Genomic DNA, 72089 nt, shown 5'->3' on the forward strand with positions numbered 1-72089 from the left:
GATGATTAGTTTGCATCAGAACCCCTAACATAATATATATATCATTAAAAATTAAAAATAAGAATTTTTTTTTTGTGATTTAATATTATCATTTCATTCTATGAGATATAATATATTTTCTCTAAATTTAAAAATAAATCTAATTTGTATAGTTTCATGTGTTAAGAATGAAATCTTATGTCTTAAATTAGCAAAATATTGATAAATTAGGCATATTTTCAGATATGTTAATAATTAAAAATAGAAAATGAATTTTCATTTTTTTAAAAATTTAATATTATCATTTTATTCAATGAGTTATATTATATTTTTTCTAAATTCAAAAATAAATCTAATTTGTATAGTTTCATGTGTGAAGAATGAAATCTTATGTCTTAAATTAGCAAACTATTGATAATTTAGGCATATTTTCACAGATATTAAAATTTAAGGCTGTTGAAAGCAGAGCGTTTTTAAGGGATTGGATATAGGCAATATTCTATATTTTTTTGATATACTGTGTGAGTGTGTAGGTAGTGAAGGATGATTAGTTTGCATCAGAACCCCTAACATAATATATATTTCATTAAAAATTAAAAATAAGAATTTTTTTTTTTGTGATTTAATATTATCATTTCATTCTATGAGGTATAATATATTTTCTCTAAATTTAGAAATAAATCTAATTTTTATAGTTAGTGTTAGAGTATTTCGTAAAATTAGATTATATTTTTTTCTAAATGCACCTTTTAAAATTGAAAACTGAATTATTAAAAACTGTAAAGATTAATACTATACAAGTGCTAGATATATATTGCTCATAAACAAATGGATTTTTCAGTGTGTAACTTCATAGATGTTCTGTATTAATATCTCGACTAGGTATAAATTATATACATAGGTTAGAATCCTATTTTTGTTAATGCTTGTTGATGTTGAATTTATTTTTAAAAAGATATCATACTCATACATGTTGTCTTTGTTTTATTAACATATAATTTAGCGAATTTGCATTTAGTAGAGTTAGAGCCAATTTACCTGTTATACAACTTACAAGTAACAATATTGTCCAAGAATTCATATTTATATTTTTTATTTTAAAATGAGTTATAGCTATGTAAAATAAAAACTTTAAAATGCTATTTTAACTTTTTTCAAAATATAATTATCAACAATAGCCTACATGGTTCATTCAATAATATTCTTATCTATACATTTGATAATAAGTTAATTGACTTATATTAAAACAAACATCATAATATGGATTCTGCTGAACATAAATTTTATATGATGTATTTTATTAAAACGGAAATAGCACTTGCAGATATGATATCCTCTTAATATCGGTCAAATAATGAGAGTTGTGTGGATGATTATAATTTTGTATTGAGTAAATAATTATTACAAATAAGCACAGATTTTTATGCAATTATGTATACTGTAATTTATTTTTCCTTTAATATTTTAGGATTCTTCTCAGTTATCTGTACAAATCATAACAGATTCAGGTAAATGGCAATAATTTTGATGCATAACATTACAAAATTTATGATTTATTAAAGTAGATATATATATACTCTTGTAAGTTTTTAATTTTAGTGTTGTAGGTATTATAAATTACAGTTAACCTATACTAAACATCACTTTGAATTCTTTCACTTATTATATTCACTTGATTAACATTAAACATCTATTATGCCTATCTATCGCCTATCTCAATAACTGTGTATATGCTTACCTAATAATTTAAACTATTCATTTTCATTCATTTATTATTAACTAATGGCCACTATATGTTCTGTTCAACAATCACATTTCAATCTTTTATTTGTGAGTTAAGAGTTGAAAAATCTAGTATAAAAAAATTAAATGAAAAACAATACAAACGTTAAAAATAAAATGTATAGCGTTCATTTAAAAGTTGTTTAAAGTATATAAACAATTATTAAACACGATGAAATTTATTAAGAAAACTATTTTGGCCATTTAAATTTTTTATGATTTTCTAGTATAGAAGAAACCATTTAAGAAAACTTGTATTAGTTATTTAAATATTAATTTTTAAAATTAATGAAATGAAATTTTAATACATTTAATTATTGTCTAAGTTTCCATAGCTTTAATAGCTATAATTAACTACCTATGAAAAAATGTTTGAACATTTTAGTTTTTAAAGCTATTTTTCTACATCCCTTATTTTATTAATGGTAACATAGAAGTATTGTCATTTGTCAAAGAATGTAACTTGGATAATTTTTTCTAGATTGTCCTTTTTGTAAATTGTTAAATAGTTTGTACCTATTTTCCTCCTATCTTTTTTAAATATTTATTGTAAACTAGTGTAAATCATAATATAAAATGATATGTGTATATATCGTATTCACAGTAATATAATTATTATTAAAACATAGTATATTTTGGTTATTTGCAGTTCATTATCAAAATTTTGGTCATAAGCTTATGTGGATCATATGTTGTCTTTATTTGAAAATTCACAAGTGTTTGAACTATGAATATGTTACCATCTGTAAGTTATGTATTAATTAATATAAATTAGTCATTTCTGGGATTTTCTTACTAAATATCGTCTATATCATATTAATGAGTACAATTTTACTTTGCAATTTGAGATTTTTGAAGTCTTTAATTACTAAATTTATAAGTTCTGATTGTTAGACATTTTAATGAGAAGTAGATTCCCTTACAAATTATTTGTTCTTCACAATTCCTATTTTTATATGTAACAATTATTGAGATTTTCAGAAGCTGGCATGACATTCTTTATTATGAAATATCATAAATTTCCATTAATTACAAATTTTGTTAATATGTTTATAATTAAGAAAACACCACTCCCACATTTGTTGTCTTAGTATTACAAGTGAGTTACAGGAGATTAATAAAGTTAGATGTGAACTGCTGAACATAAATTTGAAATTTTGCATATGTGTGTGTGTCTTATTAAAATATTCAATGAGATAATTGTCTAAAAGTTTCTCGTTTGAAAAACATCACTAAAAGATCTTGATTAAGCAAATTTCAATTTAATTTTTTAATTTTGGCATTGGTAAAGTCCAGTTTTTAGAACCAACTTTAAAATCTAGAAGAGCTTGGAAAACAAAAAAAGGATTAAAGTTTTTTTAATGTGAGATTTGATGATGTGCAATTGCAGATGATTATTCAAGAGTATCAAATTATATTTTTGTACTTAGGTTTAGATAGTTGAAACAATATATTATATACCGATCTATCAAAACAAAAACAAAATGTAATAACTATAATATTTTATTTAATACATTAAATAGTAGATCAAGGTGTACGCGGTAGATCACACGCTTTACCAGTGCTTTAATTTTTGATAAACTAGTAAAACTAATTTTACTAATTGTAATATTTATATTATTTACAGCCCATGTTATGTTCAAAATATTCAGACTGTGAAGCACCAATATCTGTTATTACGGAAATATTGTCAAAAAATGATCCTATAAAGTAAATAATTTACAGTTAATAATATTATTGTTATTAAGATCTAGATTATTTTTTTTTTAAATCTAAATACTTGTATACATGAATAGTGTAATGTATAAGTATTTATTTAAGTCTTATTCAAAATATGAATTTTTGATCTATATTTATTTGATATACCAAAACCTACTAGATTTTATCTGTGTATTGCATATTGGTTTTTTTTTAAAGGAATAATGATTCATGATCTATTATATTAGTTTAATAATGTTTAAATATTCTATCTTGATGTTGCACTGCTGCCAGAGAGAAGGGAGTTTTGGTTATCTCCTCTCCTTCAATTGTTGTTGGTTTTTTGTTTTGCCCTATAAGAGCTGTTATTACTCATTATTATCTTGTTCTTACTTAATATGTTTTATATTACAATATAGTGGACATTTTGAACCATATTTAATGTGGTACCTATTAGTTAACTTGTATGTAATCACTGAGGTGACCGAGGTAATGGACTCATACAAGTTAGCATGTTTTCCAGTAATTATTCAAAACAAAGCTAGGTATTATAAAAATGTATTTGTAGAACTATGAATTTATTGTAATTTTTTTTTTTCATATTTTGTGTATTTCAGTCTTGTTCAAATGTTAGTGTATATTACATTTATATTTTGAATTTGGAGTTACATTTATACTTAATATTTTATGAGAATAAACAGCAATCAAAAATAAGAATTTGAACAAAATAGAAGTAATGTGCATTATAATAAATTGAAAGAATAAAATATATGAGATTATAATTGTTAATGTATGCAAAAGACACAATATATAATCAGTGATATAGATAATACAACGTAAAAGCGAAAGCAAAGGTCTCACTTAATTGGCTATCCTAAGAATTTTATCCATTAGTTGATTATGACTGTAGGAAATAGAATACCTAAGTAGGAATTTATGATAAAGTTTGATTTCTAATGTGTGGAAGAACTTAAAATAGAACACGTAAGAGATATATGCACACGCTATTCGAATGTATACGAAATTTGGTTCAATTCGTCAAAAAAATAAAATATAAACACCTGTACGTTGTTTCAAAATAATAATGTTTACATTATGGAAACAAAACACATTATAGGCGTGTATTGCTTAAAACGTTACTGTATTCGTATTTTGTATACATATTTTAAATATAATCACACACATAAAGTCTAAATTAGCTTTAAATATTTTACGCTTATACCCGCGTTGAGTTTATAAAAGTATATGAACCGTGTATCTATAACAAGCTCATATTTAAAGAGCAGCAAAATATTTAAAATTATTATTATTATTTATTAGTTATTACAATCGAGAACATTATCACACTATCAGTTATCACTCATAGACATAGTATTTAGGTCTATGCAATCACTACACTTTTACCCTATAATTATCGAAACCGGAATCATGCTAAATATGCATATTATGAAATTTTTGATTTTTAAACTCACCATCGTGACATCGTATAATTTGAATAATATGTTCTATGTTGGAGGTAAACGGAGATATTCAAGATTCGTATTTCGTAGCATTATTCATTAGTCATTACTCATTAACAACGGTGAGTCCCCGTCTGTGCACCAGACTTCCAATTTATCTAATTTATATTTGTACCATTTTTGGTATTTTTTGATTTTTGATTTCATAATGGAAGTTCTCACCGTTTCATGTACCACGACAGAAACATTTTTCGTTGCTTATATCTATTTAAACCTCCATATTAGTGATAACAATAAAAATCACGTTATAATATGATAACAACACGTAAACACCAAACGGATGATGAAAGTGTAAGCTGTAATTGTCAAATACCTCGTTTTCGGTTCATTTTGTTCTGGTAAGTTTTTTGTATTTTTTTGATGTTTTGTATGTTTCTTAATCATACTTTTAAAAATTAATTTAAAAAGATTCTGACTACACAACTATTGTAATTAGATTATATTTAAACATTTAAAAGATGTATACATAAATTGACAAATAGGTTAATTGTATCTTTAAACATACTTTATTCGCCTTACATATTTACTTAAAAAAGTAACATAATGCAATTTATAATGTCGAACATTACTAACTGAAAACCAACAGTAGTTGAACTATTTACCATAATATGCTTTAGTTTCGTTAAAGTTACATTTTATTTCAATTCTCGATGATTGTTTTTTCATTTTGTTCTTAAAAACGATATTTTAAAACTAATAGTTTAAAAAAAGGAATTATGCTTTATGCCATATAATATCCATATGGAAATAAAGTGGGCCATATTACATTTAATAATAATTGTAATTTCATTATTTAAAACAGCTATATACTTTAATATTTATTATATATTTAGTAGAACTTGGATTAACCGTCAAACATTAATTGTCATACACATTGGTAGGAATTCTATGTATTAACATAAATTGTATATACTAGATTTTATATAGTTTGTTATTGCCTTATTTTATAAGTTTACCTGTTCGTGGAATTAATTTTTTTATGTATATGTGCACACTATATTTTTATTGTGACAATTATAAATTTTTTTAATGATTAAAATATTTTGAAAACCTATTCAATGAAATTAATTTAGAATATATAATTTGCAGTTTACACAATTGTGACTACTGTACTAAAATATGCCTTATGATTTAAAATTATTTTTTAATTTAATTATAACCATTGAAAGTTAACATAAAATGTGTTTAAATAACTTTTTATTCAACTGTTAATACAATAAACACAATTCATTAAAAAAACAAATTCTTCTATTTTATTTATTTAATCGATTTTTTTATTCAAATTTGTAATAATATTTTTAAATGTAGTATTGTGTATTAAATACATTATTTAGGTACATCAATGTGGTATACTTTAATTTAAACAAAAGTAATAACAAATTGTGAAAATAAGTTGACTTAATTGTTTTCATGTTATAATTTTATTGTACGAGTATTCAAGAAAATATATAATTTATATTGTATTATAATATTATAATACATCTTTTTTATTAATTTTATTTCATTAGTCAAACATTTTAATTGGTGCAGTAAATTTAAAAACAAATCATTTTACAAATATTTTACTATTTACTTAACATTTATTTATTATAGTATTTTTGTGTTTTTAAATTTATTCAGTTAAATATAGTTTACATTTTTTAATTTAATATTAAAATTTAAAATATTTTTATAGAATACAAATATTTACTAAGCTTATATTTTTTTCTTATCGTATAACATAGGCTGGAAGTTCTTTTCATCTTCACAAAGTACTGATTTTAGTAAGTACTTTGTAGAAATACTTAGGTGAATAAAAATTGAATGAATGCATGACTTATTACATTTTCATACAATTCACTTATTATTTAAAAGTGTTTAAAAATTCATATTAACAGTTTTGTGTTCTAATACTAATTTATACTATACATATTTGTATCATAATTATATTTTAATATTGATTATCTACATTTGACGTACATTCTATTTTATTTGTTACAATAATGTATGTATTAATTATTGATTTTTGAAATTATTTTTCAGGAAAATTAATGCGTTTAAAATCATTATTTGACTTTCATCAAACGATAATTTCTGGAACACAATTTGTTCGTGGATTAAGATTACCCAAATATCAAGTAAAAAAATATTAATAATGTTAAATATAAATTAAAATTTACTAAAATGTTGCTGTAAAAAACATTATAATTGTAATATTAATTAATACTTACTTAATGATTGCAAATAGTTTAAGCCTACCACATAGATATTTGTGAAGCATAATGTTGTAGTAATAATTAATATTACAATGTGAATAATAGTATTTGTAATCATATTCTAACTATAATATACCATAATACGTAATTTATTGAAATTTTTAGAATAAATTATTTAAATTCACCATTATAAAAAGTGGTTTTTAATGTTACTAACAAGAACCATTCATAATAATATAACATTAAAAATTATAATACTATTAAGTTCTTAACTCTAATAAATTTTAATTTACTCTAAAATGCTTATAAATATAAAAATGAATCATTTTAGTGCTTTCAATTAAAAACTTGTTTTAATTTAGTCATTTTAATATTATTGTATCTAGTAATAACTAAATGTAGTTCATTTTATATTTTTTTAGAAACCAAGTAAGAAAAAAATGGCATTGAAAGAGAAGGAAGGAAAACTGTCGCAAGTTTCGGAATTGAAACCTTGGCCATCCTACATTGAGGTTAGAATAGTCTATAAATTTTTAGTGCCTACTTAAAAAATCTTACTTATTTTGAACTAACATTTTAATTGATTCTTGTTGAGTACTATTATAATTTTGGGTACTGAAAATTTAAAAAAGTGAACTGATAAAATCACAATGTGCAAGGACAATATTGCAAGCAATTCTTATGAATCATGTACCAAAATCGAAACAATAATATATTTTCTAGCTACCAAATTTTTATTCTGTGGTAAATTATTTTAGGATATGTAAAAAAAAAAATTTTCAGACTGCAAATAGTATTACTAAATCAAAATAAAATGTAAATATTTTTTAATGTAGAATAGAAAAGACACTCTAAATTATAAATACGTATTCTGGTTGTATACAGTACCACACATTACTATACATCATATTGCAGTCTACCATATTATATTTTTACATTTAGTTCAAATATCATTGCGTATAGGTGTATAGAATATCATAAATACTTATTATGTATTACATTATGATTTGATGTCTTTGGTTAAAATGAGTCATCTTTATAATTTTTCCACTATCATTCTGCTAAAAAAAATATGAGTATCAATATGAATAAGAAAATTTTCCTTTAAAAACGTATTTCCTCTAACTGAATAATTGAAATTATTGGCATAATTAACATAATTATTAAAAACTTTGATTAGGATTAAGTTTAATTGTTACCGGCATTGACTTGGTTTATGTGTAATAAAAGATAAGTGTATAGTAAACCACAAACGACAAGAATACCCATAAATAATTAATACTAAATATATAATATAACTTTTTTTTTTTTTTTACTGTTTGAACCAACGACCGGGAGGGGACTATTTTTGCATTACTTCTTCCCGGCCGCCATGATATATAATATAACTACATAATTATATCATAACTTTCTCTTGGTTTAAAATGGAGTTATAAACAGTCTTATAATTTGGTTTTTATTTTTAAAAAATATAATTTTTTAAATTTATATTATAATTTAATAATTTCTAAATATTTAATATTATTCAATATTCATCTTTTATCATATTTAAATATTATTATTATAGGATCGTTTGAAGCTTTGGGATATACTTAAAGAAAAATATAACAATGAACTTGCTAATAAGATACTGGAGCCTATAACTGTAACTTTTCCTGATGGAAAAACTACCAGCGCCAAGGCTTGGCAATCTACGCCATATGATGTAGCAAAAGGCATCAGGTGTGGATTGAGTCTAATTTTTTTATACTAATATGTGTTTTGAGCATAAAATTTAATTTACATATATTTTTTTAAATATGTAGCCAAGGACTTGCTGATAATACAGTAATTGCCAAGGTCAATGGAGAGCTTTGGGATTTGGATAGACCATTGGAAAAAGATTCAACATTGCAATTGCTCAAAATTGACAACGAAGAGGCTCAACAAGTATTTTGGCACTCATCTGCTCATATGCTAGGTGAAGCGATGGAAAGAATATATGGTGGCTGTTTGTGCTATGGTCCACCAATTGAAGGAGGATTTTATTATGATATGTTTATTGCAAATAAAGGAGTAATTATCAAATATTATAAATAATTTACTTAATAATTCTTTAGTTTAACAAACTCTTTTAAGATAATTATTGATTAATATGTGTTTTATAAATAATCTGTATTTTTTAGATATCAAACCTAGATTATTCTGTTATGGAAAATATTGTCAAACAAATTGTTAAAGAAAAACAACCATTTGAACGGCTTGAAGTTAGTAAAGAAGATCTATTGGAAATGTTCAAGGTAATATTCAAAATATTTTTATTAATAGTATGGTAGTATGGGTTGTAAATAACTAACAACCTTCATTTTTAAAGTATTAGAACAAATATTAACTTAAAAAAATAAAAAATACATCTAAATTTCAGTAAATTCTCCAAGTTTTTCTCATGGTCATTTTTATATTTTTTTATTAAAACTTCTGTAATAGATAAATTTATAATACAATCAATATATATCTAATATATCTGTATTTCTATATCTAAGACCATTAACACTCAAATTATTTAGTTATTAAAAGCGTTTTTTTTATATTGTAATAATAACTTATAGTTTTTAGTAGAAATTATTCACTTCTTCAAATTAAATAATAGTTGTATATATTTATTTTATGATGTTATTTAGTACAATGAATTTAAAGTGAGGATTCTTAATGAAAAAGTTACAACACCAACAACCACTATTTATCGGTGTGGGCCATTAATTGACTTATGTAGGGGACCACATATTCGTCATACAGGCAAAGTCAAAGCTTTTAAAGTTGTCAAAGTAAAAATATACATATATTTATTTTATTATAAAAGAATTTAAATTTTTTTCATTTGCCTAAAATATTACAGAATTCGTCTACTTACTGGGAAGGAAATTGTAAAGCTGAATCATTACAACGTGTCTACGGCATTTCATTTACGGATAATAAACAAATGAAAGAATGGGAAAAATTCCAAGAAGAAGCTGCTAAACGAGACCATCGTAAAATTGGAAGAGTTTGTATTATTAATAATGATTATGATCAAATTTAGTGGGCAGAAATTTATTGTGTTTATAATTCTTTACTAGGAACAAGAACTATTTTTCTTCCATGAATTAAGTCCAGGATCTTGTTTCTTCCAACCAAAAGGTGCGCATATTTATAATACTTTAATCGAGTTCATCAAAAGTGAATACAGGAAGCGTGGATTCCAGGAAGTAGTTTCGCCAAATATTTATAATGTTAAGTTATGGCAAACTTCTGGTCATTGGGCACATTATGCTGTAAGTCTATTTAGTTTTTTTTCTAGCATTTATTTTACTTTAAATAATAATTTTGTTTTATTTATAAGTAAATTAAAAATATTAATTTAAATTAATTTTATTTCTAGGAAAACATGTTTTCATTTGATGTTGAGAAAGAAACATATGCTTTGAAACCAATGAATTGTCCTGGCCATTGGTTAGTAGATTAATGAATTTATGTAAATAATTTATTTATTTTTTTTTTACCTAATACTTTCAATTTTAGTGTGGTAATATTTAACAAAAAAAAATATCTGTTAAATAATTAAATATTATTCAATTGTTTACAGTTTAATGTTTGATCATCGGAATAGATCATGGAGAGAACTGCCACTTAGAATGGCAGACTTTGGTGTACTTCATCGTAATGAGTTATCTGGGGCTTTAACAGGATTAACACGTGTTAGACGTTTTCAACAAGATGATGCTCACATATTTTGTACCACTGAACAGGTTAGATAAAATTAAATTAAATGGAATATTTAAAAATATTAATTTCTTATTAATTTTAGATTGGTCAAGAAATGATGAATTCATTAGACTTTTTACGCCATGTATATACTGTATTTGGATTTCAATTCCATCTCCGTTTATCTACAAGACCTGAAAAGTATTTAGGCGAGTTGGAAATGTGGGAAAACGCTGAAAAGGTTAAATTTTTAAATTTATAAATACTGAATAAAGTTGAATTCAAAATTTCTCATTATGTATTCAGGAATTTATTTGGTATACATCAATAATTTTATTATACCATGTTTCTAATTTTTCTTTACATATTTTTATAGCAATTAGCTGATAGTTTAGATTCATTTGGTGAACCATGGACATTAAATCCAGGAGATGGTGCTTTTTACGGACCAAAAATTGATATAACTATATCTGATGCTTTAAAACGCCAACATCAATGTGCTACAATTCAACTTGATTTCCAACTCCCAATTCGATTTAATTTAAATTTTATTAGGTATTTAATTTAAAATATTATTTAAATGTTAACAAACGCCAATAAAAAGTTTATAGTTTATTTTCATAAATATTTAATTTTCCATATATATTAAAGTGAATCAGGAGAAAAGAAACGTCCAGTCATCATACATCGTGCTATATTTGGTTCAGTAGAAAGAATGATTGCTATTCTAACTGAATCATTTGCTGGAAAATGGCCATTCTGGTTGTCGCCTAGACAAGCTATTGTAATACCTGTTGGTCCTCAGTTTGACGAATATGCAGAAAAAGCAAGTTTTGTTTATTTCCTAGTATTATAATTTATTGTATTAACATAATTTAAATCTTATCAATAGGTTAAAAAAGAAATATACGAGGCTGGATTTATGTGTGATGTAGATGTAGATCATGGTGATACTTTAAACAAAAAGATTCGCAATGCGCAATTGGCACAATATAACTTCATTCTCGGTTTGTATCTTAGTTGATTGATTAATTGTTAATTATTAATTTCTCTGATTAATATTTTAGTTGTTGGAGATAAAGAAAAAACGGCTAACACTGTTAATGTTCGCACAAGAGACAACAATGTTCATGGCGAATTCAGTATTGAAGAGACAATTAAAAGACTACAAAAATTAAAAATTTCAAAAACCAATAATAGTGAAGTCGAATTTTAATTAAGATTTATAATTTAAATCAATGAAAAAAAATTTAATTTAGAAAATAGTATTCATAACTTTTTAATTTTTTCATAATATTATATAAAATAAATTAATCCGTTTCATTAATTGTATTCTATCAACAATATTTTGATAATTATGATAAGTTGCATTTATTCTATTTAGTATGTAATAATTTATATTTTAAAATATGTGTTTCCTTATTTGCTACTAGCTAGTTTTAGCTAAATATTAAGATAAGATTTTAAAATTATGGAAAAACAATTTTTTAAATGTATTTCTTTTCATCAAATTTAAAATGTTTTTCTTTTTAGTTTTTATGTTATTGATAGAATAGTAAATCATTGAAAAAGCATGTTAACACTACATTTAACAGATTTTGTTGACTATTAGATCATTTTTATTAGCTTGCATTCCAAATCTTAATGAATGTTAACCATGATTTGACAGATAAGACTACACTGATAATGTTTCACCAAACATTCGCATCATGTTGATTCATTAGTTTTATTTCATTTACTTTCTTATGTAGCCAAAGCAATTTATTAGTTTTCCATCTCATGTGTATTGACAATGAAGATATATTAGATCCTCAGAAACAACAATCATTGTTTTGACTTTAAAAAGACATTTTTATAATATTATTAATATGATTTTCATAACAATGGATGGTCTATTTATTTTGATTTAATATTACAATGTTGAACATGCTTTCCCAGACTTTACTCAGTAGATTAGAAAATGGTAATAATTTTCAATAATTTGTAAAGATATTGTATATTGTATAATATTACAAAATTATTATTAGATTCTATCGATATATAATATAAAACAAGGTTAAAAAATACTTATATTAAATTTAAAGAATTACAATTATAAACAATCAAAATTTCAGACAAAAATAATGGAGGAGTTTCATTGGAAACCATTTTTCTATACAATTAATTATTTAAAAAAAAATATTTATACATTTTGTGTAATATATACAGTTATGATCCTAGTGTATGAGTAAAATGAATTACTGCCCATACTACATATTTTCGTTTTCACCTGTTAAAAAGTTCAATTTCATATAGTTTTAAATAAAGTAACTGATAATTAGTTTAAACAAAAAGAATTAAAAGAATTGACTTTTTTTATCATGTGTTAAAATAAAAAGTATATACTCGTATACTTAATTAAAAATAATTTTGTTTTACAAACTTATCACTAACACTTATTGACTTTTTTTTTGTAACACTTAAATAATAATTTAATAATTTAATAATATATTATAAAATATTGTAAGATTATATCATATTATATTATTCTACATAAATCTAGGCTATGTCATATTTTGCTTAATGAATTAAAACTATGTTTTTTTAGTATTTTAAGAGAAAAAACGTTAGTGATAAAGGATTTTAGGTTACAGTAGAACCCCTCCTGTTGATCCGACCATAGTATTATCGATATGAATACTTTAAAAATATCCATTACTGAATTCTTATTTTGAAACCTAATTCTAAGTAATTAATCAAACATCTATGTATAAATGTAATACTTTCATTCACTTTTTTTGTGTTACATAATATATTATGTAGTAAATAATTTAATATATGTATGTAATTTAAAATAATTTAGTAAATAAATTTCATAACATTTTTTTTTTTAATTTTTCTGTATATTCTGATAATCCGACCTTTTTCGCGTTCTGGCCACACCCCCAGTCCCATAGGTAACGAATTAGAGGGGATCTACTGTATTTATAAAACTTATTTATTTACTTATTTATGTATTAGTGTGTACCACTCACTTTGCTAGCTGACTTCTTCAATACTTTTTTCTAGCTCTAAAATTATAAAAATCTGCATGAAAAATACAAACAATAGTACATTACAACCATTATAATTAAAATTATTATTGTTTATTTTTTTTTTCTTAACTCCTAAATCATAGATATTATTATTTATAGTATGGTTGTTGTAGTAATATGATTCAAAACAAATTTCAAATCTTTTTGTATAAAAAAAATAATGGGATGGGAAACGGGTAAGAAAAACCTTTATAAGACTAATGTAGTAAATTGATAGTGTAAGAGAATAATACGCAAAATAATTTATAAATAAATATTGCTTCGAATAAGTATTGAATCAAAAACTAAATATTACTGGATATAAAAAGTAAATCAATATGGTCAGCTAATAATAAAGTTTTAGGGAAGAAAGACGCACAATTCATATTTGTTTTTATAAAATGGAACATTAAACAAATTAGATATTCTTAAATATTGGTTGATTAAATTAAAACCAATTAACGATAGTTATTCTAAGAAATTTATTAAGTCATAAATGAACATATTATAATACCTGTGACATTTTTTTCAACTGTTTATTTTATGACATAATTACATACTTTATTATTTTCACCATAAAGTATGCTTTCAAAAAAATCTTTACAGTAGGTACCATAGAAATCATTACTTGTGTTAATATTCTTGTTTTTTCATTGGTAGGTACCCTAATACAAATAAACATGATCACATTTTTTATAATTATCATTGATTAATAATCAATAAATAGGTAATAAAAAAATATGGTAATTAGAATAGGTCTATCAATAATTTAACAGACCCAGAAATGTAAATCATTTTTAATATTAATTATCAATACTACTTTTAATTATCAAGAAAATGTATGTTTTAGAAAATGCGTTTCTGCTAAATATTATTTGGAAATCATTTATAAATTTGTAATAGATAAAAAATGTAATAAAATCAAGTGTGAAAACTGTTTAAATATTATATGTAGTACACAACAACAATAACAAAATGGTTTAGGTACTCATTATGCATTTATTATTTAACAATAGAAAAATGTATACCTATTTTATTAAATATCAATTAATTGTATTTTAAAAGAAATTACCTACATTATACTACAGTAAACTAATGTAGGTTTCAAGTAAACTTAAGACTAAATGTATTATTAATTAGTAATTATAGTATCTACTCATATAGGTATGTAGGTACTAGGTACTTAATTACTAAATTACAACCCATACAAGTTTAAGTCAAACAAATTTAAAGTAGATTATAGTTTTTAAAAAATAACTTAGGCAAGTATTTACTTAAGTAGGTAGGTTCCTAATCAAAAGAAACTGTTTACTAGCCTACAGTGCCATTAGCTATGATTATTGTTGTATATTACTGTATTAATGTACGATCTTCACGATTATTTATATTTTTCCAAGTAGTTAGCATTACATGTAATATTACTTGGCGCATAATACTGTATAGTCGTATGGATAAATATTTTATTCATTGTCTAGAAATTAAAATCATTGGTTTCCAAACTGTTTTGGCGGAGATGATTTTAATTTATAGCCCATTTCATGTACAATTCTTTAACATTTCTAAGACATATCTTTGTAATAGGCACCTAACAGCTATTTTAATATTAAAACTTAATTAGGTATTAATGAATTGAGACCATTCACTTTAAGTTATTTGGATTATTTTGTTTATTCCAAAAACCAGGCTAGACATTTGGTCGTTCTCAATAAAAACTCAAACGAAATTCGACCCAAATTCGAGTTTCGGCGTGCACGTTTTATTCGATTACAATACTTACCATTCGTTCGGATTGCACGAAAACGATTATTAATTAGATATGTACAAACTTAAGGCGGTGTAAACAGTTGGGACCTGCTCGTCTAAAAATTCGGTATCGCCGCCACTATTTTAACATTAATAATTGTTATCGTTGTTCTCGTTTTATTTATAGGATTCATATCATAGCGACGCATTTAAATACGTGGGCGGCGTGCGTATTAATCACGTTCGGCGTTAGCTATCATCGCTACGCCGGCACTATATAACACTATTATAAGTTATAACAGTCGCACAGAGAGTGACTACTGGACTGGCACGTGTATATTACTGTATATAGCCGTGATGTATAGGTCAATGAATGACTGAGTTGTTTGTCGGTACTCCGAAGAAGTCATTTTTAACCGTCTACGATACACATATATTATACAGTTATTATAGTTACCCGTCCAAGCGTATAGCAAATAACTGCGCACAGCGTCCACAGTTTTATTTTATTAATGGATTCGGGCTAAGTCATTTCATACATGAAGCACGGCACGTAATTAATGTTAAATATAAAATAATATGTCGCCTGCTCGCGTCTACGTGGTCTATACTCTGTAATATCGCATCAGTTGTGAAAAACATGTCTGCAACACGAACACAATTTTATAAATTCCTATTGAGAGTCCATAATATTATTTTTCCAAACGCATAATATAATACCTTACTTACGCAACTATCCCGCGTAGTTAGGTAGGTACTTTATAATATTACCTATTATTACGAACCTATAATGCTATTCAACGAGAACTGCAAATTGCCTTTTTGATGTTCAAATTTTTCGACGAATATATTATACTATTTATACTATACCTATATAGGTACTGCCAGAACCGCGCTGCTTGCTGTTTTGGTATTGTTACTATGTTTTTTTTTTTCATTTAATATAATTACATAGGTACTGAATGATACTCGACAATAATAACCTACCATCGTACTCCGAACAACCTATAGTTTTATAATAGTTATAACATTATAATATATACTGCCTAAAGTTACGTCACGCGCATATTATTATAGTTGGACAATATTGAATAATATATTCCATCTAAATAGGCATTATAACAATGTAATATAATTGATAGACGACTGCCGACTTGCAGGTGTACAACGACGGCACGACGACGCGAGCATTAATAATCGAATAGTATATACATATGTATAGGTACTGTGTGGACGTATGCTGTATAGTACAATAATACTAACAATGGGTGTACATATTTTCGATTGTTTTCCTAAGACCGTATTAAAACAATGTCATCGTCCGTAGTCCTAGTCCATTATTACCTATATATTGTATTACATTATGAACGAGCCGACGATGATATTTGTGTTTTCTTATTATTATTTTTTTTTTTTTACACATTTTTTGGGGGATTGAACGAGTGCCAATAACAACGCGTACCTACACAATATTATTATAATCATATATTCATATCCCTTCCAGATAAATGTTTTTCGACAATGGCATACTAAAATATACGTTACATAACGTCTAAACTATTTGTTAAGAATACAAACACGTTATTTAATAAGGATTTAGATTTATTTTTATTTTTATGTGTAATAATTAATTTATCAATATCATTGTTCGTCAACCGCGTTATAAATTATGCAAATTTATAATACAAAAACCAAATTTTTCGATCGTTTTTTCATTCAAGGAATAATTTATACTAAATATACCTACCTACCAAAAGATAACCAAAGATGGCTGTAAAAAAAATGTCAAAAGACATTAATAATAATTGACCTTAGTATCCAGAATCGTTTTTCGAATAATGTGGCGATCGTGCGCGGTTTATCCATTGCGGCATAACTAGTTGGTGTATCCTTTCCTTTTAAATCGTATTCATATACCATTTATAACCTACCTATACAAAGATAAATTGTATCTAAGTAAAAAAAAAAGTATACCTACTCGTTGGAAAAAGGGCCATTTGGAACGTCTTTCGCATTCATCTAACCTGAAAACCAACGACCGCACAACTATATTTAATGATATTATATAATATGCGTATAATAATAATACATATTGTAGTGTCATAGTCTGATATATAGTCATATTATAATATAGATATATTATTTAGACCTCACTCGGGGATGATCGTAACCTGCAGCTTCTACAATAGTTGTTTTAAACTATTTCGTTGCAGTGGTGTGCTAGTCTGTCATTCGTGTTAAACCATCGGAACTAGGAAGTTATAGCCTATAGTCTATGCGTAGATATATTATGCAATATGCGTCGTGTATAGGTTTTCTTGAGGCGATCTTAAACGTTGTTGAAGTATGAATTGTGCGCCATAATTTTGGCACATTATATTATTATTGTTATGACGTTCGCTGTCTGTGGTGCAATCCCGATTCGCATCATCACGTATTAACATCATATATCTATCATAGTATTGTACATGGCCATTATAGAATTACAGCGTATAATATAACAGTGAAAACGCAGAAAATGTAGTCGTGCGAAACGGGCGAAGGTACCCACTCGGGCGACAATAATAATTATTAATTATTGATAATATTATAATATAGTAGATATCATACATAATATATAGGTAGCGATGCGTCGACAAAGCTAATAATATTTACAACTAATACGCCGTATCGTGATATGCGATTTTCTTTCCGAAAACATCGCGGCCTTGATTCGCGTGAGCATCGTGTTAACTGCTAGTGGCAGTAAATTCATCTTGCCATCAAATTAATTTTATAATAATACATCTAGGTAATACATAAAGCTGGCGTATAGGTTAGGTACCTATAGTAGATAGGTACTTTTGGTAGAGCTCGTGATATGTACAATGTGTAGGTTTAACATGATATATATATATTGTTATAGTTGTTATAATGCGTATTATGATTAGTATCCAGTATATATGTGTGTGTATTATACGCACATATCATATTTTATTTTATACTATCAGACACATTTTATACTAAATTGTTTGGCGTATAAATAAAAACTGAACAATCGTTATTTAAACAACCAACGAAAAACCTGTCACGTTTATATTAACCTACCTAATCGCTTTATAGGATAACGCAAACGCAAATAAACACCAACGATCGCGCAATAACATTTTATATTTTTTATTATATATATAGGGTGATAAGTGGTTATCTCGAAAAAGTATCATTTTCAATTTAAATTAAAGTATTTATGAGAAACGTTTTTTTTTATTATTATTATTATTTTTTTTATAATTTGAATATTTATAACACAACTATTTTGGAGGAAAAATATTATAAGTTATACTCATTTACATTTTTAAAATGATGACACGTTTTTAATTTCATATTTCAAAAGAAAATATTATTCTGAGGATTTATTATCTATTTTTAAAATCAAATTTTAAACTAGAAGTTAATTATGAATTTGTAACTTATTAGTATTCATAAGTTCGGATGATCCTTGGGTGGAGAGTAATGGACTAACATTTTCTGAAGTTCTTTTGTGCCTTATTTCCAAACCACTCATCGAACATTTTAATGAGTAGATATAGTATACTTAAATTATTAACTACTGTTATTAAGTTTCGATATTCAAGTTTTATACATCAAAGTTCTTAGAAAAATATATTCCACCTTAAGATATGATATAAAAATAAACATTGTCTTTTAAAAAATTAGTCATTATAAAAATGTATAAAAATATATTTATTTATTTTCAAAAACTGCGCACATTTTTTTTTTTAAACAAATTTACCCAGTAAATGATTGATTATAGATAGATTTAAGAATCACCCTGTATGATGGCTATATGGCTGTATTTATATATTATTATGTTATTATTTTATATTATTTACGCTTGTAAACACATCTACACGGCTATATATATAATATATGATGATAAATGATGATATGGTAATATATATGACGTGTGTACTATGTACTTACTTTGAATGTAATATATATTTACATGTATATTATATAGGTATATGTATTCATAAATAAACCATCGCTGGTATGTACCTTAACAACCTTGTACAGCTTTGTGTACGCGTTTAATAGTACTAATAATAGTATAAAAGAGAAATTAAGTACTATATATATGAAACGCTAACTGCAGAAAAGTTGGACAAGTACATTTTTATCAATTTTAGTTTTATTATTATTTTATATTAATCAAGCGTAAATACACCGTTTACTGTAAAAAGGAGTCATAATCCAGTTTTCCAAACGCCAAATATTATACACTATATGAATAGGTACATTAATAAATAATAATAGTAGGTATTAGGGTTTTGCGGGTTTGTCTCCAAATGTTTCAATTTACAGAGAAGTCAAAATAAAATAAAATAAAGTCAATTAAAAAAAAAAATTTCTGTAAGAGCAATTATAACATCTCCCCGCGATTATAATATTAATTTATAGAGATTCTGAATTTCAAGCAGAGATCCTTATCTCTGAATCTCTGATCCACTTGGCTCTTAACCCCTCGGGCCTTGATCTTTTGTGATTTCGCTGTACAGAATAAATATAATAATATCATATCATTTTTTGGTGAATTTTTTTTTTATAAATGGTTTCAATATTTTGTTTTATCTACAGGTAAGTCTTAAAATGTCAAGGACGAATTTCATTGTGCTTCGTACAATTTCGACATCTCCAAAATCACAAGAATCGTTAATATTATACAAATGTATGAATATTTACGGGGGACTGATATTTGAAATCCAAGAAGTAGTGTTTTCCATCTAAACTGTGTGACTTTCCGATAGTTTTTATTTGAAGGCAAATAATAAATTGTTGTTTTTGCTATAAACACATTTTCATAGCGTATGATGCAGTATTTAAATACACGACAAATACAACGGCCCCTCGAGGCCTCTACACTCACAATGAATTTAAATATGTATAGGTATTTTTTTTTTTTTTTACCAACTTATTAACATTTGTTTTATATATTTACACAATTGTATCATAATTTGATATTTACATTGTATTTTTGAAAAAAATATATATAAATTATAAGCGATCTGTTTTTAAGGAGTTAAATATAGGCAATATAAATAGACGTGCTTAGTACACTAGTCTAGTAGAGTTATGTGGTTTTATACTTTTATATTTATACGTATAGTAAATAATTGTTAATGTGCGATGAGTATGCGCGCTTATCATAACGTGTAACCTCCGTACACATATCATTTCATTACTGCCAAGTCATCTACAAGAACGTTTATTTCCGCTAAAGTATGTACTTTTTATCAAACATTTAGGTTAATTTATTGAACAAGACTTTTGGGAACAGGTTTTAATTATTAATAGCCTTTATATTGAATTATGTTTTCGAGTTTTTAAATTTCTTTAATTTGATAATTTGTAATTTAATTAATGATACTAAGAAAATAAAAATTAGTAAAAATTTAAAATAAATTAACATTCTATAAAATTAAGTTGTGGCCGAATAAAATGTTTTGTTGTAAAATTAAAGTTACTTGCCTATTTTTTTGAAAATTAAAATTAATTAATATATACATTGGATTTTAAAATTGTGCATTATATCAATGAAATGTTCCTTCGGTGACTATACTGACTTAAACAATTCAAATTATATATTCTATAAAACATTAAAACATTAGTTTAATATTATGTACGAAAAATACAACAGATACACTATATGTTGTTATCGAATGATAAAAACATATTCTGTTAGGTAATAGGTTTCCCAACGAAATGTCAGAGAACGAACAAATAACTTCTGTTGCGATTGAATGGACAACTGTGAATATATATTTGGCCGCAATAGAAGTCTTTTAATTTAGTTATACATTTTTTAATACAAATGTATTAATTAATTTTTATACAATAAATGGTAAATTATACATACTTAAGGTGTATAAAACATATGTTTTTAATTTTATACACTAAGCCCAAACCAATATGTTTTTTAAATACATAATAATATATTCGATTAAATTATGAACAAATGCTAATATACCTACTTATAGAAATAATAGCCGAGATAATTATTCTTTAAATATTATTTGTCTAGTGTTTATGGTACACGTGAGACATAATATATTTTATATTATTCACGTAACCCAATATCACAAACAAAAGAAGCCATTTTTACCCCGTACGCATTGTATTAATCAACAAACGTCTTAAATTACGAAACACGTGTAAGTGATCGTATAGACTAATCAGGTGTAGAACCAATGCAGTGTACCTAATAAAATAAGTATTAACACTATTAACATTATACGGTATACCTATAGATAATACAAGTTTGTATTAAGTTTATTTAGTAATACACACAGGGTGGGTAAGACATGCCTAAAGAGAGAGTCTGTGAACCATGAATTTAACATTACATTAAATGTAAATGCAATTTATGAAAATGTTTTTTGTTTTATATTTTTTCACTAAATAAATGTAAACACATATAAAACTAATAAAACTAAAAAATTATCGTTTAAGCTTTTTGAATTCTATTAACGGGTAAAACAAAATCAAAATGTCTAGTTTTAATAGTGTATACTTAAATAAAATATACGCATCTTTGTGTACTTAGTTGAATATTGATAGCTCAGAATACTATTCTTCCAAACAAATATGTTAGACAGCACATTGCAGAGTGCAGAATATACGCTAAAGGCTAATATACTACACAAAACGTGAAGCACTTAAATAATTCAACACATGTACTAATGAATCTATATATTTCTCATATTTCGCTATCAGGTATAATGTACATAGTGCATACCACATTAATGAATCAAGACATGAAATTTCGTTTTATTCACATCGCTGTGCTTAGTTCCGCATTAACGGTAAAGATAGTAAATATTATACCAAATCTAAACATTACAGTACCTACCTACCTACTATAGCGTGTAATTAATAAGTCATAAATGATTTAATGAAATCCGTATAGTAATATTTGTCGTATACACTATACATTTATATTTCACGTTAGCTGGTCCACCGTATATATCCACCTTGATTCACGTTAAGGCGTTACGGAGAATATCTATGTGTTCTAGAAAACAAATCTTTACGGGAGTCTCTCCTACGATATTGATCTTAAACGATTTGAAATTCAGTACTATACTGACATGTTTATTACACATTGTTTATCATCAAATATAAAAAAATTATTTTTAGTGTGCTACTCGTAAAATTCAAAAGTCTGATAGGATACGTACAATAATTGGAGAAGGTTTAGTAGAAATAAAAAATTTTAAATTTAGATTTACAACACAATATATTACCTTAAAAAAACCTTGGTATTACTTTTTTACATTAAGATTTTTTTTTTTAATTTGTGTAATCTATATTAGTTTATAAACTAAAATGTCGTGCGTTAATATAGCTTATTAAATATACATTTAATTAGTTTATTGAGTGTTGACAGTGTGACGTGAATATAAACCAATAAGAAATATGTATATAATTTAAAATACCTACTGAATTTAATTTATAGCATAACAATATTATAGTACACGCATATTTTAATTTTAATAATGTACTCAATAATAAGTTTATAAATTTAATAACCGAGAATAACAATTTCGTAGCGAAATGGTCTGGAATTATATAAATAGAGTACTGGAGTAGTGGAGTCTATAGAGTATAAAAACGGTGGAGTAGGTACGATTTTGCATAATTTCGAATGCTGCAACATTACCATACAATTATTGTCAAAAGTCTATAAATTTAATTTTGCACATAAAGTATAAGATAAATGTCAATTACGTTAAACAAGTCATAGAAGGCATTTCGTACTCAATTAAAAACGAAAAAAATCAATATTATATTAAAAAGGCTCTGTAGACTAAAAGAGAGCTCTTACCCTAAACAATAAAAATACGGACGAATACATTTTTAAATATTCAATTTTATCGAATTAATGAAATATATAATATTAAAAATAATAATAATTAGTAAATTGAATGTAGAATATTATTATTATTTACAAACCATAATTATAGGACTGAATTTAACAGAGATTACCTACTTTCCCACGTACGTTAAACAATTAAAACAATTTTATAAATTGTAATGTTTTCATTAATATTGATGATATTCTTGCATCTTGATAATAAAGGATTTGTTGACTTTTTTAACATTTTTAATGAAATTATTATTATTTATTTTTTTTTGATAACAAAAATAAAAACTGGTACTGTTATAGTATTATGTGATTTTTGTAAATCTTGACTAATAAAAACTAAGAAGTTAGAAAATACAGAAAATGCAGTATAGACTAGTTGTTTTTAAATTATGTTAATTCAATTAATATAGATACATTAAAACTGCAGATTAATTTTTTTATTCGGCGTCATTAAATATTGCCACAAATAGTTATTCATTATTAATATAATTATACTAATATACTAATGACTAATTATTAATATTAAGTATCTATATTGATGTTAACAGAAAATTAACATTAAATGTATGAGAATAAAGTGTGAAAAAATGTATATTTAATAGTAGTAACAAATAAGCATCAAGTTTTAGTATTTTACCTATATTATCTCCATAAGCTAATAATATAAACAAAAAAAAGAAATCGAAAAAAAAATTATATTAATGTAGTTATTAGTTATTACCTTATAGGCTCTTTATTTTCTAATATTCTGACTATTCTTTTTAGATATATACTTACCTTAATACCTATCACATTGCCATTACTATTGAAAAATATTGCTTATTTTATAAGTACAGTATTTATAAATAAATATTGGCACTGTTCTTGTAAGACGTTAAGTTATTAAGTGCCTATATCTGTTTCTCTTGCATTAACAGTCAAATGGAAAGAGATAATTGTAAGTTGTGACATGATCGTTGTCACGACAAACACAAGTGGCTCCCAGCGCATAAAAATCGGTATTGATTATCCTGAGGATAAGAAATGCGAGTATCGTATGAACTGATATAAAATTATTATAATATAGTTAAAAATATTTAGAAGTACTTATAAATATTAAAAATACTAATACTAGCGATTGCGTCATTTTTGTACTATATCAAACATTTGATGGACTATATTTTTCTCCTACAAATCATCAATATTTTGTTGAACCATTAAAAGCCAAAAAATAATAATAAAAAATAAATGCAATGTTTTAATTAATTTATTCTAACATTGATCTGCATAAATATAGTTTCATACAAACCACCAAGACAATAAAACATAGAAACCACGTACCTATCCTATATCTGTCACCTCACATAATGACGTCCTGTTCTTAATGCATAGAAATCTAGTCACGTTAATGATTATATCGATCGGTTATGTGCAATATAATACTATACTATTATTATACCCATTATTACCATCCAATACCTGTAAACATGAAAATAATACGGACGTTTTAATGTTTTAAATTTATCTGAGTCCTATTGTACTATTGTAGTATTTTGCAGCATTATAATTATATATAATTTATAATTTTTTAAGTATCATTTGACAATGATAAGCCAAAAAGTAATTTTATCCACTTTCTCAGTTTAGAATACATATATATTGTGACCATTTCTTGACGAAATATTATATGCACCGCATTTAATACTAAAATAAATTATAATCTTTCCAGCACGCTTTAATATTGTAAAATGTCTGAATATTATATAGAACTATTGCTGTAGCCATGTCTTCTTCTTAGTGCCTAGTTTCTAATTTAAAATTAAGAATCAATGTGTAATATATTATATATATATATGTATAATGTATATAATATATATACCATATGTACGTCGTCATGTCGTGTTGATATAAATCGATGCATGTGTGCGTGCGAATGTGCGATATTGGACTATAGTCTATTTAATAAATTTTAATAGTACAATGAACAAACTAATATTAAATATACTATATATTCTTGAATTGTATAATGTGTAGTGTATACTGTCAATATATTGACAATGTCATCACGCACGTGTAGGCGGTTTTGTTCTGTTCATTTTATAGTTTTATCCGACATGTTTTTAACCATTCTGTTGACGCCCCAAATATAATTTTTTATCATCATGATATTATTAAAATTCACTTTAATAATAAATGGAATATCGTTTTAAATTATTTATTATTTTTAATATGATAGTAATACTAAAAACTATTATTTATAGTAGCTAAGGTACTCAGTAGTACTATTACTAGTTACTTATATAGTTATATTAGATACACTCATACTATGAACATTTGAAAAGGTCCTTTATTTTTTATTCTAGGATGAAAAAAGTCTATAATTGACAAAATCGTATTTTAGTTTCAGATGTCTTTTGATAAAAAATGTAGGTAGGTAATTCAAAGTTTTAAATTTTTATAACTTTAATTTTATATAATACTAGCTGGCTCCGTGCACTTCGTTGCCCGTTAAAAATGCCAATTCTATATAATATGATTCGAATTTTGATTAATTTGTTATTTAATATTCGGTTTAACGGTGTTCAAAACTTTTGTATTTTCATTGACCGTTTTGATTCTCAAAAATCTTGTGAAACCACCACTTTAATATGCGAATTTTGTAAAATGCTTTCTTATTGCACACTAAATTTGTGGTACGATTTTACGAATGTACCGTGTAAATTGTAAGCATCGATCTATCATTGTTCAGGCTCTACGTTTATTAGTCAGTGAGTTACTCAAGTCATAATATTATAGTCATTCTGCTTGCCGTTGCCGTGAAACCCTCTTATGATTATGCGAGCAGTATATTATCATGTAGGCAATCCACACTTGGTGGATTGCGGACCCCGCGAGATGTGTACGTAAGCTTATAATTTCTAACACTTAAGTTGCAATGTTATATCATTTTTTTATTTTACTACGGTGGGTAAAATACAATAATGTGCCATCTCGTAATTTTTATATTGTTGCCTGTTGGTAAAACAATAAAACTTGGTATAACTTGTTATGTTAGTTTATTGCTGTGAATTTGAAATTTACTGTAGACATTGACTTATTTTGCTAATTCTTATTTTTGTTGTTTTGGTTTTAACAAAATACAACAACAGGTCTATAATTATTATATTCAATCATAATCAATAGTGACCTCAATATAGTTTATTTTCTTGCTGGACTGCAGTGACAGTTGTTGTTTTTTTACATCCAGATTCCGAAGTTTTCTGGTGGATTTTACTAAAATTGTACTACATAACTACATAAGCACCTTCTCTTGCGACCAATAGGAGCGAATCATCAGTGAAAAATGTTACAAAAATGGGGAAAATAAATAATAATAACAAAAAAATTGTTACCATGATTACCGAAAATAAAATAGTAATAATAATAATAATAATAATAATAATAATAGTAATAGTAGTCATCGGTATTTTTTATTTTTCATTGTATTTTTTTTTAATTTTCCGTGCAATTTTCTTAACTTTTTCTTACATAAGAACCTTCTCCTGGAAATTACGACCCAAACAAAATAAGAATGAGCGAAATCGATCCAGCCGTTCTCAATTGATGAAATGTTATACATTTTTGTCTCTATTTTTATATATATAGAAGATAGAAGATAGATAGATTATTGTGAACTAAAAAAAAATTCACTCAACAAATTTCAAATTTCCAAACTAAAATAACTATAGAAACCATAGATTATATTGATTGTACATCGAGCTGATGTTTAGATGTCTACCATAGAGTAAATAAAGACAATGGTATCGAGTTCAAATCCCAGACATCAATGAATAGATTTTGCACTTTTTCTACTTATTCGGTTGACTTTTTAAAAATTTTCTTTCGTAAAAACCTTCTCCAGACAATAACAAATACTCCTAAAAAATAATTAGCGAAATCGATTCAGCTGTTCTCAATTGATGAATTTTTATATATTTTTGTCTCCATTTTTATGTATAAAGATTTTTAATTTCTTTTTTTACTATGACAACGATTTAAGTTTGTATGTCTATTTGCATGCATTTTTAAAAACATTTTAAATAAATGATTTATTTTATTTAAATGGTTGCCATTGACTACCAAAAATAATTTAGTTGGCTATTTGCTGGATAGATGGCGCTTCTGTAATTTCATCACCACCTCGTCATATTTCTCTAACCCGATAACTTTCTCAAATTTTTCGTCCGTAAGAACCTTCTCCTGGCAATTACGACCCAAACAAAAAAAGAATGAGCGAAATCGGTCCAGGCGTTGTTGAGTTATGCGCTTACAACACTTTTGCGATTCATTTTTATATTATAGATTATAAGCAATACCTATTCCTTGTATTTCTATTCATTCATATAAATAATAAATTTATAGTTTTATCATGTATTAGATATTCGTTTTTGAATAATAACAAACTAAAGAAATCGATTTTTTCCAAAACTGGTTTAGCATAAAAATAATCGTTTTTATTTATTATTTTTCTGATTATTAAGAAAAGTTCTGGTAATATTTTATTTTTGACCTAACAGATTACTAACACTTTTAACTAGAACTAATTTTCTAACCGGATTTTATCGATATTTATAAGAAAAAAAAACTAAACTAAAACGAAAATAAAAATTTCAAATGCCTATAAATAGCCTTAAAATTTTAAAATTAAATCATGTAAAGAAGATACCAATCTAAATAACTGGTGAAATTTTCAAATATCTATAACTTATACTTTTTAAATAATAACAAATATTGAAAAATCGTCTGAAGATAAATATTGTTATCGTTACACGCAATTTCGTAAACATTTAAAATTCTAACGTTCATAACATATTTTTTTCCTATAATGATGCTTCGTGTTTTCTCTATAGCTGTTTGATGGAAAACTTATGAAAAAATTGGGTAGAATTTTTTAACCTTAGATATAAATACAAAAATGTTATAAATTTTCAACTACACAATTACTTGTACAGTTGTACATTTTCGCAATTTTGACATATTTCCTAAAAATTTGAACTTTGAACGATTATTAAAAAAAATTTGACAAATGATTTTTGATTTTTTTTTTTTAATTTAAATAAGAAGAACTCACAAGAAATCTTGTATTAAATTTAAATTTTTTAAGTTTTTTTGGTCACCTAAATTTTTTTATTTATTATATTTTATTTTTATTATTTTTACATTTCAAAAAAAATAGAATACTAAAAAAAATCAAAAATTTCACTTGTTTATAAAAGCTCAAAAAAAGCCATAATATTTTGAAATTTAACTGTGTATTAACTATTAATAACACTAATATAAATATTTGGCGGAAATTTCAAGAATTCAGTGATTAGTTTTTGAGTAACAACTATGTAAAAAAATTGATGTTTTTGAAAACTGTTGGAAAAATTTTACTTTTGACATTTATAATGCACCAAGGATATTCACTTTGCCATCGGAAACCACCCTCGAAGTTTGAAATTGAAGCATTATTTCAACAATTTATGACACAGACACAAAAAAAACACATCATTGTAAAATCAATACATTCATCATTCCGTTCAAAATCTAAAATATTAAAATGTATCTATTGTGCATAAAATTCAGCCTTAAATCATTATAAATAAAAATGGATGGAGACAATCCATCAGCCTGACAGTCAATATATTAATAAGTATATTTTATTATGTACATAATATTTATATTGTAATAATAGCAATTTATTTTTCTGTTATAGTAATACGGTCGCTTAAAATTAATCGAAATATTTTGAAAATATCTCTGCGTATCGTAAAATATAATTTAATACGAAAAGATTTAAGTGATAAGTGTCCATGAATATTTTTGTACAACACAAAAAAGTAATTAATCGTTATTCTTTATTTGAATATTAAAAGTTGTCAATATTTGAACTTCTTACGCTAATAAAATGATATAGTATTCGCCTATGTGGGCTATGTGTACCTACTACCTACCTTATGTATAATAGTACGTATCGGCATATAGATATAGTAGGCACTCGTCTTTTTTATAACCTTATATCCATTAAACACACATTGACCGCGTTGTACGAAAACGTCTGTGCAGTACACGTTTTAATTTTTCTCGCCGTACTTTCAAACGTAATAGAAGAACCATAATACTCACTTATTGGCACGTGCTTTATAATAATAATATATTATATAGGGTGTTTTTTTAACGTAAGTACCGAAAATAAGAATTGTATATTATATTTTCTTAATTTATTTTTATATTTAAAAAATTAAAAATTATTAAATTTCATTATCATTTTTAAAATTAATAATACGAGAATATCGAATAGGACCAGTATAAAGTAAATACAGTTTATCAAAATTGATATGTAGGATGTCAATCCCGCCTGATTTTTTTCTTTAAAAATTTTTAAGATATATTTTTTTTTAGAAAAAGTTCAAAAATATAATAATAATATTGTTATTCATATTCATATCTAAAAAAAAAAATGTTATTTCATTTCAATAGGTACATACATAGCAACAAGTTATCTGAGTTCGATGTATTATCTATAAGCTATATAACTTAGGTACTGTATAAAGTTAAGAGCTGGATCAAAATGGTCCTTCTAGAAACCTGGACTTCAACAGATGAGCCAATGCTTTTGAAAACTATATAGGCTGGTCAACAATTCTGTCAATAATGTGACATATTATGTATAGGTATGTATAGGTATGTGCATAGTGCATATTATTTTATTTTATTCAGAATTAGGTATCACTGAAATAATGAAAAGTCTATATCGGTAGACCAGTTAATTATTACTACCTGTATCAACAAATTACAATAATTATAATTCTAAGCTAAAATAACTGATGTAATTTTTCCTACACTGGCTACTGTGAATAGACTTGCACAATAAATATTTTATAAATATGTATAAATGTTATATATAGTTACCTATTAGTTATATAGCATTGCTGTTGCTGTTTAGGCCAAAACCGTAAATTATATTTATATTGTTATAACTTATAAATATGTAATATAATAGTAGCGAATACATTTCGTGAATGTATATTGCTATTATTTTTGATTGATTTAAATTGTCCAGTGACTAGTTTGATTATCTCGCAAGGCTATACAATATTAATATATTATACAGTGAGCACTACAGCACTACTATATTATATATAATAATATTATATTATACATACATATAGGTACAGTACAAAAACTAGTATTCCGCATCTATAGTTCGAAATATTTCTTTAATTTTATGTTTCTGTTGTCTATTTAATTGTATAAGAATAAACTTATATAAATTATAGCCGATTCGCAATAATAATAATTAGATTATACTCTGATTATTCTGATTATTAAAGGGTGAAGTTAAATCCGGATCCAAAAAGGCATGGTAAAAACGGCCATCTCACCTACTGGCTGTAGCCTGTATTATAAATGTATTAATTTTATATTTTGCATAATATAAAATTAAATTATTTGGGGTGATATATACTATTTCTGTTTCATAAAACATGTAAATAATACTAAGAATAATAGATTAATAGCCCATGAATCATGATAATAGGTTTAGAAGATATAATAATATGGGGCATGATGATATTTTGAAAACCATTGAATTAATATTAATATAAAAATATTTTATAATTTGTAAACATTATTTAAGTTAAATAAATAATAAATAAAACTTAACATTAAATATTTATTTGATGTAAAACCATTATTATCTTTAGTACATGTTCTAATTTAGATTTATATGCATCAAAATTATAAAACAAAACTATTCACGAATATTTTTTTTTTAGAAAAAGAATAATGTTCTTGTTTTAAAAATAATAAGTTTTTAGCATCACAAAAAAGGTAGGTAGTCCATAAGTTATAAAATATATAAGTAGATACCTATTTAAAAATATTGTCTAAATTCTAAGTTCTAAAAATTAGAATTAAAAAAAATGCATTATCAAAGGATAAGGAGGGATAATTATAATTGGTGAACCATACCATATGGCATATAGTATATTGTATATTTTAATATACTTTATAGTCCCCCCAATTAATGCTGGCTGAAAGCGCACCTAGGTCAAGTTCTTTAATTTAAGTACATTATATATTTATATGCCATATGGTGTTAACAGGCACCGATCCAAGATCCCGATTTGGGTTATATGTATAAAGTGTATTAATAAAGTACATGTATTGAAATAATAGCATAAAAAAAATTTTACACAATTATTCAATTATTAATTGTTTTTAAAGTAAAGATATTTCACTAAATATATTCGACTGTATCTATACCATATTTTTTTAACTGTTTTAATTATGTTTTATTATATTATGTTACTGAACAAAATAAACTTATAATATCACGAAGTAGAGATTATAAATGTATAAAATATATAATATGTATATATGCATATCTATAACATCTTTATTTACATATTTATGGTTAATACTTAAAAATAACTTTTACTTGATGTACCTACCTGTAGTTAATATATTAAACATATATGTAACGCTTGAATAGTATTTAAGTAGATATAAAAGTGCTATAAAAGCGTGTGAATTAGGGTGGATCTAATATTGTCTTGTAGAGTATATTCAATATAGGTAGGTATACAATATGCATAGTATATATTATATTGTATAGTTCAATAGTTGTATTGGATGAAATTGTGTTATCATTGAAATATTGTATTTTTAGGGGCAGTAGAAATGTATCAATCTTCAATATTGAGATTAGACAGTAGTAGGAATATATAATATATTATCCATATTCTATAGTACCTAGTCCTAGTGAATTAGTTCTAGATGTTACTTTTTTCGGGATGATGATGGGTAAAATTCCAGTACTTTTAATTAGTATTTTTTAAACATGATATCATCTTAAACATATTTTTATATTTTTATGCAATTTGAAATTTTAGCTTATAATGTATGCGCGTTTTACTAAAATGAGCGATCTACCAGCTGTAATCTAGAAATCGATCCAATTAATACAATAAAAAAAATTAATTATAAAAGATGATTTAGAAATACAGCGATTAAAATCAAAAATTATACACTTAGCTTAAAATTTAAAAATTATAAAAAATATATAGCGTATATAAGATTCCTCATACGTTATTCTTATTGCAATTAAAAAAAATCTAAATAAATAGATATAGGTATGTCTAATTTATTTTCTAAATATTTAAAATTAAAATGTTAACAAGATTGGATACCTATAAGGCTATAACTTATTTCGTTATTTGATTGTAATTAAAAAAATATTAACTGCGGAGACTTGAAACTTTTCAATTATCATTATCACTCATTAAGTACGTTTATTATTATATTATAGGTACGTAAATTAGCAATATAATCACACTAATTTTAAGTTATTTTACCACGGTCCGATTCGTACCATGATAAGGTACTTCAGTATTGATTTAGTTAAAAAGTAACAATAATAGGTAAGTATATATAATTATATAATATAATAATTATTGTATAATATATATATATTATATACATACATTGTGATGAGCCGATATTATCAGAAAAATTAGTTTATCATACCACGCTTAATAGGTAGGTACTAATAAAAAAAAAAAAAATATTATTACTTTAATTATAGTTTAATATAATAATTATACTGGGTAAGTTATATCAACGAATTAATAACTTATAGTAGTATGTATAAAATATGTAGGCATTGTAAAATATTTTTAGGTATAGAAACATACCGGTTTTGCTTAAAATCGTTTTCCGTACTAATACAATGATTTATCATTTAACTCAAAATTATCAAATCCATTTCAATTTTCAGTGACTTACTCTGTACTTATTAACGATGAAATACACTCGAAATCTACTATAAACTATTTGTATTGCTGATTGTAATATATATATTTATAAATTTATAATTATTATATTGTATTGTAATTTCTTGAGAATATATTAATATTGTTTTTATGTGATTCTAGAAAACGTTTAACATGTTTTCTTAATTTAATACTAATAACGACATATTAAAGATTATAAGCAAATGATATTAAGATAATATTATAAATAATGATTATTTCTTATAAATATACCTATATATTATAGATACTAAAATATAAAATATTATGGAGATAAATTATGAATATTGTACTTCTATAATCTATTGAAAGAGGTTGGTGATACTCGTTTGCGCACAGTATTGCAACTTTTTATCTGTAAACTGATATCTAGTGTATGTACAACGAAAAACATAAGAATACGCTAAAACGAATTTTAAAATTATAAAAATGACGACTCGTTTTTGTACAGTAATTAAATCTCATTCATAATTCAGACTAATATTATAACTTATTGTAAGTACCTAATACAAGATATTGGATAATGAAATTTTATTTTAAGCACATAAGTGCAATTTTCTTTTTCTTTTTTTTTGGTGGGGGATTGGGGGGTAAGCCTCATAAAATCAACCGTAAGCTCCCCTCAAAATGGAATGTATTTAAAGTAGTTTATTGTTTATCATTGGATAAAATGTATAAAATTATAATAACCCCCCCTCAAAATTTAAAACCCAAATTGATTCTATATGCTTATATGTTATAAGCATTTCGATGAAATACATATTATACTCGTATTAGGTAATTGAATTGAGTAAAATTAAGTTACAATTTTTTCCAATATTGATAGAGGTATGTCTTGAATTATTTTATGTTTGATACTTCTATATGCCTATAATTTTAGCTGAACGTATAACGTTATAACGAGACACTAGTAGCCAGTGCTTTTTGTAAGTTTTTTTGAGTTTTGGTAGACTTTTGTTAAGCTTACCCATAATTTATGTAAGCAAACAAATACTACGTTTGGCTCATTTGAATACAAGTACCTAATACCTATTAAAAATTCGTGTATGTAATCAAGTTGTGTGGGAACGAGTCACAAAAATGTAAGGCTAAACTAATGGATATCTCCCAAAGATTAACACTTGTCATATATGTCTATTCCAGTATTATATTTATCTAGTATTTTTCAGTTGTATGTATCATTATTTTGAGCTTTTAAAATCAGAAAATTTAAGGTGTATTATACATGTGTATTGTATATCATTTAGGTAGGATATTTATTATGATAAGTTTTTACAAAATTATAAAAAAATAATATAAACTTTTTCAAAAACGTTTAACTGGTATTTTGTTATAAAAATTAATTTTAAATATTAATTATTCGTTTCATTTTTTTAATGATTTAAATTTAAAATCCTTTTTATTATTAGTACTAATATAATATTAAAATCATGTAAATTAAATTAGTTATATATAACCATAATAGCCTAATGTAAAATAATAAAGTATTAAAGTCAATAGTGAATAGTCATATTATAACGTGTTATTAATCACACATTTTGACATTTTAATAATTACTCAAATATTATTATTTATTTCTAACATGTTAAAAATGATGACCCCATTAGTATTTCACTAAAAATAAATAATAATAAAACGCTTATTCTATGAATCAATAAAATAAATATATAGAAGGACTCAATAAATGACGAAAAGTTCTTAGTCATGAAAATGTCTACATTTATATTTAATACGCTATATATATGCACATATTTTTGTTTTAACTATAATATTAAATTTATGAATACAAAATGACGTATACTTAGATTTTTTTATTGTATAGACGCATAGTATATTGAAAACTATAAGATATTTTAAATATTCTGTATTTTAGTTTAACAAAGAAACTGTTCTCTAAACATTTCTAATGAAACGGGTCTTAAGAAATTTATTATTTTGTGTATTGACTATCAAATTATGTTTTAAGTATTAATACACTATAGCTTTAGTCCAATTACTTATACCTATTTACGCACTAAAAAAATTGGTACCTGGTGATCGTAAAAATTAGAAGTTTTGTTAGTGACTTTGCCAAAACAAATATAGCTATAGGTTTATTTGCCAGAATATGACGACAATTTATTTAAAAGCAAGATAATATCTTTATTGTATAATAATAACATGTTATTTAGATTTAGGTACCTATCTATATTATTGATATTTAAATAATCGAAAAACAAAACAATTTAAATAAATTTAAACAATTTGTACATATGTATGTCCTTATTATAGTAGGTACTAAAAATAGTAGGTAATCTGAAATAAATAACATAATTAAGATGATTGTTTTTGTAGGTACCTAAATAATAGTGAGTAGTGACGCATTATTAAATGATCATCATTATTTTATGATCTTACCAACACACATTTGATTAATATTATTATCCAATAATACCATTCATGCGAAGAAATCCTAACAGAATCGAAAGTTACTTGCCTATATTAAATTATATGTAGTAGACTGTTGTAGTACATACGTATCTACACCTAATTAGGTAATTATTAGTTTACAGGTACTTGTATTTAATACCTAATATAATAATTTATTCGTTTCGAATAATGGTATCCATATACATATTATTCCTGTATAGGTATAATATAAACCTGATGCTAGACTTGTGTGGCTATATATTAATTATTAGTACACATGCATACTTGTACTTACAAGTATATTCTCCAACTAAATACGACTTATGTTTAAAGGTATAGGTACCGTATACCTAGCTAAGCTAAGCATATTACGTTTAAATAAAACAATAAGCATTATAATATATGTTTCCACAATGCAATAGTACCTATTACCTACTTGTCTTTTATTTTTTAAAAAACTAATAAAAATTTAAGTTGTGTAATAAATTATAATTTATAAGTAATAAAACATTGGAACTTGGCAGGTATACTATTACCTAGCTGGCTAGCTAATACGTACCTATAATTTTTATGTGATGTAGATTTTAATAATATAATGTAAATAATTTAAATGTATTATAGGTACCTATTTAAGAGTTGAGATTAGAAGTAAGAATGTAAGATATACGAATATTATTTTAAAGCATAATTAAATAAAAAGAAAATGTAAATGCCAATTCATAAATCTATACATTCGTCATACGTAAATGGAATACTTAATTGTTTACAATACGGCCTGGTTGGCTGGTTCATTTATATATACAATATACATGTATTTATACTTTATTTATCTACTTACTCGTAATCTCTTATCGTAATCATTTTGTCAGAAATTAGATTTTATAATAACAGTCGCCTACTCACACGAATAAAATGTCATTCGTTCCAAATTGTTGTCGTCTATGTAGTAATACCACCGAAATAGAAACCTACAGCCTACGTTGAATCGGTCGTGTCCGAGAATATTATTTTTGGAACCCCTGTGCGTCCATTCAGATTATACGATAGGAATTGATTCTAAATATGATACTAGGTTCATACGAGTTATTTCAATTAGTGCTGTTTCACATTTCTATAAGCACCGTTCAGTTAAATTTTTTTTTTCAATTTCCTCCTTTTGTAGGTTGTTAGCCATTTAAAGAAATAACATTTGCAAAATAAATCTGTTAACGGTCCCTAAGGCACGTACGCCTTTCAGTAATCAATCAACACTTAGTCTATCATATTCATACAGAGTAACATTATATAGGTAGATAAACTATAATAAAATTTTTGACCAAATTGCTGTTACCGATATGGCTAACGGTATAAAGAAACTCGATGAATACAATTTAATGGTGCTCCGAGAACAACTATCATTGCCTGCTAATAAATATTGCTTCGACTGTCACCAAAGAGGACCAACATATGTGAATGTTACCATAGGCTCATTTGTCTGTACATCATGTTCTGGACTACTGTAAGTACCTATCTTCCTATCTATTAAAAAAAAACCATTTGATGTATAGTAGCTAATTGAAAATATTTAATTTCACTGAATGTAATTTCTATCAGTTGGTGATAGTGGCTGATACTCTTGCTATAACTTTTATTTTGTATAATATTTACAATTAATTTAACAAAAAACATTAAAAAAATGAAAATATTTTCCAAAAATATAATATTTGATAAAGTTTCTAATTTAACATTTTTTTTTACATCAATAATATATATTATAGATATTTTAGTTATCAATTATTATATTTATTATTAGGTAAGTTGCATTTAATTTTATTGAAAATTAATAATATATTAAATATCTAAATTAACATTTAGTTAGCTTGCATAGGTCAATATTAGTTTAAAAACCACTAAGTAAATCAAACCACCTAGTTTAAACAATATTTAAACGATTATATATTTATATACTAATGTGTTATAATTCAGTGTTACGTATATAAAGTACTTTAAGATATATTAAGATTTGATTTTTAAAATAAGTATTCTTAACCTAATTACAAAGCAATATAGTATTTTATACTTATAGACTATATTAATTATGTATTTTTTTATTAAAGAAATGTGTATTAATTGTTATTTTTATTGATTTATACTTTTGAAAACCAAGTTATTCTCTTTATGATATACTTTTGTAGTTAATTAAGTTTTTGGTTATTAAAGATATTTATTATTTCCTGATAAGAAAAACTCCATCTACTAAGTTATTTGAAATATTATATACATGAATATTGAATGTTTTAGAAATAAAATATATATTTAATATTTATTAAAAAAAAAAAATGAAAATTTAATTTAAATTATTTAAAAAAAACACCAACATATAAATGTATGTACTATAAGTGTTAAGTTTTGACAAGGATTTCAAATTAAATTATAAATCTACTATTATGAAGATAATTGACAGTTGTGTTGTTAAGATATAATTTATCATACCTAATATATATTTAATTTTTAAATTATATTTCTATTACATGTGTAAAATTTTTGTTTTAATATTAAAGATTTAGTTTTATTATTTGATTGTTTGATGAATATTTTATAATTTATTACCTACTAATCAATTTACACTAATGTGTATTAATAACTAGGTAATACTTATTCATTTTAGTTTCCAGATTTCTTAGAGATCTAAATAATATTTTAATCAATTTGTAGTAATCATTAATAAATCTATTAGTTATGTTAATTTTGTATTAATATATACGTATTTATACTTTATAAATTATATATTGTCTATTGATAAAAATATGGATATCTTATTTGCAGTTAATACACACAACATATTACTGTATCGTTCAAAGAAATTATCTGACACATTTAATGTTTATCCTAATTTGTTTTGTTAAAAAATATGTATATATTTACTCCGAGAAATAATATTAAATTGCATAGTTATAATATTTTCTTGAGTTATACTTAATATTAGTTTTTATCACTAGTTATAAAATTAATTAACATTAAAAACAAAGTAATATGTTGTCTCCATCAAAGAAATATACAACATAGAAAATTTTAGGTATAATAATCCATTTTACTCTATTATTTTTAATATTAGAATGAATTGATCCATAAACTATATCTAATATATCAACTAGGCATTTTTTATATTTTAATGTTTGTTTAAAGTTATGAACATAATAAAATTGTAAATTTTTTTGTAAGGCAGAGATAATGTAATATATATATACTATTTACATTTATTTAACAGTGAATTAATATATGTTTTCATAGTAATATTCTTGATGTTTTTAATTTGATAAAGTTTTTGTTTAAAATTATTAACTTTTATTAAGATATTAAAACATATTGAGGTAATCAAAAACTATCTTTGAAAATTATCAATTTTATTATATAAATTTGTGTTGAATAAAATGAGTTTTGTCTTCTTAAATAGTCGATAGTTTTAAATATATAAATATAATTATGTTAGACTTGTTTTTTATAGAGTTCTTGAAAGCAAATAATATATTGTTAGAATATTATAGTATTATACACTACAAGTAACAAAATGACATTTAATGTTCAAGTAAAATAAATAAATAATATAAAATCATTAAATTTGGTTTTTAAACTAAAAATATTACTCTATCTGTTAATAAAATATGAGTAAATTTTAGCATAAAATATATTGATTATAATTTATAAATAATACCGTGTCTATAGGACTATATTGATATTGCAAGTTTTAATAAAACATTGGAGCTAGTAACTAATAAAGGATTCTAATAAAACTCTAATAAAAATACCTAAGATATTTTTAATTATAACCAAAGGTCAAATGTCCATGTATTGGATAGATGCTACTATTCATAGTTGTCTATTAGGACATAAAATAAAAATAAAATTAGATAGATGAATCAATTGTTATGGTAATTGTGAAGTATATATTTTGTTGTATATAATTAATTTTGGCCATTACAACCTTGTCCATTTTGCAGTCAATATATTTATTTTTGCTGAAAAAATGTATTATTTTACATATAAAATTTACATACATACAGATGTAAATATATTTTATTTTTTTTTATTTTTATTTATTTCATCAAAATCAATATCATTATTTCAATACAATAATCAAATAACAAAAATTAAATTATTACAATAATAGTGATAAGAGCTGATACTTATACCAACTGAGCAAGCTCATTTCTGGTATACGGAGTTCCTATACATATTAATTATATAATATAATAAAATAAAAATGTCATGTGTCTTATACAATTGAGAATGATGTGTTTTACTTCTCTAAATAACATTTTATAATTATATAACTAAACGGTACTAATAAGATAATCATTTATATTTACACATAGATACTTTTTAATAATTGATTTTTACACATATGTATATATATATATATATATATGTATTAACAAAATGATAAATGTTAAACAACATTTAGTTTTATGAGTGAAAATAAAATGTTGAAGTAATTAGTAATTTTCTTGTAATTCGAAAAACATTATCTAATCATATAGAGATTTGAAGCTTTTTGTTATGATTCTTATGCATATTAATATTGAGTTTTCAAAATATTTATATTAATTTTAAGATAACTTATACCACAAATGAACTATCTTCAGTCCTTAGTTTCTTTCAATTCTTTATTTTACACCTAGACAATAGCATATTTATGTTTAGTAGTTCCAATTTTGTGTTTTTGAATATATTATTAGTGTACCTATCATTAATCTTAAACATTTGAACATTATTAGTGTTTTATTCGTTAGTTTTTACAATGTTTTACCATTCAAGTGAGTTATAACTTATAAGTATTTTTAAATTTGAATGTCTTGCACACTCATAACTTTGCTTAAACATTAAAATGTTGTAAAATACCAACATGAAACACAGATAATGATCTAACCTTTAAGTTTGATGATAAATCAATGTACTATAACATTTAAACTAATAACACAAAATTGGAACTACTTAATGCAAATTGAAGACAACACATGCGTATCCTATTAACACCATTTTATGATTTATAAGCATCACTTTATAAAATAATTATAACAATATTTAATTTTATATTAATATATGTATTATTTTTGAAAAAAATTCGGTTCAATCTTTTGAATTACTTATAGAAACAATTTCTTAATACTTAGTAATATAAATAATAATAAATTATCCACTAAGGAGACTTCCTTTTTGTATTTAACTTATTTTAAGTCAGAATTTTGAGAAAATTTACAAAAATGTATTTGTATCAAAAAAATATTTATGGAAAGCCAAATCAATGTTTTATGAGCATTTCAAGTTAAAATGTTTTTCGTTATTTCAATTTCATTCATTAAATAGTTATTTTTTTTTTGGTTTTTTTAATAATTAGAATATGATATTGAATTCAAATTGTATTTTCTGGATCAAATTTGATCTAGTTTGTAGTCTGTTAGGACCGGGGGAGGGGGTTAAAAGTAAAAAAAAACCAATATTATTTTCAGTAATTGGCAAAATAAACCTACATGTATTTCATATTATTATCTGTTATTCTATACACAATAACATTTTTGATTTATTTTATTTATAGGTATTATGAATCTATTTTTATTGTTTTACTTTATTTATAGAAATATGGTATTAAATTTTAGTTATTTATATAAGTTGATATAATATGTCATAAATGTATATTAGGTACTATAATATAATAAATGCAATAACTTCGGAAAAAATTAAACCATGCTTCTCTACAGGGCCGGATCTAGGGGAGGGGCGAACCGGGGCACTTGCCCCGGAAGTTTTGGTCGGGGGCGCTACATTACGACGCCAAATTGTGGGCATAACAAAGGGGTAGGGAGCTAATTTTATACTTTGCCCCAGATAAAAAATATACTAGATCCAGTACTGCTTCTCTATGTTATAAAAGTAAAATAAATGACTCTATAGTTACATCAGTTAACATTATAATTTGGTGATATAGACTGATACACTGTTTCTGCTCAGAATCGTTTTTCGTATTCAATGATATCTAATAAAATTTAAATTATTTAACAGACCTATAATTATTGTGATTCACTTGACTCTTAATCTACAGAGCAGTACTCACCTATCTACCTCTTTTAACTTGGTATTAAAATAATTGAAAAAAAAAAATTAATTAAAAACATTTATTCTTGTAAATTTGGGTTAGTTAATTGTGAATTTATTTACCATATATATTTATAGTTAAACATCAGAAAAATTGTATTAAAAATGATTACTTCTTGTCCAATTAAAACTTATTGTATTTTTAATTCCTAATATCAACACATGTTAAGGAATAAATAACTGTATATATTGTGTATTTATGTTGATTCTCAAAATAATATTTGTATATAAAAACCAAATCATAAAAAATATAAGTGTTATTTAAGGCATTTATAATGGTAATTTTGTGCGCTCATTTAAAAACTTGATGTAGTAATAAATAGTAGATATTGAACTTCCAATGTTATATGCATTTTAATTGCATAGTATTAGATATATTATATGTATAGTATAGAACAATTTAAACATAAACAAATAAAGATATAGTATAACTGCTGAAAAGTACTATTCAATTTGATAGGAGATGGTAAATTATTTAAAATTATTGGTAATGTTATTTGTTAAATTACTTTAATTTTCCCATCTGTTTTAAATAATATTATTTAGTGTCAACAAAGTGACAGACATACATATGTTTCATGATAAATTTGATTGCATCATTATAAAAAAAAATAACTGTGATCATTTTTTCAAGTACAATACATTTGTTTTTTAGACGAGGCCTTACTCCACCACACAGAGTGAAAAGCGTATCAATGGCAACATTTAGCACTGAGGAAATTGACTTTATAAAATCCAGGGGAAACGAGGTAAGTGATATTATATGCCATTAAGGTTGCTTATGTTTTACAAAAACATAATTAAGTCTTAATAAGTGTTACCTATGATATAATTTGAAAAATTGAGTATTTATCTAACTATAATAAATATGTATTTTGTATTACACTATTTACTAATTAGATATTAGTTATTTAAACAGAGTACCTAATAATTTTAAATTAACCTAACGAGAGGACAAAATTATATTTATTTTGTAATATCTTATTTTTATTTTCGAAACAAAATTTTGTATTAATTGATATTTTTATTAAAATATTTGATTTTTGATGTTTCATTTGAAAGAATTTATTCTCTAACATTTTCTCCATATATTTTTATCGTCTAATGATGAATTATTTAAACACAAGTTCACGATTTGTTTATTTGTTGTAATTTTCAGTAGGACAGTATTGTTATTATAATAACTATGAATGTAGTATCCCCTTCCCGTAAAGTCTATAATTTTATAATTGATAGAAACACCACATTATTGTATTTAGAGGACATCATACCCATACGTGTTGGTTCCAACTTACTAATGTACATCATACCAAATTTGTGTTCAGCAGTAACCATTTTATATTGTTAGTTTTGATATTGGAGTTAATTTATCTATTAACAAACTTAAAGTGAAGAATATTATCTAGGGCATCACATAGGTTTTTATTGATATTCTAAATTTAAAATGAGTTATGAGCATTTTAAAGTTTCAATATTTTACATAGTTATAACTCATTTAAAAATAAAAATATCAATTAAAGCTCATATGGTAATATTTTTACCTTCAACTTTGTTAATAGGTAAATTGACTCCAAAATGAAAACTAAGAACATAAAATGGGTCCTACTGAATACAAGTTTTCTATTATGTACGTTAGAAACACAGAGCAACACTTGTGGCCATGTGGGTATGATATTCTTGTAACTCAATAATGCTACTTCCATATCATAATAAAGATAAAAAACCAGATTCCTTTAATAACTGCTTATTGTTGGATAATTATTTTGGTTATTACTAATAAATAATAAATCATAACTTAGATAAATAAGCTTTTATTGATGCAAAAATAAAGATAACAGTAGTATAGTGTAGTATTTAAATGCTGTAAATAATATTAATAATATTATTATTATTATAATATTATAATAATATTATAAATAGGTATAATTTTATGGAATATAGATTATAGTTAACTAAACTATAGTCTACAACTGTGACTACTAAATAAATTGATACATTTGTATTTTTTCATGGTGTCATTGTATTATTTAAATAGGTATGTGTTTTATGTTTATATTTATATATGCACAAAGGTGTTATACATAATACACATGTGTGCAATAGTTGTATTTAAATATGTTTTTATTTATAAAAAAGTTACTAGCGGGTAATTTTCACATTTCATTTACAACAATTTCACAAACATAACTACATTAGACCACACAAGTAGAAATATCTCGTACAGATAAAATAAAATAGTTATGAATGAAATTAATTTTATCAAATTATGAAATAATACTTTTTATAATTTGTAGTAACTTAGTGACTATAACATTGTATTAACTTTTAGTAATAATCAAACAACTTGTTCAAAACAGCAATAACCTTATTCAAAATTTAGATGGTTGAGTCGTTTTGTTTTTATATTAGCTACAAAAACTGTTCACAACATAATAATCACATAATGTAATAGAAATATGTAATAATTTTATATTTATATAACCTCAGAGGAGTTAAGTTAAAAGTTAAGTTAAGTTAAGTTAACATCTCATTCTCAATAGTTGTCGATATTACAATTTAATATGTTACAAATTCTCAGTCTGATATTTTATCACAGGGGTCTGACTAACTAACCTTTTCAAGTGAGCTACATTTCAAATTTTAAGTCCCTAATGATCAATAACCAGGAGAATTCAGGTCTTTAGAAATACCTATGTTTGATGTGCAAAAATAAAAAAAGGTCTACCTAAGCTCCAAAGGAAAATTATTTATTGTTTCTTAATAATAATTTATTACTTGATTGGCCTGTATTCCTAGAAAGATCCACCAGTTGATCTTTTTTATACACGAAATATTTTTTTTTTTACAAGATTAAATTTAAAATTAATAAAAATTTACAGTAAATTATAAATAATTGTTTATGAGTCATGGTGCTCCTGGAAAATGCTCATGGTACATAGTTTGGGATCTGCTGGTCTAATACATTTATTAATATAAAATATATAACAGAAAATTAATCAAAATAAATTACATAATTTATTTTAAAATAACATAAAATACAAATAATACTTAATTTAGATGATAAAACATAAGCATACAAAATATGTTGAAATGTGTAATAATCCTAGCATTAAAAATGCTTGACCAGCAATAAGTCTGAGCACTCTGAGCTTTAACTCATGTATGTAACTGTAAACTAATTACCAGAAAATTACGACTTGTGTATAAAATGAGGTGAATAGATTTGTTTAAAATAAGTATAAATACTTTGAAAATGTAATTTTACTGGTAGTTATTAAACTACGATTTTCATAGAGACAATTTTTATAAACTGACTTTTGTATCCGTATTACTAAATTCAGTGATATATTTTACTGTTATTTTTATTCAGTTCTGTTAATATAACCCTTATAAAAAAAATTATGATAATATTTTTATATTTATTTTTGATTATTATAAGAAAAATATACAAAGAACACAAGAATATTATACAAAGAATATTATGCTTTTAAACTTTTATACCAAGAATTAAAAATATTGATTAAACTAGAATATTTCAAGTGTCTTATTATAACAAAAAATCTTACATTTAATGAAAATTATACCATGTGTAGACACTAGACATTTATAGTAGAAATATTTGATTTAGTTTTATTACGAATTGTATTCAAAGATTTATATTCATCTTACGTATCCTATAGTATAATTTATTTATTTTAAATGTTATGCAATAGTGTTTATATGATTGATAGAATAATATATTTGCTTGATTATGTATTGAATATTATTTTAGTATGTGATCATTCAATTCAATTTAAAACAGATAGCTCGATGATATTTTTATTAAAAACAATACTTCATCAAATAATTTTTGTTTGATGATGTATTATATTTTTTTAAATAATATATGCCATTTTTAAGTTATTCATACATTAAAATATGCCTTATTTAATAATATTAGTTTATTATTTTTTGTGCATACAATGTACAGAATGTATTAGAACAGTTAATATCAATTATTTTATAAACTCAAGTTTTTATAATTTATATCTTTGCTCATAATGACATTATATGACATTGTATTGATTGGTATTAAGGTTTATACAATAATTTTTGTACATAAAAAAATAATAATTATCTGTTTAAAGGGATGTCTTACTCACATGTGTTGTCTTTGTTTTACTAATTCATACCATACCAAAATATACATTCATTGTGCTTAAAAAGTAGAGTCGAATAATCTCTTTTGTCAAATTTAAAGATAAGAACATAATCTGTGTTTTCTTGTCGATTGTTTATGGTATTTTAGTTTTTAAGTTATGACCATTTTTATTTATCTATTATATATTTAACAGAGATCATTTGACTTTAATATTTAAGCTAAAAACATGAAATTGGACGTATATTTTAGTATGGTTAGTAAGACAACATATTATGTGGTATATCTTCTTAATATCCTGTGTTTTGAATCATTCTATTTCTATATAACTATTATGAACACACATGAAATATGTTGTATATGATTTATAACTCAATTACTTGAAATTCAAACAAATTTAAACTTATGTTGTAGAGTTGTGAAAGGGTCTGGTTAGGGATGTACGACTCAAAACAACCTACAAATGATGAAAAACAAATAAAAGATTTTATGGTCGCAAAATATGAAAAAAAAATGTACTATTCTGATCAAGTTTCACAAAAACTAAGCAATGGCATTCAGACAAGACCTACTGTTACCAATATTACTACAAATCATCAAGTAAATATAAATTATTCAAGTATTTAAATGTATAAAAATATCTAATTATTTTAATATTTTATTTCCATATTTAATCATATACTTTTAATTTATTTATTATCTATAGAAACCTAGTACTACTACTACACCTGCAATAAATATATCATCCTCAAACAAATTTGAGTTTTTTAAAGATGAATCTTCAAACCAAAATCAATCTCCAATTCAAACATCCCAATCTTTTGCAAATTTTGAAAATAACCCAGTATTTTCTACATCTTTTGATACTCCTAAAAATATTGGTATGTATAACACTTAATATACAGTAAAGAAATACATTTAATTATTTAAACATAACTACTAAGCATGATTACTATTTAATAGCAAGTCATGACTTTTTTTATATCACAAAAATTTGGTAACTTAAAAAAAAATCAAAAATTATAATTGTAAGATTTGAGTATTACATTAAAGATTTATTTACTTAAAATTGTAAGAATTAAACATTTTGTTGGCACTTTTTAAATTAGATAATTTTTCTGTGATTTATTTTTAATCAAAAAATATTACTTTATAAATTATATGATATTAATATTTTATTTTAATTGATTATGTTATTATATACTATTAATAATTATATTTTAGTTAAATTAGTGCAGTAATAAAATTAAAGCATTGGTAGTATAAACTATGTTTACCTTTATAATAATAACTCTTATGTTACATTATCAATTTACATAAATGTTAGTATTTTAATTTTTAATATAAAAAGTAATAAATAAAACTAATTATATTTAGTAATTTTAAAAAGTTTTAACAAATTGGGGTTTGATGTATCATAATTTCTGTCTTAATTATTAACAGATTTATTAATATAATTCCTTTTTTTTTATTTATTTGCTTTTAAACCTTTAAACCCTTGAATTCAGAATTTTCCCTCTACACTTGTTTAAAATCCAATTTTTCTGAAATTTTAAATTATGCTTAAAATTTTTTCAATATAATATAACAAATTAAGAAAATTAAATAGTTCACTTAAAAGAACATCACATCCCAATTTGTTGTCACTACCTTGAAAGTAATATAGCAAATTTATGGTAAGCATTCTCATTTAGTAAGTTTCATTACTTCATTAGTTTTAATATAAAAGCAAATTAACTAATTATTAAACTCAGTAGAAAAAATATCAATTGTGATATTTTGATTCTTTAATTATAAACAAGTTATAAATGTATAAAAATATGTTAAAAATTTACAAAAAAAAAAACACCTCACATAATAATAGAAAATATTTGTTACTGTTAAGTTTAAAAATCATTAAACTCACATTAATATTAAATATACAAACTAAATGAACATAGATTTGTTATGTTACATACTTTAAAGTAGGAGACAACATAATGTGGGTGTGGTGTTCTCGTAGAAATATAATAAAATGAATTTACGATGAGTTAATATTTGTTGGTTTGTGTCAAGACTTAAATTTTAAGTTTGTTCAACCTCTTCAAACTGGATATTTTGATTATTTGACATCAAATCCAATTCAATTTTCACCAGCAAGAAAACCGAACAACATAAATAATCGATGGAGTGAGTCTTTAATTGGTTTGGTGATGTGATTATTCCCATCCTTGGTTGTAAAGCTTAGAAATAATATTGTTTGCAATCACACTTTTTTAATATTGGCTTGATTTTATTAGTTCTTTTTTTTCTGTTGTATTTCATATCTATTTATACAAATATCATAAATTTTAAACTACATTTTAGAGTATACACTATTTATTTTTAATTAGAATAATAAAATTAGCCTATGAAATCACTTGTGTACTAAAAAATATTATAAGCAATTATAAATTAAATTCCAAAATTAGTTACCAATTAAACACAGTATTGTTGTTTAGATATTAATAATGCATTTTACTAAATTTTTCTTATATTTTTAATTATATAATATTATAAATTATAATTAAATTAATTAATTATAATTTAAATTTAAAGTAATTATTTACATTTATAATTTAGTAAAAATAAAATAATTTAAAACTAAAGTATTATGATGATGTATTGCCAACATGTATTGTCTTTTATTTTACATACATAAACATGAAAAAAATAGCTTTCAGCAAAAACTATTTTCTGTTGTTGATATTAATAATTTAATATTACAGTAAATTGACTTATAAAATTTTAAGGTGAAATATTATCTGGGTTCTAGTTGATTATTTTGATTTTAAAATGATTTATAATAAATTAATAAAATGACTAAATCTTACACACTTTTAACTCTTAATAATATAATGAGTGTATCTCATTTTTGAGTTGGTAACTGTCATGAATGTGTTAGTTTGAATAAATCATTATTTATGAAATTGAAAAAATCAAGGCTCAGTACACACAGTCTGTCAGCCTATATTTATTATTTATATTATAGGTATTAAAATGGTTTATTTAACTGCTAGTAATACAGTAGACTTGATTAAATTTTTAGATTTTTTGGTTGAGGTATTGACTACTTATGAAGATAGCCTTATTAAAATTTCTAGTTTTATATTTAAAAACTTAAAATTTTTTACATTTTTAAAACTATTCTTCATAATTTTGATGAATTCTGATTTGACTTTGACGTTTATAAAAATAAATTGTACCTATGCCTTTTAAAATTAAATTGTTAAAATAACAACTTCTGTGTCATTTTGTATTATGATTTCATATTTTTATATTATTTTGAAAGCACTCTAGCAGTCTAGCCTTTATTACCTACAGGAAACTATACTGAAAATTTTAAATTGAAGAATATTTTCTACTATTAAAGTGTTTTGGACACTATATAAAAAAAAACTCATTATAAAATTATTCGAATCATTATTCTACCGCGAATCCAAAAATAACCAAATAAAGTGAGCAAATAATAATGTTAACTTTAAATTTAATTATAGGTCAATTAACTAATTTAAAAATATAAAGTTAACAATACTAAATGGTTTCTGTTGAATGCAAATTTGCAATGTTGTGCATTTGTAAAACAGAGGCAATACATGTATTATGTTCTTTCAAGGGATATTTTTATGTACCTAAATTCTGTATGCATGTTATATTTGACATTTTTTTTTATTTTTTAGAATGAACTTAAAGTAGTTTAATATAAAACAATTTTTATGATTAATATTAATGATTTTATTTAGATAAATAACAATATATTCATGAGTTATGAAAAAATAACTCATAAATAAATTGATAAACATATTTAATTATTAAAAGAGAAAGAAAATTTTAAGTTTGCATAATTAGAGTAGTTATAATAAAAATATTTGAGTATTTTTTTTTTATTATGTGGATAATCCTGTTTATTTAGTTATAATAACAGGGCTCAGTTTTTATAAGAATTTTTAATTATTCTAGAATACAGATAAAAATAGCAGAGTAAGAAATATTTAGTTGTAGAACTTTAAGATTCAAAGTATGCAATTTTAAATAAATTGCATATAATATGCATTTTATATTTTCAATCAATTTTGTAGTTTTGTATTGAAAGTTAAGTATGAAAAGGAATAAAATAAACCACCATAAACATTTTAACTTCAAATATTTTTAGAAGAAAATCAAATTTATATATTTTTTTAGATGTGTTTCCAGTAAAATAATTTATGAGGGACTTAATATTCAATTTCAAGTCTTAGCTTTAAAAATTAAACCACTATACATTTTTAACTTCAAAATAATTTTTAACCTTTTGATTTTGTTAACATTTCAACTTAAATGCTGTTTAAAAAATCTTATGTATCTTCAATATTTTTAATTAATCTTGAATTAAGTTTTTGAATTTTAATTGAATGAAAACATTTATCAATATTTGTAGAAAAAAACAACAAAATGTCAATTGTCTATGGATAGTTCAAAATTATTGAAAATATCTATTTCTAAAAAATGATAATATATTATATTTGGTAATAATTTCAAGTATATTGGTTATTCATTAGCGTTTTGAGTCTTACCTAATAAAATTAATATTGTCTAATACTGGTTTTGCTAAATTACCATTTTTCCTTAGTTTGATTTTTATTTATTACATTAGTATTGTAATTTTTTTTACATTTGACTCTCTTCTTTACATAAGTATTAACTACATCCAATTTTTTAATAATAAAAAAAAAAAAAAAATCACCCTTAAAGTTGAAAATAAAAGTATTTTTACAGTCCCAAAAGGTGCTGATAATCAAACAGCAGAAGAACACATATAATTGTATAGTAAATATTGTATTCATTGTTCCTTTTAAAAAAAGAAAAGTTAATAGATATAGTAAATAAATTTTCTTTTATAAATTTATTTTTACAACATTTTGTAAAGTATGACTATACCTCTTTAAAGATAGGTTTGTAAAAATTTAATTCATGATTATAAATTATGTAAACTAACTTGCTGTTATTTTCTATATTTTGATAAAGACATTTACAGCAATTATTTCTAGATTTATTATGTTATATTGTTATACAATGGTGCATACTATTGTACTTATCTGTGGTATAAAGTCTGGGCCCTGGTAATAAATAATAAATTAACATTTTAGCTGTTTTACAAAAAAAAATAAATGTATTCTTATTATCATTTTTAAATTTATTACATAAACTGTAGGTGTTGCTATTGAAAGTACAAGTCCTAGTACTAGTTGGAAATCCAATGGTGCAGTAAGTCAAGCACCAACTGAAGATCGTTATGCTGCATTGAAAGATCTCGATTGCTTGATGAAATCCCAAGTTCAACAAGATACTCCTCCTCAATTAAATAATAGTAACAGTTCTGCATGGAGTAAGTAAAAAATAGTTTTCTTATAAATTAAACTTACTATTACAAATTGTTATAGGTTCCGATGCATCTTTGAATGGAACATGGAGCAGTCAAGTTTCTGAAAATACACCTCAAAACCCATTCAAAAGTAATAATGCTTATGGTTAAGAGAATGTTAAATTTTCTTATTCTCATATCTGTAACTTAACCTTTGTCTTATAAATATACAATTTACCAAATATTTACTTAGTAAAACAAATATTGTATTGTTATTTGTTAAGTTAAATATTATAACCAATTGACCCTGATATTATTAAATTTGTAGGATATTAAGCATTTTAATGAGATCTTAATGATTTATCTTGGGTATCCCTAGGCTTTAAATTATATTTTAATTTTAATGTAAATTAAAAAAATATTACAACTTTAAAATACTGATTTCTCACTTTTAAATTTTAATTTCAATATAACCATATATAATACACATGCATTGATGATATTAGGTACTTAACCTTATTTTTAAATTTGATATCAAATCGATCTACTCTAGTATTAAGTACACAATATTTATTCTGCTGAACCCAATTTTGATTGTTACCTATACATTGTTAAGTATTCTTAACATTATGTTTTGTTATTCATTATTGATTTAAATACTAATGATTTCTTTATTTTTCATTAATAATTTAGATAGTATTCAAGATGATTGGGCGTCATCGAATCATGTAGTTAATCCATTTTCAAATAACATACCAGGTATATTTACTTTTAAATTTATTGAATTAGTTATTTTGAGCGATTTTATGTACAACATTTTTAGATCCATCTTTATTGAGTATCTTTACTTATTTATCAATAATAAATTATAGGGTATTAAAGTGTAAAAATTAATATAATTTTAATATATTATGTATAAAAATTAAAAATGTATGATTATACTTCAAAATAATTAGTAGTTTTGATAATTCTAATAAATATTATTAAAATTTTATTTATACATTTGTAAAAAATTGTGTTTTTATATTTTAAATTTTAATAAATTTTAAGCCATTTTAGACAAAAACAAAAATTGTGTCATATCTATTAAAATTAAAATAATTGGAAATTTGAAAAATCAAAAATTTTTATTACATCAAAATATGGAGTTAATTCAGAAAATAAATAAATAAAAAGATGCATCATTGTAAAATCAATACATTCACCATTTTAGATTTAAAAAATTACCTAAAAGTTGCAGTAAAAAAAAAAAAATAATAAAAAGGTTAAGCATTTGGGATAGATCTTTAATTGTTATAAAATAATAGTTAAAAAATTATTTATTGTATTTTTATTACTCACTATTTATTACCATAGATATTTTTAAAGTTTAATATATTACTTTAGTATATTCAACTTGTAGAAAGAGCATTTTTTTTACATAATTATGTTTATTATTTTGATATGGCGTATTATATTTTAATTTGATTATTAGGTAAATAAAAATAGTTCTATAAATCATATATTTAATTATCAAACTTCTATTTAAATACTGTAAGTTTATTAAAATTGATAAAAAAAACACTTAATCTACTTTAAAAACAAATCTTTGTACATCTAATATTTATTTATTTATTCATTTTTATTTTTTTTAAGTTTGAATATAATACTATTAACTTTTTAGATGATTGGCAGAATAATATTCAATGGCCAAATGGTTTAACTTCCAGCCAATCAATGGGTTTTAATGATGTAACACCTTGGAATGCAGATTTCTCAAATCCATTTAAAGTAATTAACTTTTAATTAATTTTGTTGTATTCATCAAAAAATTAAATAATGTTATAAGAAGTGTCTATTTAATATATAGGTTGGATCAGCATCTCCATTAAATAAACATTCAAGCAATCCATTTTTATAAAACAAATTACATCTCTCATTAAAAAAATTGAAAATATCTGGTAAATTGAGAAGGATTCAACAACAATGCATAACTATAACAATGGATTTATTATATTTTAATAAGAAAACAATGTTAAAAATCTTAACTTAGGAAAAAATATAATTAAACATTTTTAAAAATAATTAGAAAGAAATATTAGTTTTTTAATTAACTATTTATTTCAAGCATATAATCTCATATAGCTGGCCATTTATTTACTATTCCTACATTCAAATTTATGCAACTATCTAGTCTTGAAAATATTTATAGTTTGCCTCAAGTTTTTAAATTGTTATTTTTTAAATAAAAATTATTTTTATAAGTTTTAATTATTTTCCTTTACAACTCAATACATGATTTAATATATTATATGATCAATGTATCAAACCAATGTTGTAGCATTATATTCATTAGTATACTTAAAATACAGTTTGTCTTGAAAGTTATAACTTATGGAACCACAAACTTATTTTTATTTACTCCAGAGTTATGGAAAATTAGTGAATATGTCAGTTTATTGCATCTTCAAACTTCTATGTTTCATCCAAATAACTTAAAGAATCGTGCTTTAGTTTTTGTTAAGTTTCTAGTGGGTGACTTCATGTACTAAAAAGTTATGTTTCACTGTAGTCCCAATATTTTTGAATTCTGATCTCTTCAAGTTATTATATGCAGTACTTTAATTTAGCAAAATGTTATTAATATTTATATACAAATTTAAATTTAATTGTACATCATCTATATTATCTTGTCTTAAGTCCGATCATGCTGACATAAATTAAAATGTTTATATTATAATTACTTCTATTTATTGTAAATTATAAATGTCAACATTTCTTGGTATATTTATGTATTATTTTTAAATTAAAAAAATTTCATCATTGTATTTAACAAAAACTATAAATATTGGGATTGCTAGAAAGTGTATACTTTAATGTATTTTAAGAGATCCTTCAATTAAATTGTAAAAATAAATAAATAATATAAAATAAAAATTTATATTTATAGAATCTCTATCCTTATATACATTTTACATATATTACAGATTTGTACTGTCTGTAGTTAATATCAACTATGTGTTAACTATTAGTATTTAAATAATATTTATTTTATCTTTTTACTCGTTGATTAATATTTTATTTTAATTTATTTTCAATTGAAAAAATCTTATAGTCTAACATTTGTCATAGTGATTACTATTTATGTTATTAAATTATTAAACTAATTTCGAACAAAATAAAAGCCACTTAACTACTTTGAATATTAGTTTTATGAATTGTAATGTACAGTCAAAAAAAGTTGTTATTTTTTTTATATATACTATGAGTTATAAGTGTAATATTTTTTGAAATTGAAAAAGTATTTCTGAAAATAATAAATACTATCATATTTTATTTTAATGTATACAAAATTTACCAAATTATACTTAATTATTGTTCTTGATGATTTTAACTTTATGTTTTTGTAATGGTAAACCAAAATTGGTATATTTTAAAAATAACTGTATTTTTTTTTATAATTATTTAAATGAATTATTATTTAGCATCAAAAAAAAAAAAAAAAAAATTGTTTTAAGAGTTAAGTATCATTAAATGATAATTGATAAAAACAATTTAATTGGAAACTAAAATTTAATATTTTGTCTGTTTTATTGTTATGTCTTAAATTACTTACTAATATTTAAATATTTAATATATAAATAGTTAAAATGGCTTAACTAAAACAAAGTTTTTAATCAATGTTGATGATTATTGATTACTAAGTTAAATTAACTAATTTTAATGTATATTTTAATAAGTTATGATATACATACATTAATCCAACATTTTACTGTATATTGTTCATATTTTTTATTTGATGCTAAATTTGCTTGGAATTATGTGTGTGTGCACCAAAGTCTGTTAATCATGTTTAACAAATGTAACTGTGATAAATTTTTTATTGTACCTAAAATGTATGTTTAATTTTGAAGAATATTTATCTTGGAGTAAGTTAAGTTTGTTGGATTAGTATTTTGAATGGGCTATATTTATCAAAGTCAGTTTTTACCCATTGGTTGTTAAATTAATTATTGTTCATTTTTCTTATTAAAATTATAAAAAATTATTTTAAAGTAACTATCTTCTCAAATTATTCTCTCTCTCTATATACATATATATATTTATATAAATACCTATTGTAAATGTAATTTTCAAGCTTATTAATAACTTATAAATCCTTATAATATTTAATTGAGAAATCATAAATTATATACATTTAACATCCTTATACACTCTGGTACGTTAATTAAGAATTTTATTTAAAATCAGTATAATATAGTAGATTAACCAACTTTATCTCATTTTCCTTTTTAAATATTATCAAGATTATTTAAATTTTATAAAGTTGCACAGCACTTAAAAAGATAACTTTGGCTTTAATCACATTTGTCAATTAAATACACTTTATCTATTTATTGTATACTTCCATATCATAAATTTCAATATCTTAACAATTTTATCCACCCTTTTTATATATAGGTACCTTGACTGTTTACCTAATATATTATTTTTTTTATATGTTGCACAGGGTGATTCATAATTTAGATAGCTCTAAGATGATTTTCAGGTGGATATTGCTATTAAAATCAAGATATGTTTTGTTGTTTTTGTATTGAATATATATTAATTTTGATGTAGTACTTGAGATTTACAGGGTTGTGGAAAATAAATATTTACCAAAACAAATGTATATACAATAAAACATAAAACATTTTAATGTTAAATTGTAAAAGTATAGACAAATTATTCCTAAATTAGCAATACAATATTAATGCCAATAAAATTAACTTAATTTAAATGAAATATTTATCAAATAATCATTAAAAATATGATTTATAATTATTCACATTCATTAAAGAAATATATATATATTCCTGATTAAATACTAAATATTATTCATATTACTACCATAATAGTTTTATTTTTGAGTTAAATATTTTATTGAGAAAAATTTTACTAACAACATTATTAGTTATAACGTATAACCCTCAGTGTCACTATATCATTTGAATAAGAATTTGAAATTTATTTTATCATTTTGATATTAATTGCTATTTGTTAAAAATATATATTAGTCTTATTTTTTTAATTTTATCCACCTAGCTTAAAAATAAAATGATTATTTTCTTATGAGGTACCCCTATGATTACTTTTTATACAATTTAATTAATGTATATACCTATTGATTAATTTATACTCATGTAACTAAAGATTATCATATTTATATTTTGACATTTTTATTTAACTCTGTGGTAGAGCACATAAGCTCATATTGAATCTAAAAGATTGTTTAATGCTAGTATAATATGTTTCTATAACTAGTGAACAATAAATGTATACAATATTTATTAAGTACCTATTATTATTGTTATTATTATTTGATGTACCATTACTATTTAGTTAAAGTGATTTGTCACTAAGGTTGTGTTTGTGTACCTAATCATCATTAATTTGTAACCGATATAATTTTTGTCATATTTTATAGATTTATGTTGATTTAAAAATAAAAATGTATTTCAATAGAGAATATAATTTGTTAAATTGTGATACTAGTAGCTTCATACCATGTAGTTATTCCTTGAAATTCTAATAAACTACTAATCTACTATCTATCTCTTTAATTTGCATATGTATTTTTACATACAAACCTGCAAATAATGTCACAATATATTACTTTATAAAATTTACTCACTTCTTCTTTATAATTCAGTATTTAAAGAGATACATAGCTTCTAGTTAAGAATACTTTAAATACCACAAGACCTATTTATACTATATGATAATATTACATCTTTAAAAAAATTAACAACGGAGCATCTTTTAATATAATTTTTTTGTCAGTAAACTTTGTATTTGAATAAGTAATTTGTAAAATAAAAAAATATTGAGTACAAAAATCTAAATAATTAGTTAAAATTATCTTATCGTATTAGTATAAAATGTTGATTTTAGATATCTATCTAATCACTTATTTAAAAATAACTCTTAAATCTATCATAAATACTTAAGTATGATATATAAATAAAAAATAAAAATATACATTGTGACTAATGCATTTTTCAAATTATAATTATTGTTAACACTTATATTTTTAGGAATTTTTTGTAAATTCAATAATTGCCTCTACCACAAATTTCTACATTTTTATTTTATAAGTACTAACTATTATTATTATATTATAATTTATATTGCATTAATACCTAGATTCAATTTATTGAATTTATTATTTATTTTCATTTTCATTTCAACATGAATCTAAATTTTTTATTAACAAGTTTCATAATATTATGGTCTTAGGAAGCTTGGAAATTGTATACCTATCTACTTTTACTTTTTTTGTTTGAAAGTACATTCTAGTATCTTTTAGTTCTTCCTCACTTTGTAATAGTTGAAATAGTTGAATACTAAAAATTAAAAACCCATACATTGTGTATAGTTTGGTAAAAGTGAATACTCCAGAAGTCAGAACGTGAACACTGAACACTAGCTTAATAATATGTAATTATACCATATACCGTATACATAGCTCATAGTATAAACAAGTCTGAAGTCATAACAAATTACATTAATTATTTAAACTTAATTGAGACCTAACCTCATTAAATATAGTTTTATCAATATTATATCATACTTACCTAACTTGTTTATGTTATAAATTATATAAAAAATGTATTTGTGCATTGTACTTTATGTACTTAATAACATTTTTAATTGTATATTTGTTTTAATATTATTTGTTATAGCCTTATAAATAGGCTGTAACTTTAAATAGGTGTTTATAAATATTTAAGTCGATATTACTAGGACTGGGATTTTGATGCAAAGATGTCTTTTTTTCTAGTGTTTTGAAACGTTGTTCCTAAGTATAAAATGTGTTTTGGGTGATACTGATTATTTTAAAGTCATCTTGTTTTTGCATTTTTTGACGATTTTAGTGCATTTTCTTAGCTTTTAGAGCATTTTTCACAATTTTGTTCATAAAATTAACTACAATTGTTGTGATTAATAAGAGACTTTCTGCAAACTGCTGACGATACGAATAATAAATTATATAGTACGACAAGTTATCATCGATTACAATTTTATTATACCTAGGCCTCAATAAGTTTTACTGAATTAGTAATTAATTAGTACGTCCAGAACTAAACATGTAACAAATACTGTATAAAAAAAAAATAATACATAACATTTTTTTCCCCAATTTTTAAGCTATAATAAATATAATTTAAATGCATTTTTTGAGTTTTTTGAGTTTTTGAAGGGTAGTTTTGAGATTTTTAGGGAATTAAAATCCCAGCTCTAGATATTAAATGTTTAAGTATTAAATCTCAAAATTTGTCATCATTTGTTGATATTATATATATATTTTGTGGGTAAATTTGTTTATAAGTAGGTATATATTATAATAGTTCCTACAAAATGTTCAACGAAATGCATTTTAAACAATAAAATAAACCATAGAATTAACCATTTTTTATCGAATATTAAATAAATAGGTAGTTTTCTATTGGCTACTATCTACATTTTTGAGACTTGAGTAATATTTTAAATACTTTTTAAAAGTATGTTTTATGACAGTTATAGATATACTAAATACATGTATGTATAAACTATAAATAATTATGTTAGGTACTTAGATACCTATATACTTTAACAACAGTATCTATGTTATGAACTTAAATACCTACCATTTTCTTTAATAAAAAAAAATATATGTATACTGTATAGGTACCTATGTAAACAATAGTAATATCAATAACTGTTGTAATTATTTAAGTGATACAGTTATTGTTATAGGTACTATATTAGTATATTCTTTACTTTTATTATACCTACTGAATTATAATATTTTGTGATATAAAAATATTAAAAAATACCTTTATTAATAGGTAATTTAAAACATATTTTGTGTTACTTTTTAATCTCTATTAGGTATTGTGATTAGGTACTGATTACTTGCCTATTATACTTGCCTACTTATCTATTGGCTATTATTTAATGTTCAATATTGAGAACTTATGTTTTTTAGTGACTTGGTTTGGTAAACCAACTTTTGGTTTCATAATTCATAAAATCATGTTAAAAGTTAGTAACTGTATGTCGTGTTTTTCAAAATATTTGTGGCATTGTAAATCAGCCTTTTAATACATTAGTAGACCTAGGCCTAGGCTACCTAGCTATGTGAATCTTAATCTATTGCGTTATGCCGTTATGCACGAAAGAAAACTCTTGAGGTACCTACCTACCTAGTTATATTATACAAAGCCGTAAATAAAAAAGATTTCGGGGGGTTCAACATTTTTTAAATATGTATAGATACTGAACACTTATCATTTCTATCTAAAATTTACGTTAAATATTTCTACTTTTAAAAATGTCGGGGGAGGGGGGAGTCCGTACCCCTGGACCCTCCCCCAGTTACGGCCTTGATACTATATATACATAGATACTACATTTTATTACTCTAGACATAGGCGTACGCATGGGTGTTGCAGGGATAACTATAGAAACACTTAGGGGCTGCAAATAATTAGTTTTCATTCACAATTTTTACTTTTTCTTACTTACTATAGTTTGTATTGTTAGTAGTTACAATTTACAAGGCATTTAGCATTGTAATTGAAATCAACCTATTTATGACTACATTTTTTTACTATGAATTGATTATCATACAATTATTTTTAATATCATCAAATGTATAATAATTATTTTTTTCTTAACTTGTAGAAAACTTTGTTCGGACTACCTATGTATAAATATTTTTTAATGAAAGTATAAACATATGAATTTATTGACGACTGATGTATTAAATAAAATAAATTACATTTTTGTAAATTTTCAATCAAATACATTTTCAAGACTTAAGAAAAAGTACTGTTATTATAATATGTAAATAATTTTTTACTTAAGAACATAATATACATGAATAATATTCAGCAATACCTAATATGTACTAAGCCCTGTGCATGCCTATAACTCTAGGTACTCTAGGTATAACTTATACTTAATTAAAATTATTTTTTTTTTATTGTTTTAATTTTTACTTTTTTTTAAAATCATTTTACATCACATCTAGGTTTTCTACAAACACCCTACTATGATTATCATGTATTCATGTACGATAACTTTTGTTATTAAATGAAAGAAAAAAAAGAGACTAGCAATAACCAATAGTGTATAGTTTAAACAAACAGTACAAAAAAGTACCTACATAAGAAATAGCTAATAGGTCATAAATAAAAAATTAATAATTTTTAACTAAACCTATTATTAAGACTATCAGGTAGGTATTTTTAGTTATTGGAAATATTAATATACTCATACAGAATAAACAATTGTTTCCGTTGGCTAATCGGATAGGTAGCTAAAGATTAGAATAGGTAGGTAAATACTAAAAAACAGAAAAAAACTTGTATCAATTATTATATATTTCACTCATTTCAGTACCTATTTAAAGTTTCTATTATATTTATCTTACGCCTGTAAGGTAAGTGAAAAAATAAATTCTTTTATAAAAACATTTATAAATTTTAACATTAAATGATAATGGAAGAATGGGACTAATATTTCTATTTATTTTTAAAACCTAATATATTATACTATATTTTGGCTTTGGATACGTCCGGATTTGGCACTCCCAATTTTTAATATACTTGTCCCGTGTACGATTTTTTTTTTTTGTTCTCAAAGCTTCTTTTTAAAGAATAGGTACCTACCTATAGACCACGGTTAAGATATATCTTAAACAGTGGTATAGACTATAGATCATAGGAATTATCTACGTTCAGCGATCTCTTTTTTCTTTTAGTTTTTATTCTTCTTAGTTTAATCTTATCGTATAGATAATAGTTTATAGAAAATACCAACTTAAATAAATATATTATATACTATACTTAGGTTATATATATATTATAATTTTGATTAGTACTTATATATTCATTATTACTGTCATTTCGTGAGTGTCCTTGTAGCGTTAGGTTGTACACAAAGAAATACCTATTAGCTATACGCCCTAGCTAATATTTATTTTTATACAAACAGTTTAAGTAATTGTGTTATGAAAAGTGAAATAATATCTGACTCTAGTTTTGATGATAACGGTTTAAATACAAATATGTCACCATCTAAGAAAAAGTCAAAACTTAAAAGGTTAGTGAAATTTAATAATGCTTGGCTAAATGAATATTTAATTTTAATATAGCCTATTAACTTGCACACTACCTAATATACCTATTAGGTAGCGCATGAATTGACATAAAATTATTATTTACTTAAATTATAATTTATGTTTCAAACGCGACTGATACTGCAATCAGACTGCAGTATTGTTAACTTTTGTAACAATCACTTTTTATGACAATAATATTATTGTTTCTAGGTAATAAAGTTTGTTAAAATACAAGTTTCCTTATAAGTCATAAGTACTTACCTATATGGTAGCTTATAAATTTTAAAAATTATAATAATTTTTTTATAAATATTTAGAACTTAAATGTGGATATAAAGTTCTTAAAAATATTTCTAAAATTATTTTGTAGTCAGAAATGTATTAAATTTTCAATTTTGATACTTTAGTTTTAAAAATTCAGTAGAAGAGATTTCTCGTGAAATTTTACAATTGTTTTAAAATATACGGAAATACAATTTTAATATCCTAGGCTTGATAATTAATATAAGCGATTTTAGGTTACTCATAGTACACCGTGTTCGGAACAATTCAAAAATAACGAAAATCCATAACTAACATTTTTATGAGCATTTGAAGTTTAAATGTTGACAAAGTAGGATATTAAAACAGAAAACAACAATTTTTCTCAACAGTTTATAATTATTCAATTGTAATTAAAAAAATATGTATAAAGTTCGCAAAAACTTAAACATTTCACCACTATAATACATAGGTGTTATGTAAAATGTTTAAGTTATTAAATTATTAATTATACGCACAATTTTTATTCCAAAATATTTAATTTAATTTTAAGCTATTGAGCTATTCATATCAAGAAAATATTCATGTTAGTGATTTATATGTATTATTCATATTCTTCAATAAGTCAATATTGATGAATTTGTAAGTAATAATAAATTAGAGCTCGGAAGTTTTGCATTTTTTTTTTTTTTTTTTTGGAACTCTTTAGAAGATGCTTTCCAAGCCACAAATCTGTTTTATTTACATGTGAATCTGAATAACTAATTTATTTTGCATTTTTAGGTTATTTTCCCACATTTTTAGTTATTTTTACTGATTTCACACTAGTTCACTTGTAATCGTTTCTTGTGGACCATTATGCCGATAACTTAAAACTTGGAAATTAAGACAAACAAATATTTTTTTTTTTTTTTTTATTTCTCTATTTTAAGGACATTTTTGTCATTTTTATGTCATATTTGAATTTTTTTAAGTCATTTTTATTGTTATTAAGGTCAACCAGTTAACCGAGCCCTAGTAATTATAGTAAAGTTATGTTATGTAATATTTTTAGCAACAATTAGCTTACACGGTGAATTAATAAAATATCAATTAATAGGTATCAATAAAAATAATACAATATTAACTATCTGAATATGCGTCAATTGTTCACTAGAAATAGTTCGTGCGGAAATTATTCAAATACGACAATAATTATTCGCAAATGCTATATATTATTAATAATTCAAAATAAGTTCACATAGCTAAAATTTCAAATGTTAATAAATAAGTTTTTTTATAAATAGTTTTATATACGTATAAATAATTAGTAATTAAAATATTACACACATAACAAAAATTAAATTAAATATAGGTAAGTATTTTTCCACGTTTGTGGATATAAATAAAAATGTAGGTACCTACATCATTTTTTATAATTGCAACACCACGAATTGTACAGTTATTATAATCTGTAATTTTTTTTATAATTTATCACTTTTATTTTAATACAGTTTTTTTATGTTGGTTCTTGACCCACAACATACTATTGAATTTTTTAATTACTAATATTTTCTTCTTTTTGAAGTGCTTGTATAAATTTGGATAATGTTTCGGTGAATTAAGTATAATTGAAAAATTGTGACATCCTTCAGCCGAATTAATAGTTCTTGAAAGACCTGCCGCTACTAAATCATGAAAATTCCATACACTAATGATTAATGAGTAATGAGGAAGGTCAGATTTCTTCTTTAACCTATATGATGTAAATAGCCCAGGTACCTCAAAGTGTTATTGACATTAAAAATTCTTTATTTTCAGAAAAATATTGGGAATCAATAAGTTTTTCATAGTCTTTTATAATTTTGTTCAGTGTTACACAAGCAAAAGCATTAAGCAAGTAACATATGAATATAATATAATATGCAATCTTGTGTGCATTTTTTTATAGGTAACTTATTTGCTTATGTATATTTGAAAATTCATATTTAACAGCATTTATTGCTGTTTTTAAAAAATTCATTATAATTAATTCAAGATTTAAATTTTGGTTTAATGATTTAAGAGCCTTGAACATTAATTGTTTATATATATTTTTTTTTGGATAGAAAAACGTAAGCAAAAGGAATAATATTTGAATAATGTCCCTACAGCGTGAATGCTATATAATTAATTGAACGAAATAGATAAGCATTAAGCAAGTAAAAATTCCACCATTTATCCAACTATGGAAGATATTCAACAACTTTACATCAAACTTATTTTTCGACAACAATTGACGTGATATTAAACTACCTTTCTTAGAAACAGATTCTTAGAATAATTTTTTGTCCAGTTTTTATACAAATTATTATTGTGGCATCTTTGAAACGATAATATTATGTTCATATACCTATAACTAGTATAACCTATTACCTATTTATCCAGTTTTTTATTTATTACACTGTGTGAAATGTTGTTTCAATAAAAATAAATTGTTGCGCCTAATTTTAAGATGATATAAGATTATCGCTTTCATCTATATAGGGTACTTAATTATACAAAAATAAACATTTATATAGGTGGCCCGGTGTGGACACATACTATATTATACTATATTATATAGACATATAGTCTATAGCTCAAATATTGAGGGTGCTGAAATTATGTAATGATCACAAACGCTAAAAGGCTACGTCCTCGCGCTTTGAAAAACCATTCCTTAATTATTCATAAATTGCAATTTCTATTCTAAAACAATTCCAATATTTTTACATACTACAATAAAGATTGTCTACATATTATCGAATTATCCTAACATTATCTAAAAATGTATAATTTTATAATCATATTAACTATCATATACATTCACATATTAAATCGGCGTACATTTTCTTGGTTTCAATCAATATATTTTTTAAATAGTTTCAGTATTTATTCGCTTGAATAAAACTTTTTCTATGTTAAACAAAGTTATAAATTAAAAAAACTGTTGATGAATTATGCTCATTCATAGCTATTTCTTTATTTTTCACATTTTTGAAAAACTATTCGCAAAGTAATAGAATAATTGTGATTGTAAATTACTTACATTTAGTAATGAATCATTTTTTATTTTATATTGCATGTATTGTAGTGTAAAGTTTGTTTGTAGGCAGTTATAACCATCATTTCGGATTTTCATACACACCAATCTATACACTTAAAATTCTCTATCAAAATAAATGATAACTTGTATTTGTTAGTTTTAAAATTTATTTTTGAATTTATTATTATCTTTTGATGACCGATGAACTCTAAATTTCCATCATAGTTTTAACTCGTAAAATTATTATCTGATAGCCATCGATAAGTTTTTAAAATATGATGAACATTTTAAAAACCAATGTATGTAATTATTAGTTATAAAATCAATAGTGCTTCAATTTATTGAATATAAATTCCATTTTCGATTTATTGAAGCACACTCTAATTTTGTTGGAGTTAATTATAGTCAGCATTTTAGATTTTGAGTGGAGCGTTAAATGTATTGATTTTACAATGATGTGTGTCTTTTTGAATCTATCTATACAATCTATTAACTTTGAGGGTGGTTTTGGATAGTAAATTGAGTTTGGTTTTTATACTAGAGAGATCAAATCACCAATATTTTTTAAAATAATCGGGAAAAATAAAGGGAAAACGAGAAATTTTATACAAACCTGGTTTTTGACAAAATCGATTTTGTTTTTTTTTTTTAGTGTAACTCGAAAAGCCTCATGGGAACATACAACTTTTATGTGTATTATTATATTTTATCTTCACAATAGTTTTATGGATATTTTTAGTAAAAATTAATTCAACCAAATACATATTTTATAATAGTAAAATAAATTATTTTAGCCAATAATAGTATCAAAAAACATAACAAAACCTATACTTTGCCTATAGGCTAACAGATTCACTTAGTCAGACGCCGGACTGTCTCCACACAGAATGTTTCTTGTATATTAATAGGTACAATAATAAATATCATTGAAATAATATTTAACACATTCATCATAGTAACTTACTCTAAACCTATACTGTATAACAGAGTAGGTAGTAGATACTCGTTTACCTACCCTTTTTTAAATGTTTGTTATTCAGTAGTTGCCATTGTACTACTTGTACTACAACGTAACTTTCAAATAAATTGGTCTTGAAGGGTGCCTGCAACTTCACACACTGTAAAAATATCTAGTTCATTAAGGTATATAATTACGGTTACCATTTTGTCCAATAACGTTAAACGCAATTTACAGTAGCATATATTAGATAGATAGGTACCTAACTAACAAATTTATTATACCTATCACTATCACATGAATAAAATTATTTGAGCTTAACGTTTGAAATTTATTTTTTAATAACGAAACTAAAAAAATATCAGTAAGTACCTATATATGTATATATTATTATACGTCTTATATAATAAGGTATAAACTATAACTGTTATAGAATTAGCCGCGGTTTCGATGAAATTATATAATGCTTATAAATAAATCATAATATTATATACAAGTGTGTTTATTTTTTATCCCCAAACTAACTATATTATTAATTATTACACATACATTACTTAAATAAAAATTAACGCATTTATGGAAACAAAAATCCTTTTAATGATTTCTTAATGAACATATTAATTATTATAGATTAAGAGTTATGTGTTATTAGAAATAAGAATCGTATGAGTACCTATTCAATTTATAGTTAAATTAGATACGCCTACTTTTTGTACGTAGATTAGTTCATTTATGTGAATAGCATTGAGAGGACGTTTATACTTTATGTTATATACGAATGTAATAATATTGTAGTTTATAGGGTTGACATACTCGAACAGTCGAGCAGCTGCAGCCCGGAGCGACAGATTTTTAGGGGCGTTATATTATTATGCTTGAACTCGCAATTCACATTACAGTTTTGATTGAATCCCGCAGGGCAAATAGAGGGAAAAATCGATCCAATAAAATATTTAAAGAAAGTACTATACCATACTCTATACGCAGTATACACGTATTATATTTAAAAAAAAGTAATACATACATACATTGATATGTGTTTGTAGAATGTAGATACATTTATTTATATAATATATCCATTATCCATTGTCCTTACTATATATTAATTTATATGAAAAATTATAAAAACAATTTTCAGTATTTATGATAAAAAAATCTTATCGACACTATATATAATATAATATGTAAAATATATTATGTACTATAAATAAGTACGTTTAAAATAATAATTATTGTAAAATATCACATGTAGGTACCATCTATTTACACTATAGTGGTATACAGTGTAATACTATAATATTAATATATATAGTACTTTAGGTAAGTATTTATTAACATACAATATAAAAATATTAAATACACTTTATAGCCTCAAGTGATATAATATTATTATTTCGGTTTTTCGTTCAACTTTTAAACGCCACAATAATTGTGTAGTCCCCTCTGTTTGACCAAACTTAATTATAGCTTATATAGCCAGTAAAAGATTTTTTATTAAAAATGCGATATACTTAACTAAATGCTATATTTTCATTTTCACTATAATATTCTACCAACTTGTTATTTATTAAATATTTATCAACTGCATTATTTAATTCCAATTTAAATTCCATAGTTAAATTCATAAAATACGCATTACATTTAAAGAAGTACTTAGACACAATAATTTTGTAGACATTATGAACAGTCTCAAAGCTAAAACCTTCATACAAATTACAATTGTAATAATATTATATAGTTAAGCCGTAGGTTAGTTTACACTGGTTACAGAACACTGAAGTATTTTATAATTTTCTTAAAATATTCGACGAGGGCTGCATCATCTTCCATACCTTTTTTGGCTGTCTGCCGATAACACCGTTATAGTTAGGAATGGTCACTGTGGAATACGAAATGATGATATACACAACTGACTATTTATTATAGGTAATACATTTAAAAATGAAAATTAATAATGAATCATTATTTTTGAAAAATGGGACTTCAGTTTATTAAAATATTATTATTACCAACTACCGACTAAAGTTAAATTATTTCCTAATTTTTGAAGTATCTTAAAAAGATGAGTAGGTATAAATATTTTCAAAATTATTGAATACACTTTATTTAGTATATTGTGCAGAAACCTTTTTTAGTTGTATTGCAATTTCAAGTCTAACCTAATATTATACACACAATTAAAATTGTTTATTTATAAAATATAAAAATAAATTGCTCGATACTGTAGAAATAAAATTATATTTTTTCATAACCCAATCTGTTAATGTTTATCATCAATAATAGGTATGTAGCCATGTAGGTATTATGTATTATATTATATAGTATCTGTGTCTTATAAATTATAATATATAATACCTGACGTCATAACAATACCATCAATAATTTATTAATATTTTGCTGAATAATCAAAATATTTCTATTTAGTCAAATATTTCGCAACACGAAGACAGTTTTAAAGCCTTTTAAGATGTACCTACTTAAAATAATAAAAAATATCACCTCCCACGGCTACAGACAACTAAGTTATGTTTTTGAAACTTTACGAATATTATTGTAGTGAATATTCAAATCAAAAATGTTGCCCAGTAGTGTTCATCATACAGAGATTAGGAGGCATATATTGAATATATTATTGAGTAAAACAAAAAAAATTAAAAATTAACTTTTTATATTCATAAAGATATTAATTGTTTACGATACATTTATACCAATACACTTACGCCTATCATGTATAGATACACAAAATAGCATGGACGGCATGCTTAAGAATATATACATAATTAGTAAAAACACAGCAATTTATTATTTTATCATTAATAATTTATTACTAGGTAAGTAGGTATTTAAAAACACCATAATGAATCAAGATTTATAGATCTATAAACCTTAATGATGAATGACAAAAATGTCATCTATATTTGTTATACTTATCAGTTATTTGTGTTTATCTTGATCGTAACATTTATTGACAGAGCATGCGATAGTGCAGTGTGCGAAAGCTATTATACAACGCTAGATATCGCTGTGAAATACCGGTATTCCGAGCTTGCTCCGCTAGCAGCTGCGGTATTAACCACCCAGAGCATGCTGCATGCACCTATGTGTTGCGTTTTGTCAATGACTTATATAATTTATGTGTACGAGTGTACCTATAACAATTTATTAATTTTCATTTATTTATAAAATACCTAAATACTAATTTGTGTATTATTTATTAATTATAAATTAAATAGAACTTTTATACGTTATGGTAAATGAGCATATCCATTATAGAAGGTAGGCAATAAATTAAAAATTAATAAATAATTATTAAAGCGAATGCAGTATATAACACTTGTTACTAAGTAGGTACGATTTTATTGGTACAAATGAACAACAACAATATGTACAAAATGAACAAACATTTTATTGTAGTTATTTTAAAATTACTGCTGTCGTGATAAATTAGTTAAAATAATATTATTTTGATTACAAATTTTTTAAAAGAAGATTTCTTCGGATAAAAATTATTATTGTTGATCAAAAAATTATCATACAAGTATACAATTTATAAATGCATAGGTAAAATATATATAATATTATTTTTTTTATCAACAATCAATTATAAAAATCGATGAAAACGCTACAATAATTTATGAAGTCATCCTAGTAAACGCCTAAAAATGGCTTGTAAGCTTATATTGAGAATATTTTATTATATAATATTAATATTGCTTCCTATCGTTAATGTGCTCTTATTTTAATATTTTTTAAATTTTAGCAAAAAACCTAAAATCATAAATAGAAAAATCGTTACTTTTTTGTAGTAAATACTTATTATTTTTGTCAAAGTTTGAACTTCAAATGTTAAAAAATAATAAATAAATAAGTAAAATACTGAACGTTTTTCGATATTTTAAAATTTTAATAATAAGTATTAAGTACATCCATTATGACGAATTTCATTTTAAATTTTCAAACCTTTTGAATGAGCATATATTTTTTTATTAGCTTTTATAGGAAAAAGCTAAAAACAAATACGACCATTTCATTTGGTTATAAACAAGTTAATTTGGTACAAATTTTTAAATATTTCATTCTATATAAAAAATGATAGTTTAAGTATAGTAAAATGTTTTAAGCATCTACAATTCTTTTTTTTTTTTTTTGATAATAACGAAGTAACAAACATCGTTTGAGTTGAAATCATCATTTTACACGTGAATATTCAATATTGTTATACCTAATTTAAATTTCTACCATTAATAAATAATGTATGTGGCTAAATTTATTTTTATTTCTAGTGCTATTTTATTTTTTTTTATTTTTTGCTATTTTATATTTTATATGGATAAAAAAACTTGAATCGAAAATTTTTAATGCGTTGACATTAAAATAGTATATTCCAGAATTTTATAAATTTAGTAGGTAAACATTTGAATTTAAAATATACTTACTTATAAAAAAAGGCGTAAGAAATTAGGTAAGTACTTTTCATATTTTTTAATTTTGTGAGAATAATTTTCGAAAAATCTTGCAGTACTTTCAGATTTTTACTAACAAACAAAATTGCTATCATGCATGATAAAAAAATGAAAATAATGTTGAAATGAAAGCTTAATTTATATGAGTGTCTGATGTTAAAATATTGACGAAATTAATTACTATTTACAAATTACTCAAAAATAATTTTTATTTTTTTGTTTTTCTAAAATAAATAACCGTAGATACTTGACATTTTCACTAAATGTTCAAATTATTATTTTCTTTACACGGTATAATTTTAGAAATATTTTTTTTTGAGCTATACATAATATATACATTATACATAATATATTATTTATTATATAGGTAAATAATTGTTTACTTTCCATACTTCACAAGCCATGGTATAGATTTAGATTATTCAATGAATCAAATAAGCAATTTATTTTTCGGTAGAAATTTATTGTTTTATCGCTATTTAGGAATTCTGAATAATTATTCAATTTATAATATTCTAACGCAGTTGCTACTGATTCAATAAAAATCTATGAAAGAAATTATGAATAATTTAAATAAGTTATAGTATAATAATTTATGAATAATTAACTTTTTGTTAAATTAAGAAGCTATATAACCTCTATAAAAATACATACAAATTAGTTGAGATTTTACATTTTCAATTTTGTTCAAGTTTTTTAAAAAATATTTAAAAAAAAATGATATCATCAAAAAGTTTGAAAATTTAATGCATTAATTAGTTCATACTGTAACCAAAAAATTTATAAACACACTTTTTATATAGACGCTTTAAGTTCAGATTTGGAAAATATTAGGTACATATACATATCTCATGTACATATCTTTGTTTTTTACATAATCATTATTTAGCAATCTCTAACAAATTGAACAGTAAGGTTAATTGATAAATAGCACAAGAATAATGGATTGGATATACTTCGCCAGGATATAGAGAAACCTACCTAACATATTTAAAAGAAAAATAACGATTTTAGTTATTATTTTATTGTAATTAAAAAATATCTTTCATGAGGATTTGAAACTTGTATGTATAGGTATTATTATACTTCTATACTCAATGAAATTTTTAAAACATTAAAATTAATTTTATGTTATTGCCTTTTTATACCATAATCCTTTTCACACCATTCTACAGTTTGACTCAAAAGAGTCAAAAGTTAATAACAATAATATGTATATATTATACATAATACATTATAATACATGTATAATATATGTATATTTATGTTATATATGATATAAATATCAAATTATTTTTAATTCCTTATTAATAAGATATTAATAATGTAATAAATGTAATGTTTTCGATAAAAAATAATTTAATTTACTGTAATACTAACAAAATAAATAAAAATAATAAAGTATAATAAATTACTTTAATAACAATTTCATGAAATTCACTTAGTAATGTAAGCAACCATCTTCGTTCAGAATTATTTTTAGTATGCAATAATTTATTATTAAATTCAATTTTAATAGTAATTTTTTATGATTTTTCAACTACAAAATTACTTGCCTATTTTCGCGATATTGACAAATTTCGTAAAAATTTGAAGTATAAACGCTTATAAAAAGAAAAATTAAACCATTGATTTTTGATTTTTTTTTATAACTACAATAAGAACGACTCATAAGGAACCTTGTATTAAATTTTCAAGTTTTTTTGGGCAGCAAAATTATATCGACACTTCAAAAAAAAAAAAATTCTCAAAAAAATTGAAAATTTCAGTTGCCTATAAATAGCTC

At 23.6% G+C, this 72089-nt stretch overlaps 2 protein-coding genes and 1 long non-coding RNA gene across 7 annotated transcripts; all 3 read left to right on the top strand.

The window, feature by feature from the left end:
- Nucleotides 1-1233: 1233 nt before the first annotated feature.
- Nucleotides 1234-3476, top strand: LOC126551903 (uncharacterized). The gene is made up of 4 exons (XR_007605785.1): nucleotides 1234-1369; nucleotides 1448-1487; nucleotides 2411-2506; nucleotides 3389-3476. It is a non-coding gene; the product is annotated as an uncharacterized LOC126551903 (long non-coding RNA).
- Nucleotides 3477-5162: 1686 nt separating this feature from the next.
- LOC114126594 (threonine--tRNA ligase 1, cytoplasmic) lies at nucleotides 5163-14012 on the top strand. Of its 2 annotated transcripts, XM_050206283.1 has the most exons (17): nucleotides 5218-5317; nucleotides 6704-6742; nucleotides 7002-7096; nucleotides 7597-7686; nucleotides 8742-8896; nucleotides 8980-9229; nucleotides 9340-9453; nucleotides 9835-9978; nucleotides 10050-10196; nucleotides 10270-10464; nucleotides 10572-10642; nucleotides 10776-10938; nucleotides 10998-11135; nucleotides 11271-11449; nucleotides 11546-11720; nucleotides 11787-11901; nucleotides 11962-14012. In XM_050206283.1, the coding sequence occupies exons 3-17, from the start codon at nucleotides 7010-7012 to the stop codon at nucleotides 12108-12110; spliced, it is 2172 nt and encodes a 723-aa protein (XP_050062240.1). In that variant the 5' UTR covers nucleotides 5218-5317; nucleotides 6704-6742; nucleotides 7002-7009; the 3' UTR covers nucleotides 12111-14012. The 2 variants fall into 2 exon arrangements, with proteins under 2 accessions (XP_027846376.1, XP_050062240.1); XM_027990575.2 differs by lacking the exon at nucleotides 6704-6742 and having other exon boundaries at nucleotides 5163-5317.
- A 6807-nt stretch (nucleotides 14013-20819) lies between these two features.
- LOC114126597 (arf-GAP domain and FG repeat-containing protein 1) lies at nucleotides 20820-56954 on the top strand. 4 transcript variants are annotated; one of them, XM_050206486.1, is made up of 10 exons: nucleotides 20820-20949; nucleotides 42605-42698; nucleotides 46502-46687; nucleotides 46794-46968; nucleotides 48143-48256; nucleotides 51297-51470; nucleotides 51526-51597; nucleotides 52140-52205; nucleotides 53110-53216; nucleotides 53296-56954. In XM_050206486.1, exons 2-10 carry the CDS (start codon nucleotides 42645-42647, stop codon nucleotides 53344-53346), a joined length of 999 nt encoding a protein of 332 aa, XP_050062443.1. In that variant the 5' UTR covers nucleotides 20820-20949; nucleotides 42605-42644; the 3' UTR covers nucleotides 53347-56954. The 4 variants fall into 4 exon arrangements, with proteins under 4 accessions (XP_050062443.1, XP_027846380.1, XP_027846381.1 ...); XM_027990579.2 differs by lacking the exon at nucleotides 20820-20949 and adding an exon at nucleotides 36731-37318; XM_050206487.1 differs by lacking the exon at nucleotides 20820-20949 and adding an exon at nucleotides 37512-37612.
- The last annotated feature ends 15135 nt before the right edge of the window (nucleotides 56955-72089 follow it).

Source organism: Aphis gossypii, chromosome X (genome assembly GCF_020184175.1).
Source record: "Aphis gossypii isolate Hap1 chromosome X, ASM2018417v2, whole genome shotgun sequence".
NCBI lineage: Eukaryota > Metazoa > Arthropoda > Insecta > Hemiptera > Aphididae > Aphis > Aphis gossypii.

Coding starts and splice junctions, on each gene's coding strand:
- LOC114126594 (XM_027990575.2), top strand. CDS start 7,010: ATGCGTTTAAAATCATTATTTGACTTTCATCAAACGATAATTTCTGGA. Junction 7,687..8,741: donor CTTGGCCATCCTACATTGAG/GTTAGAATAGTC, acceptor TTATTATTATAG/GATCGTTTGAAGCTTTGGGA. Junction 10,939..10,997: donor TATTTTGTACCACTGAACAG/GTTAGATAAAAT, acceptor TATTAATTTTAG/ATTGGTCAAGAAATGATGAA.
- LOC114126597 (XM_027990579.2), top strand. CDS start 37,155: ATGGCTAACGGTATAAAGAAACTCGATGAATACAATTTAATGGTGCTC. Junction 37,319..42,604: donor ACATCATGTTCTGGACTACT/GTAAGTACCTAT, acceptor TTTGTTTTTTAG/ACGAGGCCTTACTCCACCAC. Junction 48,257..51,296: donor CAACATAAATAATCGATGGA/GTGAGTCTTTAA, acceptor CATAAACTGTAG/GTGTTGCTATTGAAAGTACA.